The following is a 72089-nucleotide window of genomic DNA, read 5'->3' as shown; positions in this document are numbered from 1 at the left end:
GAACATCACTCACATACACCCCAATTCTTTATTGGAATTAGAATTAGACCATGTGTTTGTTTATAAAGCGACAAAAGAATGTGATATCAGAATTGACACAGTAATATACCTCCCTATTGGGAAGGACAATGTTTGCAGCCATAAATACTTGTGATTAGCAGTTATTACTTCTTGTTTTCCCCTGCAAGGATGTTTGGGTCAATGTTCAGTTGATATATTACAACAAAATTAGCAGCTGTCAATACCGGCATTTTTATACATATGAACATTTATATACTTAGAAACTGTCCCGACCGATTTATTCAAGTCTACAATTTACATATTCGATTAGCATGATTAGGTGGGTGGCTTCTGGAATACTTACTATTTTTGTATATGGATTGAATAAGATATCGATATCAGTTACCCTAATTCTTTCTTCTAAATATTTGTTTGTGTATATAGATACGGTGTGAGTGCCAATGAGACAATCCCCATCCAAGTAACAATTTATAAAAGTAAACCATTATAGGTCAATGTACGGCCTTCAAGTATATATCAAGGTTTCATAACGAGGTGTTTAATTTCAATATAATAAAACACGAGCATATGGCAAATTTAATATTATCTAAGCTAAATAACAAGAGTTAATATAAAGTGGTATCAAATTCCCCTGTGTTTCACCCATTTCTCTTATAGTCACTTTCATTTTGTTAAATAGCAAGATTCTGCGAATCTTTGATTTAATCTTTTACACATTCCACTAGGATGTCATATGTCCTTTACCGGCGTCATATTTTATCATTAAACATTAATCTTTATTTGGCTTTTTTTTTTAAATTTTTTTGGATTCGAGAGTCTTATTAGACGAAACGCGCGTCTGGCGTATATATAAAATTTAGTCCTGGTATCTATGATGAGTTTATTTGTACACTTCATAATGTAATAAAATATTTCCAAAAAAGGATTTCCATCTGAAAAGTGTGAATGATTTTGTATATTATTGAAGAATAACATATGTCCGTTGCCATAGACGAAATGAACCTTTGAAAATTACAAATGACCTAAAACTAGTCAATGAAATGTCGTAATGTCGTCTCATAAAGCTTTTTTTTTTTTGTTTTTTTTTTTTAAATTAGATTTATTTTTGTTTAATTGGGGTATCTTATCTCAAATATCTAATGATTTTATGAATGAAAGCAGTTGCAGGGATAAACCGCCATTGGACAGGTGGAACTGTTGTCAAAAGCAAATACAAATAGGATGTCATACTTAATAAACACGTTAAATACATGTTAAATATATGTTTAAATACCTCTACACGAATGGTAGTGTCAATACAAGACAAATGCCTCTACATGTAAGGTAGTGTCTTCAACCCCAGACAAATACCTCGACATGTAAGGTAGTGTATCTAACATGCGACAAATACCTCTACATGTAAGGTAGTGTATCCAACATGAGACAAATACCTCTACATGTAAGGTAGTGTATCCAACATGAGACAAATACCTCTACATGTAAGGTAGTGTATCCAACATGAGACAAATACTTCTACATGTAAGACAGTGTATCCAACATGAGACAAATATCTCTACATGTAAGGTAGTGTATCCAACATGAGACAAATACATATACATGTAAGGTAGTGTATCCAACATGAGACAAATACATATACATGTAAGACAGTGTATCTAACACTAGACAAATACCTCTACATGTAAATAAAATGAAATAAACACCATCTACATGGAATTCGTAAAAAAATTTTGGAACCAAGGTTAAGCTAGCTATAAAACCAGGTTTAATCCATCATTTTCTACATAAGAAAATGCCTGTTCCAAGTCAACTGATATCCATTCGTGTGTTGTTTGTGCACTTTTTATTTTGCCATTTGACTATGGACTTTCCGTTATGATTTTCCTGGCAGTTCGATTTTTTGTTATTATACTTTTTGGAGAGCTATGAAACCAGTATCAACTCACCAATATGTTTTCTTTTTCGGAAAATGTCTGTTTGGAAATATAACACCTGTTTCCCAGTGATTTGTTTAGTCGTGTGTTTGGTTTTGTCATGTTTGTAAATTTTTCCTTTTTTTGAATTTACCTTGTAGTTTGATATATAGTTCACACAATATTTCCTAAGAGGCTAGAGTAAACTCATTGTATTTTTATCCGCTTTATGAGTCCTGCTGTCCTATACTCTGACATTGATTCCCTTAATTTTAACGTTATAACCGGTTCTGTCGTGCAGTGCATGATGCAAAGTCGTATGAACTGTCAGTGCCAAAAATTATTATAGACACGCACTTTTACTGTTGATTAGCCCTGACAGGACATGTTAATTTGTCATTACCTACAAGACTGCTTATCATTATTAAAAACGATCTGATCTGGAGATGTAGGGCTTCATTAACAAGTGTGTGTACCTTTAAGCTTGTCGTGTCATGGTGGCATTAAGGTAAATGGTAGACGCCTCATGTTTACATCAAACTGCACAATAACTCAACATTTTAAACTTTAAGTGTAATCAAGAAAATAATTTCAAATTTCCTTTTTTCAATTTCTCAAATTTGTTGGAATGCATTTTATAGAAATAGTTGGAATTCTCACAGTGGCAAATATTGACAGCCTTGTGCAACAGTAGCTTTAAATAATGTGATTCGTTTTGTTGTTTTATAGGATACACTGATAGGAATGATAAAATTATATAAAATAAAGTATGTGACTTACGATTTTTCATCATTCCAAAGGAACTCTAGTTGCAATAACATATATATCTGACAACAACAGGTTATCAAATAAATGCGAAATTTGAAAATGAACACATTTAATTAGAAGTCTCATTTACTTTTTATCCATTTAGTGAATGTTTTGTTCTTCGTTTTTGTTAGAGACTTACTTGTCCACGGAGTATCTATAAATAGCTGTCACGTTTCCCTTTTTCTGTTTCGCTAGTATAACTTCTATATTACTAAAATTTTTAAGACATCTTAAACCACATAAGAGCTATGTCGATGTTTTTTTAACCTAACAGAAGTCAACGAAAATAGATGAAATATTCAGTCAAGACCACAGACTGGCACAGTATAAAAGTATATGACTGTTTTGCCGCGTATGAATTTGTGCAGCATACGTTCATATGTTTATTTATGATGTCTCTGTTGTTGATTCAGTTAGATAATACTTTTTGTCTTATCGTTTGTTGTTTGAAATCTATATTTTCGGTACATTTCATATATGTCTTATTTGTCAATATTGTGTTCGTCCAAAAAAATATGACTTCCTCACAGTATTAATTCAAAATAGCCTTTCATTACCGTCATAAGCATGCTAATTGTTTGGACTAGTATTGTGAAAATAGTTATTTGAATTTCAAGATTGTATATTCATTACTTAAATACGTCACTGTTTGTGATGTCCTTAGTTTAAACATATTTTATTTGCAAAAGTATCAAAAGGATAAGGACACAAGTTTTAACAACATTAATGACGTCTCTCCCAATGCGATGTCCTGTGTTGTCGTTAATAGAGGATGCTCGTTGTTATTCTGAAGTTAACATGCTGTAACGATTATTATATTATTTATTTGTGTGTTTCTCTGTGCTGAGTGTTTTTGCGTTTGTTTGGGCTGTATCCTGTCACGTAGTGATGTAATTTCAGCGATGTTTTTAGCATTGCCATATAAGCGAGCGGTTTTGATAGCCAAAACAACAGGTTTAATCCACTAGTTTTTCTTAAAATGTCCTTTACCAATTCAGGAAAATGGCAGTAGATATCCAATGCTTCGTTGTTGTGTATGTTGCATTAGCATTTATTATTCTTGCACTTCAGTGTTTCTGTTGTTCTGTTGTTATCCTCTTATAGTTTCCTTCGGTTTTGATTAGTTACCCGAATTTGTTTTCTCTAAATCGATTGATGGCTTTTGAACAGCGGTAAACTAATGTTGCCTTTATAAGTTACAAATTTACATGCCCAAGATTCACTGAATAAGGGTAAGGTCTACAACATATCGGATCATTTGAGCTTGCATACAGTTTGACCTTGACAAGTAAGTGATCGTCCAAGTTAACAAGGTCACTATAAACCTTTTACTTCCGAGTGATTTTTTTTTTATTAACAGTTTTTAAAGGTACATAACTTTGCAGGTCAATGTATTTGAAAAAATAGTTCAGTATGGTAAAGAATAAAGATCAGTTATATAGTTTCTGAAACAAGTTGATTTTTGTGAGCAATAATCAAGCAATCAAGAACTGTTTATTCTCCCAACAGTTTCTCAGCACTAAACGCTTTATGTGTCCATCCATCAGTCTCGGCAAGTAAGTGATCGTCCAAGTTAATAAGGTCACTATAAACCTTTTACTTCCGAGTGATTTTTTTTTTATTAACAGTTTTTAAAGGTACATTACTTTGCAGGTCAATGTATTTGAAAAAATAGTTCAGTATGGTAAAGAATAAAGATCAGTTATATAGTTTCTGAAACAAGTTGAACTTTGTGAGCAATAATCAAGCAATCAAGAACTGTTTATTCTCCCAACAGTTTCTCAGCACTAACCGCTTTATGTGTCCATCCATCAGTCTCCGTCTGTGTCGGATACCTAAATAACGATCTTTTCACAGTGAAAATGTCTGTTATAGTAAGCTTTTTAATTGTGCCAATTGTACTAGTAGTAGAGTAGACGTTAGGTAGTGGAACAATTATGGTTTGTTTGAGAATAAATGAGTTTCTTGCAGATGAAAAGACCCTTTGAGTGAAACAATATTAATACCAAAATATGCCATCTTTAATAGCCTGACAACAGTATCATAACTAACGCCTTCTGAACAAGTCTGTTTAAGGATTTGGTTAGGCTTTTTGTGGCTAACACATCCGAAAAAAGGGATGCACATTTAGTCCCCATTGAAATTCCGATAACTTGATGATATACGGAAATTTCCATACCGAACAAAAATGTTATCTAGAAAAAAATCAAGGGCATTCATAGTATCAAAGCAAGTGCAAGTTCTTTTGTTTGTTGCTACTAATAAATGACCTAAAAAAAAGAGTGACCATATTTATTCACATTCTGACTTTTTAAATGCCCATTTAATTAGGTGGGTGATTTGTTTCTTAATAAGAATATGAGACAAAGTAGTATATAGGGTAGAAAAATCGAAACTTTCAACAGATTCGAAATCCCCAATATAAGCATGCAATTTACCAAGTACTTCCAACAAATATTTGACACTTCAACAGTTATAACTTCCACTATTTTCAAAGGCATTACCAGTTTTACTTCCCAAGTGTACTAGTAAGTAGGATCGTAGACAGTTTAGTAGTGGAATAATGGCTTGACTGCTGTACCCCTATTTTTGACATTTATACATATTGTGTCTGTTTGTTTTGTTCAAGCATCGTTGTCAATATAATGGAATTTGATGTGACTATCATACAAGTGAGAGATTAAGCTAGTAAGCTTTAAAACCAGGTCCAAACCTCCATTTGCTACATAATATAAGTTATATGGTTCACTACTGATTCCCTACGGATCCATAGAGGGTTAGTAAATCCATAGGGGGTGAGGCCGGAGGCCGAATCGCCTATGGGTTTTATTCACCATCTATGGATCCGTAGGGGGTCAGTAGTTAACCGTATAACGAATTTATCGCACGCTGGACTTTTTCTGCTGCGTTTTGTTGAACATAACCAGAAATTAGTAGTGGTTTTGCTAATTGATATTCATAATATGTAAATGAGAATTGTACCACGTGATAGTACTTTGAACTGGACTGGCTTGATAGGCTTGATATCATTAAAATCTTTAAAACACGGATATTATAAGTTGCCCGTCACAGAGTCCTTATTTATAATCACTTTGATATTTCCGTAAAGTTGTTAGGCGGTCAAAATCAAAACAATGAACGGGAATTTAGTGAATTTTTCGTGCTTTCGTGAGTTTATTCTTCTTGAAATAGTGACATTTTAATTTTACGTGGGAACCTAGAGTTCAACGACTACACATACAAGGTTTGGACTTGCTTATTCTTTGGAAATTCAAGTTTCATATTTCACCCCGGCAACCTGTTTTTGTAATGACCTTGTAAGCCAATTTTCAACACGAAGTTTGCAAATTTGACGTTTCTGCCATTTTAGCCTGTATTTTACACTGCAATGTTAAAAGCCTCTCGCTTCGATTTTTAAAATAGCTCAGGAACCTGTATTTTTGCAACAACAGACACAGTCATTATGTTTCGTTTAAATGGTGTATATTGTTGTGTATATTCATTTTCTGCCCCGGCAACCTGTCTATCCCTATCATTTAAATGTAATTTCCGTGACCCGTATCCGATTTCTTTAGTATAATATTTAAATAAGCAAAGTGGCGTTGATTTCTGGATATGAAATAAACAATAAAACACAACACAAACTATTGCATATACGATATTTCAAATATTTATGAATATAGTAATAAGCACATACAACTCGTCTAAACATCAACCCAACAATGTTAGATCTGTAAATTTGCTTTCGCAAATTTGTGGTTCTTCCCTCGCCGGGATTCGAACCCATGCTACTGTGATATCGTGACACCAAATCGCCTGCACTGCAGCCGTCCCACTAGACCACACGACCACCTGGGCTCTTAAAATAGAGCTTTCGCTGGCCGTGTGTTACCTTTCCACGTCAGTTTTAATCTAGCGGCGTACTGCAGTACATCATTGATGGCGATCCGATGGATACATCTGTTGTAGGGTTGTCACTGACTCAGACGTACTTATAATATAATTATTTTCTGTGACTGTATCTTACATTAATTTGTAGGATCCTTTACTATAGATAATTTAGCTGATCTGTAACAATAACATCTTCATGCCTTATATATCATGTACTGCAGTACGCCGCTAGATTAAAACTGACGTGGAAAGGTAAAATAGAGCTTTCGCTGGCCGTGTGTTACCTTTCCACGTCAGTTTTAATCTAGCGGCGTACTGCAGTACATCATTGATGGCGATCCGATGGATACATCTGTTGTAGGGTTGTCACTGACTCAGACGTACTTATAATATAATTATTTTCTGTGACTGTATCTTACATTAATTTGTAGGATCCTTTACTATAGATAATTTAGCTGATCTGTAACAATAACATCTTCATGCCTTATATATCATGTACTGCAGTATGAGGCAGGCATTACCTGTAAATGGGGACGAAGTCTGTATGAATTATTTTTTTGTAACTTAATTATTTGTCAAAAAAAAAGAAACGGAAATACCGTAACGTTTCCGAGTTTGGTTCTGTTGTTAGGGATTTTAGTTGTGACGTTATTTAAATTATGACGTCATATGCAATGTAAACAAAGAAACGCTATCATTAGGTAACGTTTTTTCATATCAAGGAATTATTAAAAATGAAATTGATATTGCGCGTTTCTTCCTATTTTATACTAGACTGATAAATATATATTTTACTCAAAGTTTCATACAAACGAAAGTATATATTGTACATTTCTGCGCAGGTCCGGGATTTCAAAACATGACATAAAAAAAATTGAACGATTTTGAGTTCATTAGTACAATAAAAAATTCGGGAAATTTTCCCGAATTTTTTTTTTTTATTGAATTTTCTACTGTTATTGGGGACTTCGTCCCCATATGAACATCGATAGATGACGTCACTATTAACGCGTCATGAATCCCCTATGAAATTTACTAACCCCCTACGGTCTCATAGGGGGTCACCAAGTGACGTCTTTAAACCAATCACAACGTGATAATTTACCCACGGTGCGATAAGAAAATGTCTGTACCAATTCCAAAAAATATGAAAACTTGACGTTCGTGACGTCACATACAATGTGAAAACTCGACGTCCGTGACGTCACATACCAAACAATGACGTCATTCAAAAAATTTACCTATTTTGAGTAATTTTTTTCCAAAAAAAAAAAAAAAAAAAAAAAGTAGGGGTGTGATAAAGGGTAGGGGTGTGATAAAGGGTATGCGATAAATATAGAGAATAATACATGGCAAAATCCGTATCATATGTCGTATCATCCCGAGACATCAATATCAGCCCAAGGGCCTTTAGGCCCGAGGGATGATATTGGTGGATATGAACATCGATAGATGACGTCACTATTAACGCGTCATGAATCCCCTATGAAATTTACTAACCCCCTACGGTCTCATAGGGGGTCACCAAGTGACGTCTTTAAACCAATCACAACGTGATAATTTACCCACGGTGCGATAAGAAAATGTCTGTACCAATTCCAAAAAATATGAAAACTTGACGTTCGTGACGTCACATACAATGTGAAAACTCGACGTCCGTGACGTCACATACCAAACAATGACGTCATTCAAAAAGTTTACCTATTTTGAGTAATTTTTTTCCAAAAAAAAAAAAAAAAAAAAAGTAGGGGTGTGATAAAGGGTAGGGGTGTGATAAAGGGTATGCGATAAATAGAGAATAATACATGGCAAAATCCGTATCATATGTCGTATCATCCCGAGACATCAATATCAGCCCAAGGGCCTTTAGGCCCGAGGGATGATATTGGTCGAGGGTGATACGGCATGTGATACGGATTTTGCCATGTATTATACGCTTTATCATATATTTCAACAGAAGAGTAAATATTATATGAACTGTTTTCTGATCCATAGCACTGGGTTACCTTCAGTTCTACTTTTGTCTTGTTTCAAAGGCCTTACAAGAAGTTCTCAATTACTTATCCGAAGCACCTGGGTTACCTTACAATTTGCGTGCTGTTGTTTTAAAAATATTTTGTTTATTATTGTATTAATTTGTGTGTTTTGTATTTTTCATAGTTGCATTTAGTGTGCCAAAAAATATGAAAACTTGACGTTCGTGACGTCACATACAATATGAAAACTCGACGTTCGTGACGTCACATACCAAACAATGACGTCATTTAAAAAATTTACCTATTTTGAGGGAAATTTTTCTTAAGCAAAAAAAACAAACCAAAACTGACACTTTATGTAAAAAAAAAAAAAAAAAAAAAAAAAAAAAAGTAGGGGTGTGATAAAGGGTATGCGATAAAGGGTAGGGGTGTGATAAAGGGTATGCGATAAAGGGTGCGCATCAAAGTTGCGCGATATGGATTAAACAGCAGGCTATTTATCCCATATGCAAAACTACTGTATTTATTACTAAACATATGATAAAGGGTGCGCATCAAAGTTGCGCGATATGGATTAAACAGCAGGCTATTTATCACATATGCAAAACTACTGTATTTACTACTAAACATATGATAAATATAAATGTTGTTTGTGATATAAAAAGTAAAAACACAAAAATACTGAACTCCGAGGAAAATTCAAAAAGGAAAATCCAAAATCAAATCAAAAGGCAAAATCAAAAGTCAAAACACATCAAACGAATGGATAACCAGTCCTTTACAGCTTGTTGTTCGGTGTAAGCCAAAGCTCCGTGTTGAAGGCCGTACCTTGACCTATAATGGTTTACTTTTATAAATTGTTACTTAGATGGAGAGTTGTCTCATACCACATATTGGTTTTATTAATTCTATTTTTTTCTGGTATAAAGATGTGATTTTTCTTCTGAGACAAGTGCTTGTGATCATCCACAAAAACATTCGATGTTCAGTTCTTCAGTATTTTAATTATAATAGTTCCTGGACGTTATAATTATAAATTTACCTGAAATCGACAGTATATTATTAGTTACACAGTGTGTAATTGTCCTAATACGAAAATTTTAATTTTATCGGGTCAATAAAATTCATATCGGGTGAGGTTCAGTTGAACATGCAATGAAATAGAAAATGATTTGGTCAGAATGATTTTTTATTGAAAGATGACTCCGTTCATGTAGATTAACTCTTTAGATTGGTAGACCGATATTTATACTTGTATTGTTTTGCCAATCAGATGACTGAATACCTTTCAAAAAAATTGAAAACAACACTTTACAAGCGTTAGCCTTTTAAAAGGGCTAGTCGACTCTTAGCTGATGAAAATGGAAAGTGCTCTCGCTTTGTAGATTAATTCATTTACTAGAATAGCCACGTGCATCAATCAACAATTTTACCACACACGTGAGGTCCAACGTAATGTAGTAGTATATATCGTTTAACGTTGTTGTTTACGAAACTCCAGAAGATTCGACTATTTATAGATAAAAGTTACCTGTGTACCAATATCATGACTTTGCATGATTAATGACCAGGCAAAATCTAATTGCTAAAATAGAGAGGACAAATCCGATACTCTACGGGATTGAAGGACATTTACTAGGTTTGGATTGTCCTAACCAATCAATAAACTTTGATTATTCACGTCTCGTAATATCTTCCAATCAGGTAGCAAGAAAAATTCACGCACTAACTGTCCATCGTTCAATTCTTAATCTCGACTCCTAGGAGTCCATAATAAATGCCATACATTCGAGGCGCTTTTCAGGATAAACCTTTATCAGGAGCCTGTAAAGCCGAATATTTGAAAGTCAGGGGTGTGTATTAAGAACCGAAAAAATTTAAACGCTAAATGATTAAAAAGTACATAAATTTAAAAGTCAAATCCATCTTAGGTAAACTTTGCCGGAGAGTAAAAACCTTATTTTCCAATTGATCTTTACAGTTTTTCTTATGTTATTCTGTTACGGTCAAGGCAAATGATATAATGTCAAACGAACACTAACTCCTCACAACAAATTCATAGATCAAATATTTTTGACGAATAACACATAATCTTAATAAAAATACCTGGTCACTGAAGTCAGTGAAGGACAGATAATTAGGATAAAAGTCAGGCGAATATGTCTCCCCCTCAGCGTTATAGGGGGGAAACCAGGATCAGGCCAATTCCCCCCCCCCCCCCCCCGTATTTGTTGAGAAGCTAAATTTTCTGCCTTGTAATATAACGTCGGCGACGTCACGGTAGGATTTTTTTATGAAAAAAAAGAATAGTTACTTTTCTTTTATCAGTTTATAGTTACCAAAGCTTCATCGTATGAATATAAATTTGATACCTTTTATAGATATCTATATGTTATATTTACACAAAAGAAGCACATTCTTACGTGATGATCACATAAATTCTCTTCCGTGAACCCTTGGTATCATTGACTGAATATAATCACTTTAACCACTTCTGGTCGATTAGTAGATTTTTCCTTGGATAAATCATGCAAAGTATAAAGCCTCGGTCACACCTTACCGGATAGCACGAACGGACGCCTAACGGATGAAAATAAAAGTTGTCCGTTGACAACATTGTTATCCGTTGGGAGTCCGTTGATGTACTGACCGAATAAAACGGACGTGTAACGGATGCACAACTGACACACACCGGATATGCAACGTACGAGAAACGGACACATACCGGACAGAACGGATGTCGAACGTACATCCAACGGACGAGTACCGCATAAAACGGACACATAACGGAGGCGTACCGGATAAAACGGATGCACAAGATATACGGAAAAATCAAAGGCGACAATAATAATAAATGTAAATCGCATAAATATCTTGGCATGTTGAAAAGTTACTATATGTATACGTATTTTCAAATTTCCGCAGGGGACGAATGACAATGATCCAAAATTTCCCCGGGAGAAAAATTGGCTCATGCCAACTGGCATGGGGGGGGGGGGGGGGGGGGTGGGTGGGATGGCTATATAACACCGGGCAAAACAGAACGTACAGGTAATAAACTTTCTAATGATATATGATATACACTGGGGTAAAGCTGATGACCGTAACTGCATTCACGGTCATCCAAAGATGTCGGATGAAAAATTAGGTCAGTATCTGTATTGTCTGATAAAGTGTTTCTATATCATTTTCTTTACAAAACATACATTGGTACGAAGTAAATGTATAAAAGATTCACATGGATATCAAAAATTACTACCGAGAAATGTGTATGAAAGAGGAAATTGGATTTAAAAAAATCTCTAAGATGACCGTAAATCATCATCAAAATATTTTCAAGATGACCGTAACATATAACAAGGATGACCGTGATTGGTAAAAAGATGACCGTAATTTGTAAAGGATGACCGCAATTAATGAAGGATGACTGCCAATTCAAAAAAATATCCGTATTTGTATTACCTTTTTGTATCAAATAATTAATCGTGTTGCAATTGGTATCAAACGAATTTATAAGAGAGTATTATCCTATAGGTAGAAGAAAATAAGATGGGCTTCAAATACTTACATTAGTTCACCATATAAAGCCTCCAAATACAAGCCAGTAGATTTTTTTTATTTCTTGGATTCCTTTTAATGTCATATAATTACATTAGATATAAAACAAAGAAGCTGTGGTATGATTGCCAATGAGACAACTGTCCACAATAGACCAAAATGACACAGATAATAACTACAGGTCACCGTACGGCCTTCAACAATGAGCAAAGCCCATACCGCATAGTCAGCTATAAAAGGTCCCGATATGACAATGTTAAACAATTCAAACGAGAAAACTAACGGCCTTATTTATATAAAAAAAAAAATGAACGAAAAACAAATATGTAGCACATAAACAAACAACCACTGAATTACAGGCTCCTGACTTGAGACAGGCACATACATTAATATTGTGGCGGGGTTAAACATGTTACCGGGTTTCCAAGCTTCCCCCTTACTTGGGACAGTGGTATAACAGTACAACAAAAGAACGAACTATAAAAATCAGTTGAAAAAGGCTTAATTTATCAGAAAGATGTATGTTTCATTATGATACGTTATTCTGATTGGCTAACTGCACATCACGTGTTATTCCTTAAGCAATTGCATAACACAATAAAACTTATTATTCTTGATAACACGAGTTCCCACAATAAAGTGCACAGGTGGATTAATTAAAAAAAATAGATAAAATTTGTGTTTTCATGATCCTAGCTAAAAAAATGTAATTATAAGTATTGAATGCTTCTTTTTTTGTATTTTTTACTTAATTGAGGTGTAAAAACGTTGACCGAAGTACATTTTGTATGAAGCGCGGAAATGATTCTTTTTGTAACTTCATAGTGTTGTTACCGGTTATACATACAATGGCATTTTAAACAGGTGGATCTATTATTTAAGAATTGAATGCTTCTTTTTGTAACTTCATTGGGTGTAAAAGCGTTGACGGTGCGCACATTTGTAAAATGAAGCGCTTCCGTGCTTCATACAAAATGTACTTCGGTCATAGCTTTTACACCCAATGAAGTTACAAAAAGAAGCATTCAATTCTTAAATAATAGATCCACCTGTTTAAAATGCCATTGTATGTATATCCATTGATATTATATCGTTTCAACTACCATTGCAAATGTTCTTTATTTCAGATGGTACGAGTATAACATGGGGGAACCTTATCAAATTGTATAAAAAGAAATGTAATAACATATCAAGACAAATTAAGGTTTTAATCTGCTTCCACATGGGTTCGATTACCGGATATTCATATGTTTAATTAATTGGTTTTTTTTCCATTCTTAAACTTTTCATCGTAACGCTGTCAATTTGTATTTAAAATTCAATGTCCTTATCAATAAATATCACAACTTACTATCATTGTCATGAACTCAAAATACGGCAAATAGTAAAAAAGAAATTGATTAAACATATTTATATCCGCTCCCCAAGCCCCTATGGAGACAAACTCAACAAAAAGTTAAAAATACCAATACGGATTTTTCTTAGAATTGACAGTCATCCTTTAAAAGTTACGGTCATCATTTATAAATTACGGTCATCTTTAACCAATTACGGTCACCCTTGTTATGAATCGCTGATCCTATTATGGTCATCTCGATTATGATTTACGGTCATCTTAGCGATTTTTTCAAATCCAATTTTGTCTTTCACACACATTTCTGTGTAGTAATTTGTGATTTCCGTGTGAATATTTTATAAATTTACATCGTACAAATGTATGCTAAGTAAAGAAAATGATATAGAAACACTTAGACAGACAATACAGATACTGACCTTATTTTTCATCTTGGGATGACCGTGAATGCAGTTACGGTCATCAGCTTTACCCCATTGGATATAGCCGTATGTTAGGTGGGTGCATTAAAGACTTTAACTAGGCGTTTTTTTGAAAAATGTCACTCGCCTAGATAGGTTTCGCGGTAAATTAAAAATGTTACATACAATTTAATTCAAGATAAACGGTATTATTATATCGTAGTTCTACGCAAATTATGAAAGCCTTCGACGATGTCGATTGAAAAATCGAGTCTTTGCCCGACAACACATTTATTTCGTAGTGCATTTCTTTTAGACAATAAATTCAAATTAAAAAAAATCGCAACTGCTCTATCTCAAAAACATTTTTACAGTGTAGTATACAACAACATTTGGACAAACAGTATCAACATTATAGAGACTTCTACCAGCTACAAATCAAAATATTGATAATTCTGGGGTCTAAAATTCAGTTTGACAGCTTCAGGCGTAGTATTTTTTTACCTTTTTTAACTGAACCAAATCACTACTTAACATAAAGATTCAGCACACAATTTTTTTATCATATAATTTCATCCCCTAACTTAATATTTCATGCATTAAATACCAAGAAAGTGTATAAAAAAAAATGCAAGTTTTCACTGTTCACACTAAGGACTGTAGGACGATAACTGTGTCCTTGGACCCAATACTTAATAATATCTTTTTAGGGGTGGGACGCGGTATGTACTATCTCCATGGTGGACGAAGATGTCAAATCTTTTAAGATGATTTAAACCACATTTTGTAATATTTCATGTTATAAATGATTTAAAATTGTGAATTATAAACATATATAAAAATAAAATTGGTTTCAAAATTGAAAATCCATTAGTTGAATCCTGTTTGGGTCGGGATTGCCTTTCCTTTCTTCGATTTTTATTTATATATATATATATATATCTACGAAGTTAGATAAAACCCTCCTTTATACAAGTCCTAGAACCCCCGCTCTGCAGTGTTGTTGATGTGCACCTATTACTCCTAAATCATACATAATTAGGTAGTTTATTAACGGTAGGTATCTTATAGTTTAGGTATTTTAAAAGGTACAAAAAGTCCGCAGCATGCCTGAAAACTGATTCTCCTTTAATTCAACATTTATGTCTGCATTACTTGGATTTCGTAACTTTGCTTATTCAGGGAAAAACACATGAGAAAAATTCCATTTATTTTAGCAGTTGTTGGTACTTTTTGAAGGATAACAACATTGTACATTATGAGATATAGTAATATCGATTAACATATCCGACACAAACAGACCCTCACTAAGGAACCTATACAATATTATACTTTCATTTGGAGATATGTTTGGAAATTCATAGAATTCCATTTAGTAACTAGTATATAAAAAAATGTATATATAACTTTTTCGAATATTGTTTCCAATAACTTTATTTTGGTCATTGTGACGTATTTTATGATTAAGTGTTGTTGTTTTGGTCCCCTTTGGCCTCTTGGCTTTCGGTATAACACGAGGATACTATCTTTTTTAGTACCTTTCTCATCGGTTCGTCTATTTCGTCTCTTACTTGCAAGAACACTTTGATTTCCTGTTGCATAAAAGATGAATCGGTCTCTACACACTGCAGTTCGTATGCTCCCATTAGTTTTGTTTTTCGTCTCACCCTTGAATGTACAAGTTCAATGATAAGTCTCACATCCTTTACTTCGTCTGACGTAAAAGTCATGTCACTTAAAACTGTGTCTAATGTAGAACTAACTTCTGGTTTGTTTAAGTCTCTATACAAGAATTTTATGTTATTATATCGAACTCCTTTGTTTTCTAGTCTCGTCAAAACCTCGTCAAAGAAGACCGATACATGATTCATTAGACTTGTTGCACGTCTGTCTCCTGGTCTGACAAGAGTATGCAACAAACCAATCAGTCTTTTTTCTTCATTAACCTGAAACATAGATTTAAGAATTGTATATTTCGTCATCGTGTTGGTCGAAACACACTGACGGATGCGATTAATAAGTATTTGGACAATGCGCTTTTATTTATTGTTATTCACATTGATAAACATGAAACACGTCCATATACATGTATGTTATTGTTACTATATGATGATATGAAAAATAATGCATAAATTGTAAATGCTTAAATTGTAATAACCGAGAACCACGTCCATATCAGTAGGACAACCGGATGTGCCTTTTTGGCCAAAATGTGATTCGGCGGCGCTCAGTAGTTCTACGCCGAAATTTGGACTATTTTGCGTCGGCCGACGTCAATTGAAAAATGGCGCACTTTTGTATTTTTTTTTTATATTCGTTGGCGACAAAGTACCAACGATAAATACTGTTGATTGTAAGCATATCTATATGAGAAAAATATATCAGTTTATATATTATTTTCATTTTCGAACATTAAAATAAAAGGAAGTCTCATTTTTTTTTTATATCTGAACATAGAATTTCCGATTTTGATTTTGATCAAGCCAGGGCAAAAATGTGTTCCCATTTTAATGCAGGGGTCTTAATTTTTTGTAGATTTTTCCCTGCATGGTCGGTAGATTTAGAAATTGGAAGAGTTTCTGTTTTTAAAGTAAAATCATTCAAATTACATGTAGTGGTGAATCCTTAGATATGATATCCCTTAAAAAATAACAGTATGTGTCAATAAATTGTAAAATTATAGATTTTTTCTAAATTAAAGAAGGCGCCATCACTGAGCACCGAAATCCTTACTCGTGCGCTTCCGGTTGTCCTACTGTATAATACGTGGCTGTAACTAAACATTGGTATACAAAGCGAACATTTTATTTCCATTATGACGAAGATAATATTTCATCATTTTCGAACTGAATACATGAATGTCATGAATAGCTAGGTCGACTATATACATAATCTTTGAAATCGTCTTTTTATGATAGTATAAATGCAGGACCTAATGATAAGGGTTGAAGTAAGCAAATATTATTTAAGGTAGTATTTTGGAGTTCCTAACATCTTTGTACAATAACATAAAACAAGCGATTCACATTTTCATTGAAATAGGCAAATTTTGAGGCAGAATAGACATTTATTTGGAAGCCTTTTCATTCAAATGAATAATAGTATCCGATTTCATCTCCTTGTTACAACTTGTTTGACAAATTCAGATATACTACATGTATTTCATACATATAAGGGGAGATCACTCAAAACATAATCACAGAAAGTAGTGTCAAGTTTTATTATGGCAAGAGAAAGTACAATTACCTATTTTTTATCTTTATTTTTCAAAAGCCTTTGGAAGAGCTATGTTTTCGTTTTTTGTCGAAATTCTGTTTATTAATTTGATCTTTCTATTCGACTAATTTTGCCTTTTCTGTGTATAACTAAAAACTTACAAAGTAAGTCAATATTGAAAAAAGCTAATATATATTTTGTAATCATATTTTTTATCAAATAGCAGGATATAAAGTTAATGTCAGCAAAGTGTGAATTCGTTTTTTTTTTCTGTATGTATCCTTAACCATGTTAATTAAAAAAAAAAATTGGGCCACATAAAAAAAATTTATCGGATGACAATACAAAAAGCACGTAATGAGAATAAAAGGTAAATAAAATAAAACCTAAAGTACTAACGTATTACTTTGAAATCAGTTGTCATTGGTTTTCACATACGTTCCTATGTCAAACCTAAGAGAATCTTACCGTTCTAAGAACTTCTTTGTTTGTGTTTACACATCTGCCAATTATTGGTATTATTTTGAAGACAATAAAAATTTGGAGAAAGAAACAATATTTTATAATTTCGTGTTATACGTGGTCTCCAGGAAAACGGTATTCCCATTCCAAAATCGAATAAACACAATAAAGGACGGTTCACCAATGTATAGAGCAATATATACATTTTTGGCAACATGAAGATTTGTACTGGCATGAAAATACGGATTTATTGTGTTATTAAAATTTACTGTTACAAAATATTAGAAATTATTATAAATTAAGGAATGTATCTCCCTCATGCAAAGCTCTGATTCCTTTCACGGATTTGGCTATACTTTTTGGATCTTTTGGATTATAGCTCTTCATCTTTTATATATGCTTTGGATTGCAAATATTTTGGCCACGAGCATCACTGAAGAGACATGTATTGTCGAAATGCGCATCTGGTGCAAGAAATATTGTTACCGTTAATTTTATTACTACCACTGGGTCAATGCCTCTGCTGGTGGACTATTAGTCCCCGAGGGTATCACCAGCCCAGTAGCCAGTACTTCGGTACTGGCATGAAAATACGGATTTAATGTGTTATTAAAATTTGCTGTTACAAAATATTAGAAATTATTATAAATTAAGGAATGTTTCACCCTCATGCAAAGCTCTGATTCCTTTCACGGATTTGGCTATACTTTTTGGATCTTTTGGATTATAGCTCTTCATCTTTTATATATGCTTTGGATTGCAAATATTTTGGCCACGAGCATCACTGAAGAGACATGTATTGTCGAAATGCGCATCTGGTGCAAGAAAAATTGTTACCGTTAATTTTATTTGTTCATCATAGAAAATCTTTATCATACGACCGATAGAATATGCTTCTCTGGATCGATATATAACATCGTATGGACCTCAACCCAAGGCTACAATTGTTATAGTGTCAATCAACAAATATTGCATGACCAATGTAAATTTTGGGATATCTAGAATGTGCTTTAGTTACATGCGGTTTGTCATGTGCTTACCACAGGGACTCGGTTAGCAGATTAAAATTTTGTTAATCAATGATTTTTGTTTGTTTTGTTTTTTAGTATTTCCCGTCTATTTGTATTACTTTATTGACGTATTTGACGATGACATCGATGTTTCTTTGTTTTCTAGCAATGTGCAGTTTACTATATATATCCATATCCGTATACGAAAATCCTAGAAATATCGATGTCATCGCCAGATACGTGAATAAAGTAATACAAATAGACAGGAAATACTAAAAAAAATTATAACCAGGTGCTCCGCAGGGCGAAGCTTTATACGACCGCAGAGGTCGATCCCTGAACAGTTGGGGCAGGTATGGACAAAACATTTAAGCGTGATACAGATCTGAATTTGGATTGTGATCAAATTTTTGACATTATATGGTTTTTTTTACACAAAACAAATGTCAAGATTTTACAAATCAATTAAAGATTTCTTCTTCAAACTTATTTAAATCTAAAATTAAATAGTTGACACAGCATAGGTTTCTGACACAGAATGAATGTGGTCTAATGAACTTAAAATTTGTTTTGCCTTTGAGCAATTCACTATGCTGTTGAATATTAATCCTGTCAAAAAAATGTTTGAAGAAATTTTCTTTTTATTTATGAAATCTGAAATGAGAACAAGTATGGACACAACTTTTAAGCTAAAAATATTTTAGATAAGATAAGGGGAAAAAAACTTCATCAGCAACATTTTATATTGGCAAATTTCCAATGAAGTTATTTACATAAAGTTATTGGCAAATAAAAATAGAAAATGACATCATAGTCATGTCTGGCAAATGTCCAACATACATTATCTAAAAACATTTTAGATAAGATAAGGAAAAAAAGCTTCATCAGCAACATTTTATATTGGCAAATTTCCAATGAGTTATTTACATAAAGTTATTGGCAAATAAAAATAGAAAATGACATCATAGTCATGTCTGGCAAATTTCCAACATATATTATCAACTACTATTCTATACAAAGAAAGATAACCCCAATTGAAAATTAATTGCTATTGCACAATATTGTGCAATTAGATATTTCTTGCTATTGTGCAATACTGTGCAATTGAAAATTTCTTGCTATTGCACAATACTTGATATGGAATCCTGATTTGGACCAACTTGAAAACTGGGCCCATAATCAAAAATCAAAGTAAATGTTTAGATAAAGCATATCAAATAAGCCCAATAATTTTATTTTTGTTTGGACCAAAAATTAAGAGTCTACATACACAGTTAGATTTGGCATATCAAAGAACCCATTTATTCAATTTTTGATGAAATCAAACAAAGTTTAATTTTGGACCCCCATTTGGACCAACTTGAAAACTAGGCCAATAATTAAAAATCTAAGTACATTTTTAAATTCAGCATATCAAAGAACCCCAAGGATTCAATTTTTGTTAAAATCAAACTAAGTTTAATTTTGGACCCTTTGGACTTTAGTGTAGACCAATTTGAAAACAGGACAAAAAATTAAGAATCTACATACATAGTTAGATTCGGCATATCAAAGAACCCAAATTATTCAATTTTTGATGAAATTACACAAAGTTCAATTTTGGACCCTTTGGGCCCCTTATTCCTAAACTGTTGGGACCAAAACTCCCAAAATCAAACCCAACCTTCCTTTTATGGTCATAAACCTTGTGTTTAAATTTTATAGATTTCTATTTATAATATGGGGACGAAGTCCCCAATAACAGTAGAAAATTCAATAAAAAAAAAAATTCGGGAAAATTTACCGAATTTTTCATTGTACTAATGAACTCAAAATCGTTCAATTTTTTTTATGTCATGTTTTGAAATCCCGGACCTGCGCAGAAATGTACAATATACTTCCTTTTTCCGGTCTCGTTTGTATGAAACTTTGAGTAAAATATATATTTATCAGTCTAGTATAAAATAGGAAGAAACGCGCAATACCAATTTCATTTTTAATAATTCCTTGATATGAAAAAACGTTACCTGATGATAGCGTTTCTTTGTTTACATTGCACATGACGTCATAATTTAAATAACGTCACAACTAAAATCCTTAACAACAGAACCAAAATCGGAAACGTTACGGTATTTCCGTTTCTTTTTTTTTTGACAAATAATTAAGTCACAAAAAAATAATTCATACAGACTTCGTCCCCATTTACAGGTAATGCCTGCCTCATATTAGTAGGATTTCGTGAGCTCAGAAACCTTAATCTGTTGAAAAATGGCGTCGATTTATGTGCTTCCTTTTCGCAGCCTCAGTTACAATTTTACAAGGAGTGATGGGTATTTATGCAAATATTTAGGGACTCCTATCATCATAGATACTATTGTTGGTAATTTTATATTTAAATAGCCAATAGGATGCAAATGTGTCAGTTATTTTCAGAAGCGGAAAACACCCGCCATATTTTTATCTTCCAAAATAACAACGTGTCTTGCCAGTTTCAGATGTTTGTTTCTTGTAAAATAAAATCTCCTAAGAAGAAAATATAGCATAGTCACCTGTAAAACTTACCTATATAACTAATTAATGATGAAATGACACAAGTTTAATTGTCTTTAATATGGGGACGAAGTCCCCAATAACAGTAGAAAATTCAATAAAAAAAAAAATTCGGGAAAATTGTACTAATGAACTCAAAATCGTTCAATTTTTTTTATGTCATGTTTTGAAATCCCGGACATGCGCAGAAATGTACAATGTACTTCCTTTTTCCGGTCTCGTTTGTATGAAACTTTGAGTAAAATATATATTTATCAGTCTAGTATAAAATAGGAAGGAACGCGCAGTACCAATTTCATTTTTAATAATTCCTTGATATGAAAAAAACGTTACCTGATGATAGCGTTTCGTTGTTTACATTGCATATGACGTCATAATTTAAATAACGTCACAACTAAAATCCCTAACAACAGAACCAAAATCGGAAACGTTACGGTATTTCCGTTTCTTTTTTTTTAACAAATATTTAAGTTACAAAAAAATAATTTATACTGACTTCGTCCCCATTTACAGGTAATGCCTGCCCTAATTAATTCCTAAACTGTTCGAACCAAAACTCCCACAATCATTCCCAACCGTCCTTTTGTGGTCATAAACCTTGTGTCAAAATTTCATAGATTTCTATTCACTTAAACTAAAGTTATAGTGCGAAAACCAAGAAAATGCTTATTTGGGCCCTTTTTGGCCCTTTTTGGCCCCTAATTCCTAAAATGTTGGGACCAAAACTCCCAAAATCAATCCAAACCTTCCTTTTGTGGTCATAAACCTTGTGTAATTTCATTGATTTCTATTCACTTTTACTAAAGTTAGAGTGCGAAAACTAAAAGTATTCGGACGACGACGACGACGGAAGACGACGCAAGACGACGCAGGACGACGACGACGACGCCAACGTAAGAGCAATATACGACCAAAAAATTAAAATTTTGCGGTCGTATAAAAACCATTGATTACACAAAATTTTAATCTGCTAACCGAGTTCTTGCTGTGCTTACATTATTGGCGTGCAAACTAAATTAATGCAAATGCACAGCTCATCAAGTTTTAACGAATCACAAATCCTTAAAAATATTCGATTCATATTATAAGCTTATATAAACAGAGCTTTAAGTTAACTTCAATGAGATACATGATATTTAGGTCAACGTCACATGGGATGGTAAAAACCATTCAAATATTTGTTTAGCTACCAGTATTTACATACTGCCAAATTTAATTCTAAGCGGATTCATCATACATATTAGGGTCGTTATCTCTGTTCTTTTCTTTTTTTTTTAATTTGAACATTATACCAAAATTTATGGCTACCAACGCTCTGCGCGTAGTTCCTGCTTTCGGAATTGTATGACATCTTTTATTTCATTGTTCAAGTTATGGTATAATGCAAGGAAGAAGTAGGAGTACGTAAAATTTGTCAAACCTCATAACATTGTGTACTAAGTCAGAGACTTTCTACAACATGTACATAGTTATCAAAGGTGCCAGGATTATAATTTAGTACGTCAGACGCGCGTTTCGTCTACATAAGACTCATCAGTGACGCTCATATCACAATATTTATAAAAGCAAATAAGTACAAAGTTGAAGAGCATTGAGGATCCAAAATTCCAAAAAGTTGTGCCAAATACGGCTAAGGTAATTTATGCCTGGGATAAGAAAATCCTTAGTTTTTCGAAAAATTCAAAGTTTTGTAAGCTGGAAATTTATAAAAATGACCAAAATATTGATATGCATGTCAACGTTCTTCGTTGTTGTCTTTTTTTGTATGTCATTTTTTCGGTGAAGTATTGTGTCCTTCATTTTCTTCATTTTCGTTATGGCCCCTGAACAGTACTTCTTTATGTTTTAGTAATTTGTAAAAGTAAATCATTATAAGTTAAATAAAACTGAGAATGGAAATGGGGAATGTGTCAAAGAGACAACAACCCGACCAAATAAAAAACAACAACAGCAGAGGGTCACCAACAGGTCTTCAATGTAGCGAGAAATTCCCGCACCCGGAGGCGTCCTTCAGCTGGCCCCTAAACAAATATATACTAGTCCAGTGATAAAGTATGGCCTTCAACACGGAGCATTGGCTAACACCGAACAGCAAGCTATAAAGAGCCCCAAAATGACTAGTGTAAAACCATTCAAACAAGAAAACCTACGGTCTTATCTATAAAACGAGAAATGAAACCATATGAACCACATCCACAAACGACAACCAATGAACTGCAAGTTCCTAGCTTAGGACAGGTGCAAACAAGTGCAGCGGGTTTAAACGATTAAACAGGCGCCGACCTTCACCCTAAACTGAAATAATATTGTAACATCATAACTTAGAAAGACACACTATAACATACCAATTGAAATGGCTTAAATCAATCAACTTGAGACAAGGTTTGTTTCAGTTAATGGTAAGGTTTAGGCCTATGATTATTATGAAAAGTAGGTATGTGTAATGACTTAGATTTAGAGTAAGGATAAATTTAGGGCTTACCTTTATTTCATATTGCTTCGCCCACAGCTCAATTTCGCTAGTTCTCTTCAATATGCTTTCAAAATCTTTTTCTAAAACAGCCGCTTTTTCCTCTAATTGTGTTAATTTTCTGTCCATAAGAGGCGATACTATTTTTTTTGAAGATTCAACAACATTATTATCGCTCTCCATATTGAATCATGTGTTGTGAATTGTCATGACGTCGCTGTCATTGACAAATGACGCGAAATTATACCATATTATTATGAACTGTTTACGTGCTGCGTTTTTTTCTTAGACAAAAATTATAATGCATGTAGTTGGTGAAAAGATAGAGCATTACACTCAACATAAGATAATCACTTAAAAATAACGGTATATCAATTACAAATGCTCAAAATAAATGAAAAAAATAAGAAGATGTGGTATGATTGCCAACGAGTCAATCCTCCACAGAGACCAAATGACACAGAAATTAACAACTATATATAAGGTCAGCGTACATGTATTTTCAAAATGATCGCAGTTACTACAAATAATCTAAAAGTATTCAACCTGGCTGCTGTTAAGAAAACTTTATGTTTAGTGGTAGTATGACATACATTTATATACGCTGGTTCTATGTGAAAAGAATAGTATACTAGTACTAATAACGTTTAAGTCGCATGCAGTTCATTTTGGGGTCTTGGTGGCAGTTCTTATTTCAGCCATATCACTATCTATTTTGTAAGTTTTTTTTCCCTACGAAATAAAAACTTCGATGGAAAATAAAACACTGAATGTTTTATCGTGAATGTTAAATATTGCTATATGAAATTTATTTGTTCTTGCTAAAAGAATCGATCTCGCTTTTCTTCCTGCTTTTAACAATCATAGAAAAAAATAGCTTGTATTGCCTCCAACAGACCTGTATGTATATTTTGTTCCCTCCTAGATGAATGCCGCTGTCAGCGAGACATAGAAATTAATTTTCTGGTGTTGGTGTCGGAAGATCATCCCAAGAAACTAGTGTAGTACTGAATAAGCACACAATTCAAAATATAAAACTGCTAACTGCTAATTGAAAATGCTGATTTATTATGTATTTTAAAATTACAACCATGCTATGAGGTCCTACCTCCCCGGGAAATTTCACAGTCAAAGTGAAATGTTCGTGCAAACAGTTCGTCTTTGTGTTTTCTGAACAAACAACATGTCTGGGGTGTTATATTGAGTTATATAGACGAATTAAACTAGAAAGTACAAAGCTATTTATTCTATTACTAAAATAACTATTATAGAATTATAAAAAAAAAACATACATTCAACAGTACACAATTTTGTTCTTCTTACGAAAATAGAGGTATCTGATCATTATCACAGTTGATACTTCGCTAGCACCAGGATTTGCGTAAAACGACAATCCTAAAATTTTAGTTCAGTCAATATTATGCATAAGGCCTTAACATTTTGAGAAATTCAGACAACTTGATTCTTTAAATTTTCTTTTGTTTCGGAGATATCCATGCCCTTCAATGGATTTCTGATGTGTCTCACTATTGTAAGAACTATTTTGATAATGAAAATAGCACCGGCTATTGACAACAAAACGATGGTGAAAATTGTGTTTCTGTTACCCTCAGAATAGTTTTTGGTCAAACTTCCAATCAAAGCAACAATGACTACACAGTATGGTGTTAAAGTGTATCGTGTGTATCTGTCCCAAAAGAAAAAGTCTAATACAACAAATACAAGTATCTGTGCAGCAATAACTGAAAGAGCTACAGTTCCGCCATCATGAACTGAAACGTCTAACGAACCTCTATATATGAGTACCATGCTTATGTTGAGGTTTGTGGCAATTGTACACCACGTTGCGTAAACGGATAATCCATTTTGGACCAATATTCGGGTTAACCAAATATCTGCTTTCCTTTCCTGCTTTTGAAGGCTCTGAAGATTTTGATCCAACGCTCTGTAGCTTAAGAACAGACACATGTAAAGAGTAACGTACATTAGAAACAAAATCGCTAGACATGGCTCCAAATATTGTCTATCAAACAGAAAAATCCAGGCTAGATTCATAGCCATGTTGATCGTAAATATAACGAAAAATGGCGCCGACATCAATTCTGGGTTGTTGAATACGAATCCTGATTCGGTCTTCCGGAATATATTGACTATTGCGTAAATTAGCCATAATGTTTCCCATATATATATGACACCCCAGATGCTGAAAGTCCAACCGGCTGGTGTAACCTCTTGGTAGTATTTGTCAGATATGTCTCCAGTACTGCTTTTAAAAATTGCTGGAATGAAATAAAAACAAATTGTAAAGCAAGTTTTATAAACAACTGGAAAGGACAGGGGTGTTGGAAAAAATTCTGCAAAGTTGGAGTGTCCTCTGTTTATTTTTTCTTAGGAGGACCAAAATGTAAAACGGATGGATGTCGCCAAAAGCATTAACTCACGTGGCAATCTGTCAGGGATGCTTATTAAAATCAAAACGTTAAAATGAACCCATTACAAATCGCTTCTCTAACTGCATGTGTAATTTGTTTTTAACACATTAATACGAATTTATCAACTCCATTTTGTCTTATGTTTTGCGTGAAATCTTTTTACTCTTTTTCATTCCATCTTGTTCTTCATCAGTCATGGTAGAAGTTGATAGTTATGATACATATTTTGTTTTAAATACTTACCATTTGGTCCGCCTCCCGATAGTGAATTAAAGATGGTTGCCACAGCGTACATAACACATGCCGCTACCAGTAACACAACATACGTAACGCGATCCATATTCTGAAACAAATTAGTATTATTTCATTAATTAATGCAATCTTTATAACAGACTTTAAACTTTAACACTCAAATTGCGTTATTGGAACGAATTTATACATTTTATAAACGGTAGCAGACATTAATTGTAATATCGAACAGTTGTTGGCAGTGGTAGTTCTAATTATCAAATGGTACCGAAATGCAGTAATACGACTTCAGAGGACAAGTGTTTTTTTATATCTTTTTTTATTAAATAACTGACAAACCTTTCTTTTTAAATATTTGATTCATATTATTGACCCTATAAGTTTTCGTAAAGCGTGTGGTATTTCTCTTCTACGGTCACTTTTAAATTGTAATCTATATTGTTTGTTAAACGTGTTTATGACAATGTTACAAGTTGCTTGAACTTGATCACAGTCGATTTAAAACCATTAAAACCAGAGGCTTCTGATAGTTCAGGCTACATAGAAAGTTAAAGGCCGTCTTAGTAATTAATTAATTAAACTTCATATGAAGTTAGAAATAATAAGGTTATACCTTTCATTCACTGTACATAAACAAATATTAATTGATTATTAAAAAAAACCCAGAAATATTAATCTCTTATAATAATAATAATTTTAAATATTGTCGTTTATCATGGTAAAACATAAAATAATAATTATTCATGCAATTGAAGAATGAATTATTTTTCTTACCGTGTGAACCTTTCAAAAGTTTCTTTAGACTGTTATATAAAATGTTTAGTGGTCTTGTTTATATCTAAATGTTTCATAACATACTTGCATAACGGTAACCTAGACCTCGTGAACGGACACGTGTTTTAAAAATATCACGTTAAGTTATAATCTTATTAGATTGAATTCTTTTGTGAAGTATTTCGCCTCAATCCTTTTACAACTTCTACACTAGTCAAGTGTTTGTTAGGTTTACAAAACAGAACTTTATCAGGCCAATGACCGGTACACTTTCCGTTTGTGCCTTATTATTTCGACATTAAAGTAGTTCATGGGAAGGTTATATTGACAAATATGGTTGTGTTTAAACTATAATGTATACAGAATAAACATAAACGTCTTGTAAACCTGGGAAGAGTTTTAATTAAGATATTCTCCATATGTAATGGAATTGTACTGGTTAACATAGACAATGTGGATCTTATAAAAACAAAAGTTTGTTTCTTTAACCATGTTTTATAGCACATGTAGCACGCAGGTTTGAAAATTAAATTTCAAATTATAGTAAAAGTTTATCAACCTAAAATGACCATTTACGAAAGGACATCACATCGAAGTAATGAGATGATTATCACTGTTTCTGTCCCTCAGGAAAAGACGTATAATTATATGTTAGTTGTAAGTCCTTGCTTCAGGTTATACATGTACATACTAAACACAGTACACTGTCTTCGCGTGTACGTGTACCCAAACTATTTAATATAGGACATTCAAGTTCAATATCATTCAATTTATTTTTGTTGTCATTCGTTCACTAACTGAATATAAAGTGGTTACTCCTTAAGCAAAAAAGAAACAGTTACAAATATATGAAATATATTTATATTCACCTTATAAATAGTTGTTTAGCTGTACTGAAAACTGATTCAAATGATTATAAACTGTTTACAATAGTTTGATAAACAAATAAATCCTATCTCGCTTTTCAAGTTAAATGTCCAACTCGGACCAATGGTCAGTGTTTATCAAAGTAAACATATAAATACACGTGAATGTACACGTACGTGGATAAGATCAAATATAGGCAGTAATTGGCGCAAAAGGACTGCTACCGTTTATATTGTAAAGCAAACTATTGTTCTATTTTTGCTTTCGTGGAGAAATCAGGTCGCAATAGAAGCGTAGTGAGAGCGCAGAAAGGACGTGATAAGATCGCTAAGGTCGCTGTACCATCGTAGCGAGAACGTATCGAGAGCGTAGCGAAATCGTGATTCTATTCGGAGATAACTTCGCTACGATCTCACCAAACTCCAAAACAGTGGTGACGTTGCTTCGCTAAACTATCATTAAAGTCAACGTAGCATAGTAAAGAGGACGTAACCGCTGTTTCGGAGTTCGCGATCTCACAACAGCGACGTTATTACGTTCTCACTACGAACATCACGTTCTCACCGCGACCCAACTACGCTTCCACTACGACTATACCACGTTTACACAACGCTGTTCAAGACCATAGTACGATTCTAGCCAGAGACGGATCTAGGGGGGTGCAGGGGGCCGGGCCCCCCTTTTGGGGAAAAAAATGGTTGCTTATATAGGGAATCACTGAAGCGTGACTCGAGCGGGCCCTTTCTTAGGTCAGCCAGTGGGCCCCCACTTATGAAAAATTCTGGATCCGCTACTGCTAGCACGTTCATGCCGTCCTCATCATGCTCCTCTTACGACCTGACTACGTTCATACTACGATCATCATGCTCATTGTCTTTTTTGAAAATGTATAAACTTTAATAAAGCTCTCCAGGTTTTGTTTGTCTGTATGTAATTTAGACCTCTTGTCCCTTTTCTCTAACGGCTCAACCATGCTTGACACATCTAGCTGTGTCATTCCTGATAGCGGTCACTAAAACATTGTTATTTTAAGTTTGATGGACCAACATAAGATTGTGATTCGGGTTTGATTGGTCGGTCCGACATCTCTGTTGGATTAGGATTCGTTACTATCAGAGCTCCCTCTGCCTCTACATCTACCCCTATTATCACGCCTACGTGTTCTGGTAGATTTTGGTGGCATGACTGTGTTGTTTTCGAACAGTATTAATATGGAACACGGATGTTGACGTTATTGCTGAGAACGTAGTAAGATCGCGGTATACTTATAATCGTCGTAAAAACGTGTTATAATCGCTGTAGAAGCGTTGTAAGATCGTGTTGCAATTGGATAACTCGTGTTAGGATCGTAGAAAGAACGTGATGAGCGTAGTAAGATCATGATAATCGTAGAAAAAAACGTGGTGAGAACGTGGTATAATGATATAAATCATAGCAGGATCGTTGTAGCGTAATGAGGACGTAGTATCATCGTGAAAACAACGAAAATTGACATTTCCATGCCGCTCATACTGCGACCTCATCACGATCTGAATTAATTTAAGATCGCAGTGAGCGTGCATGGTTCGATCGTGGTTTAGTGGGACTGGGGCCATTTACTTTAAAAAATCAAATATATTACTGAAATACCAATAGTTGAATAAGAAAACAGATAACCAAATTTTTTAATTCCTATAATCGTTTAAAAACATTTATCAGAGTCAAAGTGTAAATAAGAATCAGTTATGACCGGGGGAAAAAAATTGAGCATTCATTTGTTGCAATGAAAATCTATCCGTGACAACATGTGACTTGAAATTACTTTCTAAAAATGCTTCATGTAGGCTTACGCATAATCATATTTTAACTGTCAGCTGCATATGACTATGTTATGAAAAAATCTCATTGCATCATAAATTTGATTAAACAGTTTGCATTGAAATAAAGTCAATCACATAGCTCCAACAATAAAAATTAAAGTTTAAATTTAACTTGCTTTTGAAATAATAGTAGGCACTTTGAATTGTATACGTGTTAAAAAAAATAGTTTTAACTTGGCTCCCGCTTACCTATTATCGGGCCAGCAAATAGCACATTTTCCATTTTTGCGGAAGCGCCGGCAACCGGCAAAGTTCATTATAATGCTGGTGCCGGTAAAATAGCTTTTTTCATAGTAATAGGCTATTTTGCAGGCTTTAATAATGATATTTAGGAAGGGTCCTGATCCCGAAATCCCGAAATTGAAAACACGATAAACCGAGGTCCTGAATTTAAATAAATTCAAATCCCGGCATCCGGAAATTAAAAAAAAAACAATTCCTGGATCCTGGAAGGATCGATCCCGAAATCCCGAGCTTAAACACACCCCGTGAATCCCGGAGTCCCGATAAAGGGCCTATCCCCCCTCATACATACTTTAAGAAATTGAAATAACATAATTTTTACAAAAAAACAACATTACTAAAACGTTATCTGTGTATACTTTTTTCACCTTGTTATATGTCGTAACTTTCCTGTCGATTGAGTGTGGAAGATATCCGGAATAATTAAATTGCCGTTACGTTTATGACCTAAATTTAGAATAGACATTTCCGCCACGTAAACACCCACAACAAATAAATTGTCTGATAACACTAGTATTGATTTGCATACGATTATTACATCACAAGACTGTGACAGTTCATCCATACATAGAAAATGACTGGTAAAATGGGTTCTGCGATGGCAACTGGTCCAGCAGTTGCATGCATGAAAACCTTGTTAATGGTTTTCAACTTCTTATTTTGGGTAAACAAAACATATGTTTCATTATTTTAAGCTTAATTTAAAGATAAGAATTCAACTGCGTTTTAATTCGTAATTTATTGCGTTGTTTACCCAGAGCAGCTGTCAACATATTATTCTCATTTCCTCACAATATAAAATTGAACAGTCAAAATGATTATTTGAATTAATATAAGTCAATGGCTATAGAGATATTGGCTTTATCGATGGCATATTTGCTTTGACGTCTAGCCTTTCTTTTTAGGGGCTAATTAACTGGCTCCTGCAATGTAGCCTCTGCCAGTTCCAGCAAAATGGCGATTTATTCTGTTATTTACAGTTTTGCTATTTCATGTATTTGGCTGGTTTTTATTATATTTTCAGTATATAAATAAAGAATACAAAACCAGTGCCCTGCTTTTGGTGCAGTTTTTTTAGTCTTGCACAAGAGAGATGTTGCCACAGAAGACATGAACAGCACATAACAATTTTTCCTTTGCATTAAATAGCTCATATGAGGCTACTGTTGCTGGCAAAATATCCACTGCCTTAATATAAATCAGTCTTTGAATCATTTTCGTCATACATGGGAACTTCTTTCATAAAATGTCAAGCTTCCTTGTTTTAGCAAGTTTTTAGAAACTTTCTATCCTTTAAGAAAAGGAAAAAAAGAAGCTGAATCATTGCAAGAATAAATTGTCAAGTCTAACATGCCTAACATTTGTAAAATCGACAAAGATTTCCTAATAGAATGTGAATTTGAATATTGACGTATAATAATATTTTATCTAAAACAAAAATACCAATTTAGACATAACATTGAATGGAAAGCATAAATACATACATGTATCTTTTTAATTTTTTTCTCAGGCTGGTGTGATACAGTATGTCACAAAATAAGAGTTTTTATGCCCAACCTACGGTAGTAGAGGGGCATTATGTTTTCTGGTCTGTGCGTCAGTTCGTCTGCCATTTGTGACCCTCCGTCTGTCCCACTTCAGGTTAAAGTTTTTGGTCAAGGTAATTTTTGATGAAGTTGAAGTCCAATCAACTTGAAACTCAAGTACACATGTTCCCTATGCTATGATTTTTCTAATTTTAATGCCAAATTAGATTTTTGACCCAAATTTCATGGTCTACTGAACAAAGAAAATGATAGTGCGAGTTTCAGGTTAAAGTTTTTGGTCATGGTAGTTTTTGAAGAAGTTGAAGTCCAATCAACTTGAAACTTAATACATCTGTTCCCTATGATATTATCTTTCTAATTTTAATGCCGAAGTAGATATTTTGCCCCAAATTCATGGTCCACTGAACATGGAAATGATAGTATGAGTGGGGCATTCATGTACTTTGGACACATTCTTGTTATTGTATCCATTAAGATAACTTTTCCTGGGCAATAAAACTTACTGTTTGATTTGGAAAAGAAATTTCAGAGTCTTTAGGCATGTTAGGAGACCCGTTATAAAATATAAAGATCAAAACATTCTTATTTGTTGGTTTTTCCATTATATTTCTTAAAGCGTAACATTGAATTGTCTTTTAGCAATTGAAAATAAACTCATCATAGATACATTGTACCAGAATTGAAATTTTGTTTCTCAGACAAGTATTTTCTCTGCAAAAGACTAATCGGTGACTTATTTATTTTGTCAGTTTTAACTATCCACATAAGTTATAGGCATCTGATATCAAATTATCCTCTGATTTTTAAATGTTAGTAAATTTTTTTTTTAAGAAGGATGTTAAAATTATTGTATTTGAATTACATTCATGATTGGAGTTCATCTTATGATTAAAAAGGAGAAAAAATGTGCAAAATTGGATATACAAAATGTTTATCATCATTCATCAATTGTTGATCTTTTTCTTTTTTTGTTATCCAGGTAACTGGTATAGCCATTCTAGCTTTAGGAATATGGACAAAAGTAGATTTGTATAAATATATGGAACTGTCATCTATATACTATAAAGAATCTCCATACATTCTGATAGGAGTTGGTGTGGCCATAGTGGTTGTTGGATCATTGGGATGTTGCTGCACAATTAAAGGAAATACCATACTCTTATATACGGTAAACAACTTCATAAATATATAGGTTACATGTACCTTTACCCTACTCTTATATACGGTAAACAACTTCATAAATGTATACATGTAGGTCACCTTTACCCAAAGTTATTATTTTTTTACTTGACATGTTGCTAATTTACCTCATTCTGTTTATTAAATTATTCTAACCTATTAACACCATTAAACAAAGTCTTATGAATTTACATGTAAGAAAGGCAATCCTAAATTTAAACATACTTTTAAAATATTTTATGCAATATTATAAGGATGAACAAAATTTTGCTTTCTACCAGTCATTTACATAACAGAAAAAAATAGAAGTTCCTCAAACAATGACAATGTTGTAGTTATAAAAGAGTTTGTTATCCCCCTGACACATACATGTATGAAAGAAAGGAGTAAGTTTTTGGGGGTCACACATGTTTAAATCACCACATTCTGTATTTTGCCTAGAGTCTGTGATTCATTGTTGTTGTTTGTTGCTGTATGTCATACAAAAATGTATTTGTTTATTGTTTTGTATATAAATCAGGCTTGTAGTTTTCACATTTGAATTGTTTCCTATTATTCGTGAAGGGGCCTTTTATAGTAAACTATAGTGTATCTGTTTTTCTCTTTGTTGAAGACCTAATGGTGGCATAACATTACTTAGATCTACTTCATTTGAAGTCTTGGGGACAATTGTTTCATTGTCAATTATAATACAACTTCTTATTTTTATATTGAAGGCTATCTTTTAATAGACAAAGCTATGAATGATGTACACACTGTTTTCTCCTAAAGATCCTCACATTGTTCAAATGAGATCAAAATGTGGTCACAAACATATATATTCCAGTTAGATAATTTTTATTGTTATGCCCCACTTTGGGACATTATTATGTGCCATCTGTGGGTCATTTGTCCCTGTATTCATCCGTCTCTCCCAAAGTTGAAGTCCAATCAACTTGAAACTTAGTACACATGCTCCCTATGATTAGAGATTTGACCCCAATTTCATGATCCACTGAACATAGAAAATGTACTATGGACACATTCTTGTTTAAAATCTTATGGGAATATAAATATAAAAAAGAAGATGTGGTATGATTGCCAATGAAACAATTCTCCACAAGAAACCAAATAACACAGAAATTGACAACTATATAGATCACAGAACGGCTTTTAACAATGAGCAAATCAGCTATACAAGGCCCCAAAATGACGAATGTAAACTAATTCAAACAAGAAAACTAAAGGCCTAATCTATGTACAAAAAATGAACGAAAAACAAAAAATGTAACACATCGACAAACAACAACCACTGAATTACAGGCTCCTGACTTGGGACAGACACATAGATACAGAATGGGCGGGGTCAAACATGTTAGTGGGGTCCCAACCCTCCCCGTACCTTGGACAGTGGTGTAACATGTACAGTACAACATAGGAACAAGCTATAAAAATGAGTTGAAAAAGGCTTAATTTAAATAAATAAGGCCGTTAGTTTTCTGGTTTGAATTGTTTTACATTGTCTTATCAGGGCCTTTTATAGCTGACTATGAGGTATGGGCTTTGCTCATTGTTGAAGGCCGTACAGTGACCTATAGTTGTTAATGTCTGTGTTATTTTGGTTTTTTGTGGATAGTTGTCTCATTGGCAATCATACCACATCTTCTTTTTTATATTAATTCATCAGATGGAAAAAAATAGAAATACATATGACAAAAACACAGAGTGGAAGTGGCCGAGTACTTGTATATCCCAATAACAAAAAGACACTAAGCACTGATATGAGAGTACTCGCAGTTACTGACAGCTAGTTCAAAGCCACTAACAACTAATTTAAAAAAAACCTGCTTCTAAGACTAATTAAATAAAAAAGAAGATGTGTTATGATTGCCAATGAGGCAACTGTCCACAAGAGACTAAAATGACACAGACATTAACAACTATAGGTCACCGTACGGCCTTCGACAATGAGCAAAGCCCATACCGCATAGTCAGCTATAAAAGGCCCCGATATGACAATGTAAAACAATTCAAACAGAAAACTAACAGCCTTATTTAAATAAAAAAATGAAAAAAAAAAAATATGTAACGCATAAACAAATACCAACCACTGAATTACAGGCTCCTGACTTGGGACAGGCACATACATAAATAATGTGGTGGGGTTAAACATGTTAGCGGGATCCCAACCCTCCCCTAACCTGGGACAGTGGTATAACAGTACAACATTAGTCAATATTATGTACCTACCAGGTTAGCCATTTGTGATAGTAATGGTTGTATTAAAAGATCTTGATTACCAATGATCCTGTCACATGGTAGGATACAGGCTCCTTAAAGCTTCTTATCATGCTAATTGTCCTCCCTCTACCTTTTGCCCTAAAAAAACCCACACATAGATGTAAACAAAATCTGAAGTCACAGAATTTAATTGCTTGTTACTCTAGGGCTTTCGTTTACTTTCACTTATCATGAAATTCTCTGTTTGATTTAATTAAATTAGAATAATTGATACCACCTTGTTCTGGAAAAACGTTTAATTTGTTGTATCTTTCTTTTTTTCAGTATGCTGCATTCCTTATTGTTATATTTGTTGTAATGCTTTCCACAGGAGCAGCAGGATTTGCCTACAAAGGAAAGGTATAGTTTATTTATTGTATGGTACATTTGCATACAACATATATGTAATAATTGGTGTATTGCATTCAAAATCAGCCACTACATCAATTGTCATACAACAGTTTTCAGCATTTATTCAGAGGAGATTTCATCTGTCCAGCATAATATTTAAGATGACTTTCATTTGGATAGTTTTATACTTGCATTTCATGTAATATGTTCTAAAACATTAATTTTTTTTCTGTCTGGGGCAAGCCCATGCCTTCTGCCTGAAGTAAGCCTGGATACATTTGTGTTATTTACCTGTACTTAAAATTATGATCTTATTATGATTAGAAAAAAATCAATTTACTATAATAATTGGTAGTACTGTGGATTCATTTATTTTCGTTGGTACCAATTTTTGTGGTTTGAGGAAAACTTGCATATTCGTGGATATTTAGTTTCGTGGTTTTGACAAAGTATGCATATATTCCTTTAGAAAATTTGCAATTCGTTGAATATTTAAATTCGTGGTTTCCCGTTACCCACGAAATCCACGAAAATTGGTATCCAACGAATAATAATGAATCCACAGTATTAAAGTAATATTAATATGAAGAATTGTATCTGCTTTGCTCAACGAAGAACAGATTAAAATACAAAAGTTTAGAATTAAACATTATATTATTTAAACATGCATTTGATCTTTTCTAGACATAAAACACACATTTTTGAAAGCTCAAATGTTTTTTTCATTTTAAAGTTTAGAAAATTGACAAAAGTAATGTTGCTGTTTTTTGTATTCAATAAATTTTCAGGGCTTAATATATCCTGAAATATTCCTTTTCCTTTCAGACATTGTTTAAATAGTTTTAATGAGCATATTTTATCATTTTAAAAGCTGGAAAAAGGATTCAGAGATGGACTTAAGAATGCACTGAACCAGTATGGGAATGATACAGAAATCTCTACAGGAATGGATGATCTCCAACAAAAGGTAATATCTTGTTTCTCTTCAGGGATATATGACTATCTATAAACATAGATGATCTCCAGCAAAAGGTAATATCTTGTCTCTCCGAAAGGGAACATAATTCTTAAAAGGAATGGATGATCTCCAACTAAAGGTAATATTTTGTCTCTCCGAAAGGGAACATAATTCTTAAAAAGAAATATAGATTCCTACACTGCAACAAGTGTATTACGATATTTCTCCACTCAAGACAGTTAAATTTTATTATTTAAAGCGCGAGGCTTTCCGAGCTATTTAAATAACTAAAATTTAACTCTCAAGAGTGGAGAAATATCATAATACACGAGTTATAGTGTCGGAATCTGTTTCTCTAATGATTTTTATCCTTCTTTTTCAAAGATTTTCAGAAACTTGTGTTCTTTATATGCGACGTCATCAGGCATTGTCGCCTTTTTTCATGATGTCACAATAGGAAAACTCAGAAGAAAACAAAACATTTAGACGTCATAATCAAATTTCGACTAATCATTTGCCGAGAACAGATTTTTCACTAGTGAGGAGAAATATTTTTCTCACACCGGTCAGGAAATGTGAAAATAGCACAAAAATTAGAGAATGGATGATCTCCAACAAAAGGTAATATTTTGTCTCTCCAAAAGGAATGGATGATCTCCAACAAAAGGTAATATTTTGTCTCTCCGAAAGGGAACATAATTCTTAAAAGGAATGGATGATCTCCAACAAAAGGTAATATTTGTCTCTACGAAAGGGAACACATGGAGGACATTTGATCGCATTGATAGGACACTTTAGCGAAAAAAAAATGTTATTGGTTAATTTTTAGCGCCAAAGTAGAACCCATTTGAATGCCTGATTTTTAACGCATTTTAGTGAAAATTAAAATTGTCAATGCCCATTTTAGCGAAATATGTTTAACCCATTATAATTAATAATATATAATAAATAAAAAACTTTAATAGATGCAAGACAGCATAATATAAAAAATATCATATACTAGATTAAATACAGCAATAAAAGTCTAAAAGATTAAATTCAGCACTAAAAGTCTAAAAGGTTAAATCAAATGTTAAAAGTTTGTTTTAGCCGGAAATTTATATCCTAGATAACATACGTACTGGGTTCTGGATAGACCCCTGTACAATAATTTTCATAGAATTGCATTAGGAACTGTTCTTTCTTTCTCTTTAAATTGTCTAGTTTGTGGAGCACATTCGTCTGTAATTCGTATTTTTACATATGTTGTTGTTTGCAATATGATAATAGTATCAAGAAAAACAGCTTATAGCTGGGTGACAACTATAGAATTAATCATTATGATGGGCATGTAACGACTCTGATATCTTGGAAAAAGTCCTTCATAACTTTTGACACTTTTGCCTCAAAATCCACATCTACTATTTTCGGCTGGAACCTGAAGCCTCTGTCAGAGCACAATTTTACAAAGCTGTTTGTAGAATTTATTCATCCAGGTAATTTTTAGCTTAAACGGGCTAACTAAATACAGATAAACGGATTAATCCGGCTCTAATGTCTGCGCTAAAATGTCCTCTAGTAGTTTTATTTTTTTCGCTAAAATGCCCTGCACCCAAAGGGAAAATATTTCTTAAAAGGCATGGATTGATCTCCAGCAAAAGTGAAATCTTGTCTCTCTTCAGGGGAACATCATTCTTAAGAGGCATGGGTGATCTCAAAAGGAAAATCTTGTCTCTCTTCAGGGGAACATCATTCTTAAGAGGCATGGGTGATCTCAAAAGGTAATATCTTGTCTCTCTTCAGGGGAACATCATCATTCTTAAGAGGCATGGATGATCTCAAAAGGAATATCTTGTCTCTCTTCAGGGGAATATCATTCTTAAGAGGCATGGGTGATCTCAAAAGGAATATCGTGTCTCTCTTCAGGGGAACATCATTCTTAAGAGGCATGGGTGATCTCAAAAGGAATATCTTGTCTCTCTTCAGGGGAACATCATTCTTAAGAGGCATGGGTGATCTCAAAAGGAATATCTTGTCTCTATTCAGGGGAACATCATTCTTAAGAGGCATGGATGATCTCAAAAGGAATATCTTGTCTCTCTTCAGGGGAACATCATTCTTAAGAGGCATGGGTGATCTCAAAAGGAATATCTTGTCTCTCTTCAGGGGAACATCATTCTTAAGAGGCATGGGTGATCTCAAAAGGAATATCTTGTCTCTCTTCAGGGGAAAATCATTCTTAAGAGGCATGGGTGATCTCAAAAGGAAAATCTTGTCTCTCTTCAGGGGAACATCATTCTTAAGAGGCATGGGTGATCTTAAAAGGAATATCTTGTCTCTCTTTCCCATGTTCAAGAGAACAGAATTCTCTAAAGACAAGGATGATTTCCAGCAAAAGATAGTGTCTTTCTTTAAGGGAACATATCTTTTTCCTTTAAAAACTTTATTTATTGACTATATATAGTATACAGAAAACACAAGTACTATTGATCTTTTATGTTATCTAAAATTACAAACAAAATATTTAAACAAGCAGTTAAAAGAAAGTTGAATGATCAATAAAACAACAAATATAAAAGCTTGTACCAAACTTGCCATCTCCATATCTGTTTCTGATTAGATGTTAAATTGTGTTAAATTAGTGATGCTGGTGAATGTAGAACATTGTTGAATTACAGTTTGTCATTTCTGAAAATAATAACTTTTACAGTTTACTAAGATTGATATGAAACCTAACCCAATTATGTGTGATATGGTCTTATTATGTATGTTTTATTGTGACACATATACTCTGCCAGCTCCCAGATTTTTGGAGAAAAAATTGAAATATGTTTTCTTACAATAATCATTTTTAATAACAAAAAATTAACATATTGAATTTGCCATTCTGTTTTAATATGTCTACATGCACAATTTTTTTTTGAAGTTTAATTAACATTTATAGGTTTGACACCCCAGCTGTAAAAGTAAAATTAACCTATCAATTAACAGGTTCACATGTCACAGTTAAGTCAGGTATCTTTATTTGGTGTGAAGACATCTGGTAAATGGTTGATAAGGGTGGGAAGAATTTGGAAAAAGGCACAGGGGGTACACTACAGGGCACAGAGACACCTTTTTAGAGACGTCATACACATCTTCTAAATTTGTGAATAAATCTGAAAAAGTTCTGTATATATATATAACTCGTCTAAACATCAACCCAACAATGTTAGATCTGTAAATTTGCTTTCGCAAATTTTTGGTTCTTCCCTCGCCGGGATTCGAACCCATGCTACTGTGATATCGTGACATGAAATCGCCTGCACTGCAGCCGTCCCGCTAGACCACACGACCACCTGGGCTCTCAAAAAAAGAGCTTTCGCTGGCCGTGTGTTACCTTTCCTCGTCAGTTTTAATCTAGCGGCGTACTACAGTACATGATATATAAGGCATGAAGATGTTATTGTTACAGATCAGCTAAATTATCTATAGTAAAGGATCCTACAAATTAATGTAATATACAGTCACAGAAAATAATTATATTTATAAGTACGTCTGAGTCAGTGACAACTCTACAACAGATGTATCCATCGTCTCGCCATCAATGATGGTGATACATGGCTGTGTACATAATGTATATACAACTCGTCTAAACATCAACCCAACACTGTTAGATCTGTAAATTTGCTTTCGCAAATTTTTGGTTCTTCCCTCGCTGGGGATTCGAACCCATGCTACCGTGATATCGTGACACCAAATCGCCTGCACTGCAGCCGTCCCGCTAGACCACACGACCACCTGGGCTCTCAAAAAAAGAGCTCTCGCTGACCGTGTGTTACCTTTCATATATATATATATATATATATATCTATGTTTACAACCTATACATAGATATATATATATATCATCTGTTAAGTTTTTCCATCTTTGTGCGATGATATTCAACACTTTTTAGTGTTTTGTTTTCCATCTATTTATCGGTATTGTTACACAATCTTTTAGACTCATATAATTTTTCCTGTTTGTGTAGTATTGTCAGTTTTGATGATCCAATACCTATTAACATTTAAGGAGTTATTGTCCTTTGTAGTGTATTTTTAGCCATTTTTCTAGAATTTTCGTAATCTTTTTAAAAATCTTCCCCTCTGAAACCACTTAGACATATTTAACCAAACTTGGCAACCATCATTTTAAGGGTATGTTTTTTCAATAATGTGTCCAACAACCTCGTCCACGAACCAAGATGGCCAACATGGCTAAAAATAGTACATAGGGGTAAAATGCAATTTTTTGCTTTTATCTCTGAATTCGTTTAGAGCAAATCTCATTCATTTAAATATGTCCATAAAGTCAAGATCTAACTGCCCTGAAATTTTCAGACGAATCAGGTAACCCGTTGTCTGGTTCCTGTCCCTGAATTGGTAATTTTAAGAAAATTTTGCAGTTTTTGGATATTATCTTCAATATTATCTTAGATAAAGATAAACTGTTAACAACAATTATGTATAGCAAAGTAAGATCTAAAAATAAGTCAACTTGACCAAAACTGCCAATTGACCCCTTAAGGAGTAATTGCTCTTTATGGAAAATTTTAAACAATTTTTGTAAATTCATGTAAATTTTTGTAAACTTTTACAAAATATTTTCCTTTGAAACTACTGAGCCAAGTTCATTATTATAGATAGAGACAATTGTAAACAACAAGAATGTTCAGTAAAGTAAGATTGAAAAACACATCATCGTCACCAAAACATAATTTTCTCATGAATTCTATTCTCATCTATTATGTATGTCCTTTGTTTAGTATGATCATAGACCAAGGTGAGCGACAGGGGCTCTTTAGAGCCTCTAGTTTATCTGTAGCAAATACTGTAACCCAATTTATTTTCATGAATTTCGTGAAAATAAAAATAATGTTAATATTGATAGTCCCATATATGTAAAACAAGGAGATTTCCTTATTAAATTACATCAAGTAAATTAGAAAATTGCGAAATTTAATAGCCACAAAATGGAGTAGAAAGGGTAAACTGCTACATAAAGTATCAGCAAAAAATAGGTTGGGTTACAATAACAAATAACATGTAGATGCTGGTATTCCATGAGTATGGCAGAAGTGTTGTGGAAAAAATACTTCAAATAGAATTTTTCTGTTTGTATGCAGGAATTTTATAAGAGACTTATATACATTGAGAGATAATTTTACAATTTGATATTACAGTTGAAGTGTTGTGGAAGTAATGATTACTCAGACTGGTTTACCACAAGTTTTGCAGGTGGAGAAAAAAAAGTACCAACTTCCTGCTGTAAAGATGGAAAAAGTACCTGTCAACATACAAACTTGCCAGATCTTCCACCAACTAATGTCACGATGGAAATTTACACACAGGTAAGGTAGTAAAGTACCAAGTAAGTTTTTAAAGGTATTACAGTAACACAACCCTGTCGAGGGAAACCTTAATAAATCCAACTCACAGAGTTTACTAAAGAAGTACACATTAACTAGTGTATCAAAACATCGCTATTGGATAGGAAATAGGTAACATACTGCTATATTTGTTCTTCATCTTTACATTTTCTGGAAGATCTTCAGTGATGGACAAATAAATTCCACCTTAAACCATGTGCTATTATGTTATCAGTAAGAAGGATCCATGACCAGCAGTAGAGCTTGGAATCTTGATTGTGTTCATTAGACAATGGGTCACCAGTTTTCAACTTTATAAACAATGGAAACTGACATGACACAGGAATTAAACACAACTTATGAAAGGGAGATATTAGATTTATGGATACCAAACTATTCCTCCATTTATTTTTCTCAATATTTTTGGTGGAATTAAAGAGATACATTAATTGCAAAACAAAAAAGACCAGATAACAGCTGAAGGCCACCAATGGGTATTCAACACAGCAAAAAAACATTCACCTGGAGGCGGGCCTCAGCTGGCCCCTAAAAAAAAATATGTACTAGTTCAGTGAAAATGGACATCATAATAAACCCCAAAACATATAAATGAACTAAAATTTAAAACCTACAAGACTAATGAAGGCAAACAGCTCCTGACTTGTGACAGGCGCAAACATGTGGCAGGTTAATCATGTTTTGTTTGATATAAAATCTCCCCCTACTCTTCTAGCCACTGTAGAATAAAGAAACACACAGCAATACACACAGTCCTGATTCGGATGTCAGAATAGGTAACAAAAGAAACTAAGCAAAATGACAATGATACATAGATTAATAAAGGACTACTAGCAGTTACTGACATGCCAGCTCCAGACCACAATTAAACTGATTGAAAGATTATGTCTTCATCATATGAAAATCAAGTACAATCCCTCCTGTTAGGGGTTTAGTATCATACTATCAAAAAATATAAGAGGAACATAATGGCAACAACTTGTTTTAGAATAAATGTGTTTATATCCAATGCAAATATATTTATATATAAAATATTTGCTTAAGGAATTTTAAGCTTTCTATATATTCCAATTCATGGATAATTATAAAGGTCATCCTTTGATACTCTGTAATGGTGCAAATAAATGTAAACATTCAAACATCTGAAACTGGATAATTTTCAGTAAAAATATAACTAATTTGTTTCTTACATATTGACCTTACAATAGATTATTTTTAAACATTATAAATCATTGTATGGAATACATACATATTTGCATGTATTTTAATAGCTGGAGAATGGTATCACTTGGATCCTTATGATATTATTTGACAATTTGCAGTCAATGGATTTATGATCTGCAATTATTTTATTGTTCATGATGAAACATGTGACATTATATACTACAGTATTCGAGACACATTATAAAAAATAAAGTAATACTTGAAAGATTAATTAAATCATATAATAAAGATACAAATATAAATATTACAAATTATTTTGTTAATTAATTAGATAAAAGCTGCTTCTAACAAATGCCATTTCTGATCCATTTGACTTTTTGTACAGGGGTTAAGAAACATACAGAGTATTTTTCTATATTAATCCAATATTTTAAACATTCTACCCCACCATATTTTGTGGGGGATATGCTCTTACATCTACATTTGTATATATAATATTTGAATAACAACGACATATTATTAACTGTTTTACTGTTGACAAAATCCTCAGACACACCTAAATGACTTCTTTTTCACTGAAAGGCAGGAGAATGCCATTTTTAATCCAATCTATAACAGATAGCTAGAAGTTTTGTGATACATTACATTTCCAAAAATATGAAAAATATTTTCTTTAATTTCTGAACAAAATGTACATAGTTCAGTATCTTTTAATTTACATTTCAATAAAAATGAATTACATGGTAAAATCATATGAGCCATCTTAAATTGAAAGTTTTGTAAAAAGGAATTTCTGGTTATAATGAAGGGCATGGAGTAAATAGCATTCCAATCTTCATTCTGCATTTTTAAATCTATCTCCCTTTTTTTACGGGAAGATAAATATATCACTTTATGATCCTCCAAAAATAATGTATAGAAAAATTTACAAGATTTTGGTTCCTTTTTAACTTTATCTATTAATTTATTTTCAATAATTTCCAGTTTTGAACTACCTTCTATTATACTTTTCCATCTATTAGGAATCACACTTATAATACCATAAAACTCTACAAAATTAGTATTGATATCATACTTTATGATCTGCAATTGATTTATTAATGAAATAGATCAAATAAACTATGAGTTTTACTGTGTGTATTGCTATGTGTTTGTTTATTCTACATTGGTTAGAGGTATAGGGGGAGGGTTGAGATCTCACAAAACATGTTTAACATTGCCTTATTTTTGGGCCTGTCCCAAGTCAGGAGCATCTGGCCTTTGTTAGTCTTATATGTTTTTTTTTAATTTAAGTTCCTTCATATGTTTTAGAGTTTAGTGTGATGTCCATTTTCACTGAACTAGTACACAATTTTATGGGCCAGCTGAGGACCACTTATCCGGGTGCAGGATTTTCTCGCTGCGTTGAAGACCCATTTGTGGCCTTTGGCTGTTGTCTGGTTGTTGTCTATTTGACATATTCCCCATTTCCATTCTCAATTTTATATATTATACATATACTGATGAAGGATAGCTGTGTGAGGCTGTCTAAGCAACTAGGTTAGTTCAAGTTGGACAGTTGTTAAGGATGATCCCACAAAGTAAAATAGCATGATGCAAAGTCTTTACCTGGCTGCGACCATGTTGGACCAACCCAAACATATGTTTATAGGTGTGGATCCAATAATAATAGCTGACATGCTATCTACTTTAAATATTTTACATAAGTAATCACAGTTATCTCTCTTTTCCCAGAGATTACTTCTCTGGAAGCTTTCTATTTAGGCAGGATTGTTTCCCTTTTAAAAAATTCTTTTTACTGTGAAAGTATTATTATTTGTAGTGTTTTGTAGGTTTTTTTTCCAGTTGATCAGTTAAAACGAATAAAGGAGTAGGTTCAGTAAGACCCCTGTTTGGCCCCAAAATATAGCAGTTTTACAAAATTGTGAAAATGTAATCTTTTAGCTATTTACGGGGAAGAAGAATGCTTCTGCTACATAAATATGGGCTGTTTTTGACAATGCACATATATCAGGTGCTAGCATCATTAAGTCATGCTAAATTACTGAAATCTTCACAATTTTGGCATTTTAGTTAAATTTTAGACGGTTTCTGTCTTAAATGAAAGTGGCTGCATTCATGTTCATTCATAATATTGAAATGTAAGTTGTATTTGATGATAACACATAACATATATAAAGGTTGAGGATGAACACGGATGCGGCCACTTTCATTTTTGACAAAAACCATCTAAAAAGTGACGCTTTTTGGCATATTTGATAGATTTTTCATATCTTAGCTTGAATCAGAGTGTTCTTAATGACTAAATCAGTTAAAATCTTTCACATAAACTAATTGAATCAGTTGAAATAGACACTTAAGTGTTTAAAAAGTGTCCAAAATCTTTCGTTAGATGAACCTGAAATTTGATGCCAAAATCGGCCCTTACCGGACCTTCTCCTTTGTCTCCCTAAAGACAAAAAAAGAGAAAAAAAGAATTTATGTAGAATTATTTTCTGGTTTAGAGACAGTGACAGTCACCGGAAAAATAATTTAGAATTTTTTTTTAGATTTAAAAGATGATTAGTTGAACTTTGACACTATGGTAGGTATATTGTATTCTATATCCATGTTTGATTATAAACTGAATAAGAATTTTGACCCCATTCATTCACAGGGATGTTATGGTACTGTGTTGGACTTTATGCAAGGAAACATGGGGGTGATTGGTGGTGTGGCTCTAGGAATATCATTCTTGCAGGTAAGGACTCTATAATGATTCTCACTTTACTTGATAGATGTATTTGTGATCCCTAATGTATTGGGTTACTTTCTGAGAAAAAGCTATGATCCAGATATAAATTAAATAAGAATGATTTTCAATATGTCTGTCTGTTTAGTTTGGTACATTTTACTGGAGTACATAACTGCTGAATTTTATTTTATTTGGATATCATTTTTTGCTGTTTTGTTTAAGCTTATGATTTTGTTTTGATTTGTATGCAAAATGTAGTCTGTTTTGAAAGTGCTTTTTTTTGGGTATAATAGTATGGTCTAGAAATTATTTTTCAAAATGATACATAACAGAATTCACAAAAAATACTTCACAGAATAATAGTTTGTATCAACCATCAGCATGTGATTCCACAGAAAAAATAACTGACATACAAAGACAAACAACAGATAGCATAATCATAACACTTGAGATCTTGATTTAGCACAGATGCAAAATGTGGTGATGTTACACCAGCTTATGTGCACACAAATGTCTGCACTGTACATTATAAAGTCAAACACACAATTAGAAACATGCAAAAGGCAGCTGCACACAGGAAAACCATCAATTTCAACAAGGTAAGAACGATAGCAGGTAATTTTGAAAGTGAGTGCTACTACCAGTACCTGACCACTGAAAGCTAGTTATAAAGATAACTACAGTTTGAAACTGCTTCTCATGAAACCTAAAAAATCAAAACAACACAATAATATTTCTTAAAGTCTCATAAACTTTAATTGAGATCAACTGTATTACAATAGTGTGGAACAGAATGAAATTCATCTTTACATAGCAATTTATCTTTTCTTTTTCAGTTATTTGGTGCACTGTTTGCCTGTTGTCTGGCTAAGAATATAAATAAATCTAAGTATGAGCAAGTGGCCTGAGGAAGATAAACCTTTTTTTTCATGTTCTGTATTGTTACATTGTGTGCAGATCTGTTGTCTGTTATGCTATCTAGAGATTTAAACTTGTTACTCACATACTCTTTTACTGAAGATTTATTGAATAATGTATGTTACTTAAAATATGTTAAAGAAGAAATTGTACCGCATTTGTAGAAAAAAATAACTTAAAAATTCAAATCAAAAGTAATGATAACCAACATTGAAAATCTGAAAGCAATGTTTAAAATTGAAATATTTATTATCATGTTTTTGGCAATGAATAATTTTGAAGCTTCTTTTGTTTCAACTGAATTCAAAGTTTGGAAGTCGAAATTACCTTCTTTCTTTTAAAAGACCTGAGCTGTGTGTAGTGCAGAATTGTGTATTTCATTATTTCACTATTTGTAAATCATAGGTTACAGTCATGTAGTATTGTTAAAGGGTAAATTTTAGACAATTTACTCAAATAAGGACTGTACTTTGGTGGTAGATTTATCAAATGCTGTGAAGAATCATCAGGCATTGTCACATTTATTAAAGTCATTACATCAGCAGAACTAGAGAATGGAAAAGTTATTTTTTAGACTTTTTTGAATTTTAACCAATTAAAAGCTGAGAACAAAAGAAAGTATAAATCTTCTTAGAAATAGAGAACTTTTAATATTTATACATTATCATTATAAGAAAAATGTCATACTTTTGAAAGTATCGAATCTGAAATTGAAAATTATTCCAGTTTAAAAGTCTGTGATATTTTAAGAGAATCACTAATTTGTCAGAATTTCTTATATTGTTATTTTTTCGTTGAGAGTTAAGGGTTGAAATAATAATGTTATTTGTTAAAGCTTTACCAATTCTACTCAATCATTGTTGTAAATTTATGTATTTAGCATAATTTTAATGCAATTGTTAATTATATTTTATGCTATTATTGTTTATACTTTGTATTGTTTTGTAATTTTTTTTTTTTTACAAAGCTTAAAAATTTGTTTGAAGTATTGGGAATTTAATCAAATTGATTTTTTTGAATTATTAATATTTAATTTCATTAAAATATGTTTTTATGTTGATTTAAAAAAATCTTGTTATGTTTAAATTCATTTTTTTGATAATGAAATGAAATAAAATTAAGAGACAGGTTTACATTTAATACTCATTCATTTTAGTATTTGAAAGATAATATTTAAAGATAGAACATTTTTTGGATTATTATAAAAATCATTTTTAAATTATTATACATCATTTATAATTTATACTTATGACATGTAACCCTGAAGTGGGAAACAGTTTACCTACTTTCTTTTAGTCTGTGTCATCTCTGCAACAACAAAAATCATTTACAAATTGAAAAGTTTAAGCATTTTGTTTTGTCATTGTAAAGAATTGCTCCTATATTTTTTTCATGTAGTTTTTGCATGATTTGATTAAATTTTGTGAATACAATTTTGTGATTAAATCCATGCCTTAAAACATATTTACTTGACTTACACTAGTAATCAAAACCATTGAGTTTCTTTTGACAAACCACCAAAACTGTGAAATAAGCAGTTGTAATACCAAATCAAAGTTCATTGTCACAAACTTAAACCATTTACCTCATTTATAATTTATGCTAGGCTGTGATGCAAACATTCCTTTACAGATTCAGATATGATAATATTATATTATTTAAAGTGAAATAGGTTTTACTAAGATAAATATAGCAGGAACCATTTTCATTTGAATCCTTAACCTTGAGTTTAAATATGGTCAGTAAATTAGTGACAAAACTATATTTTTTTTTAGATGACATAATTTTGTTAGAAGTCTTAAATTTTGGCATTGCTCACGTTATAAAGTTTTATATATATTTTTCTTTTAAACCAATAATTAAATTTTTATTTTAATCTCTATCACCTACTGTAATCCAACCTACTGTTGTGCATGTTGAACAAAATTGCCCTGAATATGTCAGACTTGAATTTTGGCTAGATAGGGGCATAACAGGCATTAAGGTTTCAGAAAAGGAACAAAAATTGTACAATAGTTTCATTGTTGGGGAACCTAGATTTATTAACCAATCAATCTACTTTTTAATTATTTGAAAGGAAAAGTACATCATTGTCATAAAACACTTTTGACATAATGAATAATTAAGTTGCCGTTAGAAGTGTATGTAACCTCATTTAACCTACTGGTTTAGAAGTTTATTGTGTTTATATTTGCAAGATTTTTTATTTTAGTGTATTGTTTCCCTATTTGTTAAGAAATATCAAGATGATACTAATTAGGTAAAGTTACACAGCAATAATAATCAATGTGTAAAACAGATAGATATAAGAAGATGTGGTATGAGTGCCAATTAGACAACTCCCCATCCTAGTCACAATTTATAAAAGTAAACCATTATAGGTCAAGTTACAGTTTTCAACACAGAGCTTAGGCTCACCCTGAACAGCCAGCTATAAAGGGCCCTAAAAAATCTAGATATTTTGTCTGTCAAAATATATTGATGCTTTCATATGCTTTCCCTTATATGTTTTATTTTAGTGTTATAGATATTTATTTGTTTTATTTTGTTTGCAGTAGATTAAGGTTATGGCATTATAATATAAAATATATTGATGGTATTTATAAACATTAATTTGTATTATTGTTATAGAAATGTTAGAATTATTTTGTGTAGTGGAAGATTTCATTTCAAGTATAATTAATCAAATTATTTAATCCATTTATTAACATAACTTATATAATTGTCTGATATATATATATATTTTATATTGAGTTCAGTTTTGATTTTATCTGTCGAAACACTTCAGCATAAGGCATTAAGTGAGTCTGATTGTTTTAAAATGGCCATTAAAGGGTTTATTAAAATTAAAGTAATCTTTGTATTTGTACTAAAATTATGAACAAAATAAGAAATATCCAATTCTAAATATTGTCTTCCCTTACTAATATACTACAATGTTATACTTTAAGTTCCCTATGTAAAGTGAATGCTACCTGTTTATCCTTCAGTGCTCACAAGTATTTGATTTCTAAATATCTTTATTATTGTTTATATTTATGTTGTAAAGTCAATTGTTTTTCGTGATTTAATTCCATAGATAATGCAGTATTTTCATTACTTAATTTTCGTATAGACTTCTTTCTATTCATTAAAAAAATATCTCGTGTGATATTTTGTCTAAATTAAGGGGGTAGACCTTGGTTCAGGGAGATAACTCTTAAACTGAGAAATGCTTTTGTTAAAGTCAAGTTTCATCAATGTATTTTAAGCTTTTAGATTACCTGAAATAGATTGTTAACAGTCCATGTAACCTAGAAGCTTATAATCTATTTATTGAAAATGTTTGACACAAAAGTCCTGATGATTTTAATAGTTATTTCCCTTAGAATAGTTCTACCACCTTAGGTATACAAATATTTCAGTTTTTGAGCATCTCATACATTTTAATGAAATAGCATAGGGTTAGTTGTTAATATTTTGCCTTTAAAAAGTCTAAAATAAATATGGCAATGATAGATATCAAAATATCTAGAAGCTATGTAGTTTGAGATCATATTTGATGCACATAATATATTGTAGGTTTCATTTAGTTGAAATAAAATTTGGAAATTTGGAAATAAATTCAAATAGGTTATGTAACCAGGGATCTATGTATGCAAGTAATCTATATTATTGAAAGATATATCAGAATATTGAATGAAATACTACTACATAAAAGACAGACACACTTACAATACTTTGTTGACAGTTTAAAACTATTTCTTGTGTCATACATGATATTTTCTACACCTTTTACTCATTGTGCAATATTTTGTATATTTTTTTGTCCCTTATAAGATTTCAAATTTCTTACTTACATGTTATTATTGATGTCAATTGTAGAAGATATTTGCATTAAGTTGAAACTTTATTATTAATAATTGTTTAATGTATATTTGCAATATAATAGAGGTTATTTCATGCTTATTTGTTCTTGTGTTTATAATTTAGAGGTTTGGCCAAACAATTGTACCTGCACTGTTCCAACTGAAATCAATTTTGTCTTTTCAAAATTTGAAAACACAGGATATGTTTGTCATAATGCACATTGCATAATTGATTTCTGTCACTGTAAAGATATCAGCTATTCATGTTTTGCCTGTGATTAAATGCAGATTAAACATGGGGCTATAATTGGATCCTCAACCTTACTTTCACTAAATATGGGCAAATATTCATAGTGAAACCTCAGGTTCATAGATATTAATTTTCAGACCCAATATAATGCTACTGCATATAATCCTTAGACTATTGGTTTTAATGATTCAATAGTTTTCTATGTTTATTTAAACATATATTGGCAGTTGATGCTGCAATAGCATCCATGTAAACATTTTAGCTAGGTATGCTTAAAAATAAGGAGACAAATTATTTCCTGAAGGTATTCAAACCAACATGTTCATGACAAACAAACTATTAAAAGTTGCTGTGTGCTACTATGTTACTATAATTTATTATTGGGACAAAGATTAAGTTAAAAGGAATGCCATACGTGGAGCAGGATCTTATCCTCCCAGAAAACAGGAAATCACCCCCATTGTTCGTATTGCTTCGTTTTCTATGTTGTGGTGTAGGTACTGTTGATTGTCTATTTGTCTTTTTAAGCCATACAATTGTCAGTTTATTTTCGACTCTGAGTTTGAATGTACCTTTAAAATCATTTGCATCTCTTATAAAGAACATGTACTTTATTTCTGAAGACTTTATACCATCTAGTAGAATTTTGTTATTTTACAAATTATTCATACTGACCTTGTCACTCAATATTTACAGCCTGGTCATTTGTGGCCCTATTCAAATTATGTGGTCAAATTTTTCAAAATTAGTGTTTAATTTTGTCCTGTACCAGTTTTCAAAATCACATACAAAATGATTTGTACCTCCTAGTAGATACGATATTCCAGAGCTTTTATTTTCTCTCATGAATTCCTTGATAGAGGGTTGCTGCTCACAAGGAAGCTATTAAACAAAGAGTTCCAAATGGTGAAGTTGAAGTCATCCCTTCGTAAGTTTTACGGACGCCATACCGAGTTGGTTGACCGTTATAGAAAAGTAGGGTTTAATCTTTGTTTTAAGTTGTTTTTAATTGATTTGTAACAATTTCATAATGGCAATTCATTTTTATAAATGAGAACAATGTATGATAACTGCTTAATTACTTATATAGACATTGCTTAAGTTTTACGTTACCATAACGAATTGTTTGACCAATATGATTTGCAGCCTTAGATCGCCAGATCTCCGACTAGTCGACTAAATCATAATTTACTATTAATGTCCTAATTCCAATAGTGATATTTTGACTACGGGTGGGTTTGCTTGGTGGTGATGGATGTTTGCATGATACGATTACCATGTCAACACCCGTTTCCGATTCGTTTGAAGTTTCATGCGATTCCATTAGCTTTGATTCGCATCTTGATTTTCCATTTCTCTGATATAACATTCTAGCATCGCTGGTTTGTGGAATGTTTATCATCCAGCATGTGTTTCCGACCACGATCTTTTCATACAGGGTTGTTGTTTATCAGGAAATTATTTGACTCAGGGTTTTAAATAGTAAAGATGAAGATGAAGTTATTCCGTCTTCAGTTTAAAACTTTTAAGGATGCTTCAATATTTTGATTAACCTTTATTGAATATCTGAGTCATTGATGCCAACTTAATATGGTGCACTTGTTACAATCCAATCCTGGTTTCTTGTATGAAGGTGACATTACCGACTTATTATGGAGTTCATCAGCAAACCGATGGGTGTCACTTTTAGAGCTGAAATCTGGCGTAAATATAAAATTCCAATCCTTGCATCTATGATAAGTTTATTTACAACCATTGTGTCGATGCCACTGCTGGTGGTGCTTTAATTCCTCGGAGGGTATCACGAGCCCAGTAGTCAGTATTTCTGTGTTGACTTGAGTTATCATTGATATGTTCATAGTTATAAATTTACTGTTAACAAAACTTTGAATTATTGAAAAACTAAGGCTTTTCTACCTCAGGAATAGATTACCTTAGCTGTATTTGGCAAAACTTTTAGGAATTTATGGTCCTCAATGCTCTTCAACTTCGTACTTTATTTTACCGTTTGTAACATATTTTATTGGAGCGTCACTGATGAGTCTTTTGTAGACGAAACGCGCGTCAGGCGTAAATATATTTTTTTTATCCTGGTATCTATGATGAGTTTATTTGTCATACCATTACAACCGTTACTTTAACAACTGTATTCACCCCATGTATTTTGGTGCAGATCATATTGATCACATTTTGATATAAGGGTTCTGATCTGTAGAGGAATGGAAGTCAACTTATGCACGGAATAAGCCAATAGGAAGATCGAAGTTCTGCCCTACAAAAAAGCATGGGAAAATATCTGCCCTATTTTTGAATTAGCACTGAAGTTCTCCCTAGCAATAGAACAACATACAGATTGATGTTCTTTCCAGCAATATAACAATAGGTCAAGAGGAGGAGCGAACTTGTGTACACAAATTGAACAGCAGAACGAATGAAGTTCTGTCGTGCAATTATAGACAACGTTTGTTGTCTTAAATTTATTACCAAGTTTAATAACTCATAAAAAAAGGTTATAATTAGGAACTCCAGACTCGCGTTTCGTATCATAAGAATCATTCGTGACATTTACAGTTAATAATACTAATTCTCAAGAGCGATTTATTTTTGCGATTTTCTGGATTAAAAAAAATAATGCGAATATTTTATCGTCGAAATATGTAACAGCTAGTTCGGTCTTCTATGATATAGCTGAATCTAAAAAAAATAACTTAATAAATCGCCGTATAGCCTGCTTAAAAAAAAGTAAAATCACAAAAATACCGAAGTCGGAGGAAAATCCAATCGGAAAATCCATAATCACATGGCAAAATCAAATGACAAAACACATCAAAAACGAATGGACAAGAACTGTCATATTCCTGACTTGGTACAGGCATTTTCAAATGTAGAAAATGGTGGATTAAACCTGGTGTTAAAGCGCTAAACCTCTCACTTTGATGACAGTCTCATCATATTCCGTTATATTTACAATGATGCGTGAACTAAACAGACATAATAAATAAAATAGTCAAAATATGGGTACAGCAGTCATCATCGTGTAACAATTTTAAAAGGAACAATTTGACAGAACACAAAAAAATCTATCTACAAACACATTCATTGATTCGCGTGTCTGACGTCAGAAAATTTCATACGTCTCATATATTTGTCGTTCAATGTATATACAAACAATTTAAAAATTTCACATGGGCAATGTTAGCATACGTACAGGGTTAAAAAATCAAAAGTATGTAAGAATTATTTTCAGAAATAGACCGAGATTTAAAATAGTCCAAAAGTTATATAGAATTTATAAGAATCCACAAATAGTTCATTCCACTACGAGATTGAATAATTTTGACGTTTGTGGTTCAACGTATTTTCTAATTCTTAATAGAAACAATATCATACTGACGGGATGTTTTAAAGAACAGAGTCACGTTATAAGAACTAAAGAAACACAAAAAGTCGCATATACAAAATACACCAGCAAGAAAGGACCTAAATGCTAAATAATGTATCATTGAAAATGTAGTAATCAATTGAAGAAGAAAGTACATGTTTGTACATGCAAAATTTGGTTAAAATCTTTTTACGTTATTTAATTTGTAATATTGTACATAATACCTTTTTATATACCTCAGTTTTATATTAATAAGAATTAAAATGTGCTTTGTTATTAAATGCAATATCAGTATTTAGTTCAAATATATAATCTTAAATTAATCCTAATTCTAATGACGTCATTTTTTCGTCATTTTTCATTTTTTGATGCTCTGTTTTACTAATTCTAATGACGTCATTTTTTCGTCATTTTTCAGTTTCAAATAGGACGTCACTTGGCGTAGAGGTTTAAACGTATTCGGATGTGTCTACTTTTGTGTTTCAAATGTCTGGTTATGTAAATGTATTTCAGTTGTTTCCTGTAATTAGTTAATACTTCAGCTTTATCATGTACATCTTTTGAATATTCATTTTATTAAATTTACTGTTTGCAAAAGTATAAATTACTCTAAATTATAGGGATTTTCTGGTAACTTAACGGAAAGCCCTTGCCGTTTTTGGCACAACCTTTTTGATCTTTTGGTCCTCGATGCTGTTCAACTTTGTACTCGTTTCGGCTTTCAAACTTTTGTATCTGTGCGTCACACATAGGTCTTGTGTGGACAAAATACACTTCTGGCGTATTAAAATTTTGAACTTGTTGCCTTTTGTTGGCTGTTGTTCGTGTGATTCTTTATCAATTGTGTTCTCCAATTTATTTATATTGTAGTCCTGTGTTGTCATTTTGATGTTATATTTCACATGGCCATAAAAGTGCGAGGTTTGGCATGCCACAAAACCAGGTTCAACCCACCATTTTTACCTTTAAAAATGCCCTGTACCAAGTCAGGAATATGGTCATTGTTATATTATAGTTCGTTTCTGTGTGTATTACATTATAACGTTGTGTCGTTTGTTTTCTCTTATTTTTGAGTGTAAATTCACATTGCGATAAGACGTGTCACGGTACTTGTCTATCCCAAATTCATGTATTTGGTTTTGATGTTATATATATATGTTATATTTGTTATTCTCGTGGGATTTTGTCTATATGTGTTACATTTTAGTGTTATGTCGTTGTTCTCCTCTTATATTTAATGCGTTTCCCTCGGTTTTAGTTTGTTATCCCGATTTTGTTTTTTGTCCATGGATTTATGAGTTTTGAACAGCGGTATACTACTGTTGCCTTTATTTATTTCATTTATATTAACAATGGCATCACTGGTTCTAAACATTCCAGAACATCAAACTCTGTAATAAAATTGAAAGCTGAGTGATAAACAGAGCTTGTATACCCCACAATCTCCTTATCTTTACACTAATACTTTCCTGAATATATGTAACAAAGTTTATGTTCTGCCATCTGAGATCCTATAAAATATGGATGAACAAATGATTAAAATATGTATTATATTAGAATACTGTGAATGTTTTCGTTGTGTAGGATGCGTCGATGTTACATAATGCCTATCCCATATCTAACGTTATGGCAAAATTATTATTTCTCTATGAGGAAAGTCAATTTTATTCCGATAACATTACGAATTACAAGGCAATATTTGAGAAAGTAAAAGATGTTTAATTGAGATTTTGCCAGTCAGTGGTCAGTGGTTAAAACATATTGCAAATCTTAGAAACCTACTAAATTTATAGTAATAAAATAATTTACTACCTTGCAAAAAAACAAAAATGAGAATGTGAAGTGAGGACAACCCAACACGAACAAACTAGTGAAGACAACTAAATAACGCGGTACACATTAGTATTTAAAGCAGTTAATTTAAGATGGGAGATATCACGAAGAGGCCACTAAAACAGAAAACATTTTGAGGAACTATATGTTTTATAAAATGCCTGAAATATATTTTTTTAAGAGATAAAATCATCATACATAATACTAAAAGTTAAACGCATCGATTGAAGAAAAAATTGACGATCAATTAATTCTTTGTATGATTTTATCATAAAAACTAAAAACGTAATTTATAATAAGGCATTAAAACCCAGGCGATTTAAAATGAAAATAGTATGACATATAAAGGCGTACACAGCTAATGTCATCATTGTTGGGGACACTTATCATTTCATCGATTACAAAACTATTTAATCGTACATTTCATCATTTTGAAAAATTAAATACATGTGATGTATTCATATCAAAAATTAATCTCCAATACCTACACATTTAAAGATTTAGTTTAAAATAGAAGATATCAAGAAGATGCCAGTAAAATAGAAAAAATCTATTTTATGTAAAATGGCTGAGATATGATTTTTTAAGAGATTTTTTTTTTACATTTTTTTGTATTTTAACCGACATGTGTGTTAATGATGTATGTACATTTTTTTTTATATAATTGCTATAAATGAGCTGGTAGACCCTAGCACAACCTGGTATATTACTTCCACATAACAGGTGTAATTGAAAAAGGTGATTGAACTGAATAGCACATCATCTAAATGATTAAAAAAAGTTACCAAATAAATAAAAGGTCACATATGGATAACTATGCCATAGGCTTATAAATAAGAGGAACTGTCTAGATAGGACTGACATATTTTCAATACATTAGTGTTTAGAATTTCTTCGATGTATATGTTATACATCCTGCAAATTGATTTAACATCAACACAAAATTTCGGATCACCACATTTTTATGTGTATGTCCTAAGCAAGGAAGCTGTAATCTATTCGTTGTCGTTGGTTGTTATCTGTAGTATTTTGGGTTCTGGTGGATGGTTGCAGAATAATTCAGACCATTTTCTCCTTTGGATTGTTTCAAATTTTGTCAAAACAAGGCTTTTTATAGCTTACGATATGGTGTTCATGTTGTTAATTGTTGAAGGCTATGCAGATTTACCTTTTTAAAACTATTTATGTCTGCGCGTCACTGATGAGTCTTATGTGGACGAAACACGCGTCTTGCGTATCAAATCATATGCTTTGTACCTTTGATAACTATGAATAATTGTCTTGTATGCCTTCATACATTATCTCCTTATTCTATAGGGTTAGTTTAAAGAAAAAACTGACCAAGGTATATTTTACATAAAGATAAATAAAGTCACTGTTTTATTAGTCACGATGGTTGATAAAAAGTAAATTGTATACAATGAAAGCACCAAACAAAAACTTCATGAAAGTCATGAGAAAATTATAATGGATTAAATTGATTGTTGAAGGTTACACAAATAGGAAATATACAAACAACCTTTTTTGCCAATGAGACAGCTATCTACTAGCTACCATCGGACGTGAATTGAACCATTTTGATACTAATAGTTTACTTTTGAAAAGTCAGTATGAGAAAGAACTGTAAAAATAGTAATGATACTTGTTTATATTATGTATTGTCAAATAAATGTACTAACATACTGCATTTGTTGCATACATGTACAATACGGCGTTTAGATAACGGATATTAACCCTTTAACATTCAAGAATTTTTTACCTTTTCTTCCCGAATAAAGGATATCTGTTTTCAATCAATTGCACATTTCGATAAAAAGCTCACTCAAAGGACAAGTTAGACTCATCTGATAGATAATTGACCAAGGTTGCAGGAAAACTTGATTTAAGGAAAATAATTTCTTACGTTGGTCACGTGATATCCCTCAAAAGTCACGTGACATGCTGAATTAAAGTGACAAAAATGTACAATTCAAGCGGAAAAGCGGTTTTACAGACATTTAGTGACAAAAATAGAACATAGTTTTAGTGTTAAATTAATGCATGAAGACTTTCGGAAACGTTATCGGTGAAAACTTTATACAGAAAGATGCAAAACTTGTCTGATTGGTAGAAATATCAAGACTCGAAACACCGAAAAATAGTGGATTTTTTGAGAATTTTTGTCATAGTCAAATAAATGGCCCAAGTTTATGTTAAAGATGTACTATTCATAACTGATTAAAGAATAAGCCTTTAGGAAAGAATTTTGAGTAAATTTTGAATGAAAATCTGGTATTTTTGAGTGCCTAGGCTAAGAATGTAACAAAAACAGAGAGAGGGGAGAAAAAGGGGGGGGGGGGCGGATTTTTTCTTTTTGATGTAAATCATGTATTTCAGTTGTCTTAATTGAAATTGAAAGTAAAGTTAAGTTAAGTTAAGTTAAGTTAAGTTAAGTTATATTTAATATAGGAATTTATTTTTTCATCCTCCGGCAGTGAGGTTTGAACAGTTAAGTTAAGTTACATTTAATAAGTTAAGTAAAGTTAAGTTATATTTAATATAGGAATTTATTTTTTCATCCTCCGGCAGTGAGGTTTGAACAGTTAAGTTAAGTTACATTTAATATAGGAATTTATTTTTTCATCCTCCGGCAGTGAGGTTTGAACACGCGATCATCCGGGTGTAAGACTGTGCATCTTTCCACTGAGCCACAGAAACTATTGAGAGACTTATGAAATTTAAGCATATAAGTCACCTTCTCTGTTAGACTAGAAATTAATTTTGGGAGAACATAATCAAACTTCGTTTTCTTAAGCATTTGTTAAGAAGCTATTTTTTGAAAATTATTATTTTTTTAAGCAAATTTGTAAGAAAGTTATTCAGAAATGTTCGTTTTTTCGTCTATATGTCACTGTTTCTATACCTTAGCGATGCGATATCCAACACCCTCATAACCAGACACTAAGGAAACAAAGATTTGTTATTGCTATTCCGACTTGGCTAACAATTCTTAACACATTTTAGATGTTCTCATCTCTTTTACTATAAAAACTGACAAAAGAAAACATGAAAATTCCTTGTAATTTGAGTTTGTTTCAGTGTTGATACTCTATGAATCAGATTTTTTGTATGTGTATGAGTTTTACTTACAGTTTTGATAGTATTCTTGTAAATGATCACGGCACAGTTATCAAAATTGTCATTTTAAAACAAAGAACAGCAACAATTTGTCTTGTGACATTTTGTGAACATATTCTATTTAAAAATAGAAATAAAACAGTTTTCCTCCAAAAAAATCTTGTCAATATAGAACAAATTGACATAATGCATTGTATTTTGTTGGTTTCAGACACCAAAAATCAAGTTGGTGGTATACTGATCTTCAATTTGAGCCCCCAACCGCATATGTACGTCAAAAATTGTCAACGATACAAAACTTCATGCAAACTACTCCGCCACAAATTTTGCTTAACGGTCAAATTGACCGGTAGGAACGTTAAAGGGTTAAAGAAAGGAAATACGAAAGTTGTGTTAAATAATAGACTCAAAAATTCAAATGATACCGTTTGGTTATCAAACAGTTTTCAAATACACATTTAGACAATCTATTTTTGTCCATCTGATGAGTTAAGCCTTTTTCAACTGATTTTTATAGTTCGTTCTTATGTTGTACTGTTATACCACTGTCCCAGGTTAGGGGGAGGGTTTAGATCCCGTTAACATGTTAACCCCGCCACATTATTTATGTATGTGCCTGTCCCAAGTCAGGAGTCTGTAATTCAGTGGTTGTCGTTTGTTTATGTGTTACATACTTGTTTTTCGTTCATTTTTTTTACATAAATAAGGCCGTTAGTTTTCTCGTTTGAATTGTTTTACATTGTCTTATCGGGGCCTATTATAGCTGACTATGTGGTATGGGCTTTGCTCATTGTTGAAGACCGTACGGTGACAAAAAGTTGTTAATGTCTCTGTCATTTTGGTCTTTTGTGGATAGTTGTCTCATTGGCAATCATACCACATCTTCTTTTTTATATAGAAAGCAATTTGGTAATAGACAAGATACAACAACAATGTCGTCAATACAATCCACAATGATTGTCACTAAATATATGAATACTATCCTCAAGCATAAGTCTTCTCTTGTAAAAATGTTCTTTTGCTTACAGGAAGTATATAATACATGTTTTTATTTTTATTTATTTTTTTTTAACGTGGGAACTGACATTTGACAGGAAGCCATATAAATACAATTAATGTATTAGGATAGTAAGTCTTCGTTTTTGATAATGACGTATCTCACTAGAGGTACATAACTTTTGGAGCTATGCAGGTTCAAGGATTGTTTTAGAGGTTTCTTTTTATTCAAAAGAGAGACAAAAATCGACATTTAAGAAAAAATTAAGTGGAATTGATAGTTTAGGTAGGTCTTGGTATATGAATATGGTAGTGTTTCGAATATTTACCTATCTGCATGCATTTAGAACTCGTTGAAATATCTATAATAAACACTTCTATTTATTGATATTGACATATTACTGAAATAACTACTCACAAAACTTATAAATTTTCGAAATTTTAAGGATGTTCTACCCAAGAAATAGATTACCTCAATTGTATCTGATAAACCTTTTTGGTCTTCAATGCTCTGCAACTTTGTACTTTATTTGATCTTTTTACTATTTTGATTCGCGAGTCAATGGTGTTTTGTTTTGTTGACGAAAAGCTCGTTTGGTGTTCATAATTGTACATATCTATAAGCCTGGTATCTTCTGTTTACTCCTTGGTTTTGATTGTTATTGTCTTTAAAGAAATATTGTTTTTAATTTAATAAAAATTTATATCTGTGGTGTTTTTTTTTTTTGTTTTTTTTTTTTTTTATATATATATGATATATTTGATACAATGCATTTAAAATGTGTAAAATATATCTATAAATTCATTAAAACTACGCAAAAAAGCGGTACCTTACAGTATTCTTTCATTTTAGATTTCTGCTTATATTCTTCCTTGGAATTTTGATTTGAAATAACGTTTTACAACTTTAAACATTGTCACTTTTTTGAAGTCGAAATATTAGGTGTTTACTCTATTCGATCTCAGCCTTTTAATATATAAAGTATAATTGATGTCTTAAAGATATCCATTACAAACGACGTTTCGCTAGTTTTGTCATTTTGGCGTTTTTCTTCTTTTACAAATTGAGACGTATTGTTTACATTAAAAAAAAAGGTAACCGCAAATACATGTATGTGTAAACAAAATTCTGCAGACGGATTTTCGTAAAACCGCCTTTTAATTTTAAAAATTAAAGAGAAAAAAAATATCTCAAATTTTATACGTCTGATCGAAACGTTTTTAGTCATCTCTCGGAGTACGTAAAACAATTTATCGAGTTCCGAACGGATTAAAATCATTATTAACATCCTAAATATTGCCAAATTACAAACATGTATTTCACTTTCTCTATTACCTCGTGAAGCGTTTAGGTGAAGAAAAAAAAAAGATGAAGTCTGAGCTCCGACAGCAATATCTATCTGACAAAAAAAACCCGGACAAACTTTTCAATAATCATTTTCATCAAAACATACTTTAAAAAGTAGTGCAGGTATGGTAGCTTTAAAATGATTGTTATGTTTTACTGTGCAGAGGAATTTTGCCTCGTAAGTTTATTTAAACATAGTAAATATTAATTATAATCTAACAAAATGTTCAATGATAGTCAAACTGATTTACGATACGATATTCTCGCGACATTTAGGGAACTGTCATGGATAAAAGAAATCATTTAAGGAACAAGCCACAAACATAAGTGATAGTCGCTGTATTCGGAATTTATTACAAATGTCCAGAAATCAATATTACAATTAACTTCAAATTACAAAGGTTCATGTCATAGATTTCTATAAGATAATGTTAGAAACTGCGATACGTTAAACTGTTATAAAAAATCGAAAAAAATAAAGCGTTTATCACATTTATTGTCTGAAATATTGTTGAATACATTCTTTTATGTAATTGGTGAAAATCTTTCTAAATTTTATCAAATTACCAAAATCAATCCATAACTCTTTTTTTGTTTTTAGATATGCTGTTGCTACATAACTTTCTGTTTTATTTACAGACAATTACCTTAGAGCCATCCATTTCGTTTCTCATGTATTAATCAATTTGATATGGGCATGGTGGTAAAAGAAACCCTGCAAAAGATGTTGTTGTCCATTCGTTTGATGTGTTATATCATTTGATTATGACATATGATTAGGGGCCTTTCGTTTTGAATTTTCCTAGGGATGTTCAGTATTTTTGTTGTTTTACTTTTAACGGCTTTACAAAGCTTCAACGTTATAATTTTTTCGACGTATACATTTTCACATAATATCACATTGACTGATGTATGTATACCAAATACTCTGATCGCTGATCCTATACTTACTAAACATCGTACAACGGATATGTATGTGGCAAAAGAGTATCGATGTTCAAGAACAATCTGGACTAGAATAAGATAAGGGAGTTTTTAAAAATGATAATGACCATTTAGTGATAGATCTAATGTACATTCAACACAAACTATTTAAAAGATTTGCTGTCAATCATATTCAAGAAATTAACAGGTCACTGAATTATTTTTTTTCAATCAATTTCCAGCTAAATCTCAACGTCCAAAAATTTAATGCAACATTTTACCAAAATCAATAAAATGTGTAGCTGCATAAAAGTATGACTTTTACCTCAACGATTGAATACTGTGCAGCTTGTCTTCTTAGAGAGTTGTACATTCACTATACTTCGGACGTGTTTTTTTCTAAAATGATTATTCACCATGGAATATGTTATTTAATGCGGTTAAATCTTTGGTTACCCTCACAAAGAAAAGTATCAAGTATGAATAATAATGGATGATCTTAGGTCGTTCAGTGCAAATTATTGATGAAATATGTAGTACAATGATATTTACTTTTATAAATTAGCAGTTGATAGAATATGATAGACCAAATCCATTTAGATTTAAAATGTCTTTCCAGTTATAATCCAATTGTAATGCCGCTGGTCTTTTAAAAAGTCCGAGTAGAACATTGCAATCAATAAACTGTTATGAGCTGTCAGATAAATTATTTTATCGAAGGTTTGTTTATAAAAAGAAAGAAAAGTTACCAATGAAAAAAACGTATTATTGTGTATGCAAATGACGAAACCTTTTTCAAGGTTATTTTCGACTGAAGAGTACAGTTTTGCATAATACATTCGTCTCCAATGGGGTTGTTGCCTTTTTGACACATTCATAAATCCATTATAAATTCTTTAAAATCAACAAGGGTAACAGGGATTTACATTTGTACCTAACTTGAATTCTCAATGCACGATTTCAAATTTTTACTTTTGAAGTATTTGCAACAGTCGTTCCGAATGAAAATTAAGGAATAAGGACAATAACATGAACAATTACAGTTTTTAGGTATATACAATGTACATGCACAGTGCATATTCTAAGCGTCGTATCCTCTCCAGTAGTCTTATCAGCGGCGCTCAAATAAAAATAAAAGAAAGACCAAAATTAAAGATTGCGATGTTGAACAGCTGTCAGCCTGAATTAACTTTAAATAAAGGCACCAGTAGTATACCGCTGTTCAAAACTCGTAAATCGATGGGAAAAAAAATCGGGGTAACAAACTAAAACTGAGGGAAACACATTGAATATAAGAGGAGAACAACGACACAATATTAAAATGTAACACACACAGAAACGGACTAAGCATTAGACAAAATCCGATGAGAATAACAAATATAACATCAAAACCATATTTGTAAATGTTCCATTCACAACTTATTGTAATTAAAAACTTTGATTACTTGTTACTTATATATACAATGTGGCGTAATGAAAAAGTATATCAAAACTACAAAATTCAAAAATCTTTTCAAATGAAAATTAGTAAAAACTTTGTAAATTTTTCTGAATACAATTTCATTCATAAATGTATTGAATATTCAATAATCACCATATTTGCCTGAATCAACTTTTTATTTATCTTGACTTAAATTGTAACATCTGTTCATTTAGGTAACTTCTATGTTAAATAACTAAACGTTTTTTTTTTAGATTAGGATTTATATTGAGAATGCACGTTAAATTGGGAAAGTAAGTTAAACAAAAGTCAGTTAACAAATACTTTATTTCATTATGATATCAACATCACTAAATTCAACGATTGATTGTAGAAAGAACATTTGAAAATAAAAATAAAAATAGTCATTTGAAAATATAAATGGAAATAGTCATTTGAAAAATTACATATGTTTTCTTGCAAGTTATGTCTTACAAACGACTCTCTTTATTAAGATCTGATCATGTCAACTGACGTAAATCAGTACTTTGACAAATTTTGAACGAAAAGAGTTCAAAGCAATTATACTATTGTTTTACAGGAGACGTATTCATATTTTACAGTCACCGACATAAGTTGAATTTCATATTTCAAACATTTATATACAATATGGATGAACCACCATTTGTGTTATTTTACTCCTCCTTTTACTTGCACTTTAAAGTTTTCTTAACTTAATAAAAGTACTTTAAAACAAATACACTTTATCATAAAAAAATATGCAGCAACAACAAACCCTACATTTGTAACTGTTGTAGATAAAGAATTAAATATCACCAACAAGCATTAATAATTCTTCCGTCATAAATAAAGGCAACAGTAGTATACCGCTGTTCGAAATTCATAAATCGATTGAGAAAAAAAACAAACCCGAGTTACAAAATAAAATTGAGGGAAAGGCATCAAATATAAGAGGAAAACTACGACACAACAGAAACACAACATTAAAATGTAACATACACAGAAACGAGCAAAAATATAACAATGGTCGTTTTTCTGACTTGGTACAGGACATTTTAAGAACAAAAATGGTGGGTTCAACCTGGTTTTGTTGCATGCCAAACCTCCTGCTTTAATGTCAATGTTTAATATATCATTTAAATGACAACATTATTAGACAGGATTACAATAAAAATAAATGGGAGAAAATATAGGACAGAGAAACACACGAATAAAAGTTAAAAAAAGGTATCAGGTTTAAAGTTTAGTAGTTTAAAATAAAACGTTTCTATTTGTTTATATACAAAAGTGTATATACACCTGGGATCTGACAGTGGACAGTGAGATATATACATACGATTGAATAAGGATAGATTTTTTTGATTTTTATAAAGACTTAGCTCAGTAGCGGAATACAATTTTTTGGGAATATGCAGACACATAGATTGAATCGGTTTCATTTAAGAGGCTGTCCAAGTAAATATCAGGCAAATCCTATGATACAGGTGGTACAACATAACTTTTTTCCCACTGAATATTTGGCTCCAATGCAATATTTATATCATACAAAGGATATATATGTCAAAGATATTTTTGAATCAACAGTGGATGGCTCAGAAAATCGATTCAGTTTGTTCAAAATGAAGAGTTATCTCCCCTTTTCAGTGAATTTTCAGTGCTTTCTATGTATTTTTTTTTCTCTTTATTTGTTGCAGTTAATAAAAAAACAAAATTTAACTTTGTGAAAGAATGAATTTGTTATATGAAATAGATGAAAAAATTACTGCCTGGTTTTTCCATGGACACCCTCTTAAAGTGATAGATACAAGCCACGAAAGAAGTCATGAAAGTTTGAATAAAAACAAATCGAAGTTTGAATAAACATAACTCATACATGATCTTAACCTGTATATTACAATTTGCATGCAAAATTATTGACTGTCCCGAATGAAACAACCCTTTTTGACAATATCTCACAGATGTATCAGTGGCTGTGATTTTTGAAAGAAAACAGACTTATAAGTGTGAACGCCAGACAATCGCTTCAGTGGAGCTCGAGTATTAAGTATCCACAGACCAAATCAAATTGAAAAACATTATGAGGACCTCAAAATTCAAACAGCTATACGAGTCCACATGTTCAATTGAAAGATTGACTACATCTTTTCATAAAACAGAGGTTTTTTTCTGCAAAAATTAGATTCGTAGGCAAGATATTTATTGATTTTGATTAAAAAAAATATGTCAATAAACATAACGTATTCAAATATGTACTAATTATGCACCCCTACTGGTCGACTTGTTGTTGTAATCATATAAAGCATAAATTCATAGAGAGCAATCTTAACCGCTAACGATAAAAACAAAAAAGAAACTTTTAAATTCCTTTAATTAGAGTTTAGGTATGTTGAGAATGTTCCACAATAACTCACATTTAAGTAAGTGCTTGAAACACATATATTCAAGCGAACTTGAAATAAAAGCTTCGACCGGATACGATGGTCTGCTTCAAATTTTCATCATTTCGTCGACATTGACACAAATAGACGCCTTTAAACTAGTGGTGTCAACGGTTAACCGTTTGAACGACCGAATACCGAATACCAAAAACGCTAACCGGTTAACCGGATTTTTTTTTGTCCAGTATATTGATTGCTATTGCTAATCAAAAAATATAAAGTTAATTGAATGAATGAATCTTTATTGTATTAGCAACAACATTGATTTAGCATAATACAAAGTATATACATGTATGACAGAATACAGGGAACAATTAAATAAATTAAATATTTAGAGATAACTTATAACAATATGAATTACATATTATAACTGGTCTATCAGGTCGGGGCAAGATCTTAATGAAACACAATTAGTATACATGATTATAACAGAATTTTTAAATAAGTAATACGATTAAATTTTACGATTTACTTCATTTTTTCATTTTTTTATCTAATATTGTGTAGACCTACATCCGAATGTGCAATCTCTGTCGTGCATACTTTAAACGAAATGCTAACTCAAAAATTGTTAAATGCAAAACAATGTGAGTGTAATCAATGTATACTTGATATTACGAGTAACATGCTTAACCATTTCAAATTGAAACACTCCACATTATTTTCAAAGACAACAAGGGAAAGTGAAAGAATCATCAGTTTCAGACAATATTGAATTCTACGAGATAAAGAAGGTTTTTTTTCAATCTGAAGTTAGTACAATCGCCACAGTTGTATTTGATTATTAAAAGTCAAACTTCCAGGAATCTTTATAGACAAGCCTTATAAAACCAAACGACAAACTTCAATTCATCGTATTATAAAAACGTAAATGTATGACTTGGATGGAAGGCTGTCACATTGACACTCATACCACATCTTCTTATATCTATGTGTAGGGTATTATAGATAAGGCCTTTACACATCAACTTAAAATATCGGTTAACCGGTTAATCGGTCGAACGATTATCCGAGTAACCGGTTAGGCAAAAGTGAACGATTTGACATTACTACTTTAAACTATTATATATGACACAAGTGATGATTTGAATTCCATGAGCGTCAATTTTCCATTCCTCAGCAGTAACATACCATATGCCTCATCTAGTATCATATATACATTTCTCGATTAATATGTTACGTTTGTGTATGTCCACATTAAACGGACTTCCTTTGCACTTGATACAAATTACTCCAACAAATTTAAGAGTGAAAGAGACTGAAATATTCACTAAATATTTGTTACAGGCACCTTCAGGTACCTTCACGAGTTGCATGACAAAAACGATATGTATGTGTCTCAATGGTACCAGTGAGACCAGTATAGTGTTCTGGTATGTTAGTTTACCATTTTTGTCCTATTCAAGATTGTGACATTAGTTTTTTGTCCAGATAATAAAACTACAATCAACTGCTATGTAAATGGGAGATTTGGCTAGCTGTACAATCAGGTTTAACCCATCAATTTTATTTAATGTTTGTACCAAGTAAGTTATATGACAGTTGTTTTCAAGTTGTTTTGTTAGTTGAAATAGTCAGCATTGGTTTTGTCAGTTTTTTTCGTCTTGTCGTTTTTGATTTACCTTAGAGTTCGATGTCTTGGTGCGTTTGTAGCAGGAGACACTATCCCTCTCTATTCGTCCCGTAGGTCTCGTCACATTTTGGAGTCATTGTGATTCCCTCAGTTTTTGCTTTATCTCGATTTGTATTTTCTAAATGAGATTGTAACAACGGTAAACTACGTTTGCTTCAAATTTCAGATGGGTATGCCATTTCATCCGTTATTTGAAAAACACACGAATTATAATTAATGCATAACTTACATGTGTATTAATCTTCATTATTCATCAGAAACATTTGATAATAAGGGGATTTCAATTGTAATATCTGTTCACTGTGTGTTAAGCAGGATTATATACTAGGTTCGACAAAAAGTATTTGTTAATTATTCAAATTGATGTAATGATTCAGTATGAAAATTTTATCATAATAATTAATCAACTTTTGATTAAAGAGATGAAATTATTATTTGACGTTTTCAAGGTTAAATGTCATAAGTCTAAATAAATGTATGAATAGATGATTTGATTTAATTTTATTATATAGCAAAATATATATTATACATCCAGAGATAAATAAACAGATTATTGCAAATAGAGTTACTTTCAGTTGTCCATAAATTAAATCTTCTACTCTATGCCTATTATAATGATTCTTTTCAAATATGGTGCAAAAGCAATATTCATTTGTGTCGAATTACATAACATAAAGATATATCAGCAATGAATTAAAGTAATACAATTTATAGATATATTTTTTTCATGTCAGTTCAAATGTAGCGGGTTTTTTAGCAGTCCAGTGTTTTCTGTTGTTCCATTGCTTCCTCTTAAAAGTGACCTGATGTGTTTCCCTTGGTTTTTGTTTGTGACCAGGATTTGTAATGGGTCTTTCATATCAGAAAGACCATGTTTTGGTAATCTCAAGACAGTCAACTGAAAGAATATGATGTTAAAATTAATTTTAGTAGATTTTTTGTGAAATTAAAAGACGATCTAGCAAAACAGACTGCACATTCTATCAATTTATTTTCAAGAAAATTTTTGAACATCAGGACTATGTCATGTTAATCTTTATAAAACATCATGACTTATAGAAAATTTAAACATTTGCAAGTAGGATATAGAAACACAGGTACCGTATCTCGGTCCCATTAAACTTTAATGACGTCTATAATAGTTGAACTTGTTATTCTTTTATTATACTTTTTATATAGAACTGAGAATGGCAACAGGAATGTGTCAAAGAGACAAATAAAGGCAACGGTAGTAAACCGCTGTTTGATTGAGAGAAAACAAATCCGGGATGTTAACTAAAACCGAGGGAAACACATCAACTATAAGAGGAAACACTGAAAAACTTATATAAGATAACAACTGCCGTTTTCCTGACTTGGTACAGGACATTTTAAGAATAAATGGTGGGTTGAACCTGCTTATGTGGCTAGCCAAACCTCGCGCTTTTATAGCAATGCTAAATATGCCACTAAAATGACAACATTACATGACGGGAGTACAGTACAAATAAAATCAAGAACGTTCAGGACACAAATAAACAATACAAAAGTACATTTCGACATGGTAATAGTTATCAAAGGTACCAAGCTTATAATTTGATACTCAGACGCGCCTTTCTTCTACTTAAGACTCATCAGTGACGCCAGACGCCTGTATCACTAGAATAACTTATTTAATTTATATTTTGAACAGAGTATTCGAAACTAAATGGTCATTGAAAACACCAATGGACGGATTGCTACTTTTTGACACTTTACGATATTAAATTTCGATTAATTTTATTGATCTTATTGAACTGTTCAATACGAAAAAACAATTAAAAAGTATTCTTTTACTCTTTTCCCATATTACCTTCGCGAAATCCTTCTGATGTTTCACTCAATAAGTTTATATTGTATTTCCAGTTGAAGGGCTGTGTTTCAAGATACAACACATATATTATACACTTGGGTGCTTCATTGCTGGTCTTTTTCACTAACGTCCAGTCCCTAGAGTAATTATGAAAGAGAGGGTTACTGGGAACTGATATCGGAAGTATACTATGATGTAGATGTGTCGTTGATACTACGAAGCTAGACGCGTCCATTTATTGATAATTAATGTCTGTTGTTCTTTTTACCTTTTCAAATGTTTATGTGACATGTTGACTAGAAAGGTTAATAGATGAATAAATTTGCCACTTTCGACTTTACTTATTAAAATCCATTTTTTTTTTATTACAGTTCCTCTTTGACAAACTTGTTCCTCGATTGAATTGTTTTACATTTGTCATTTCGGGGCCTTTTATAGCTGACTATGTGGTATGGGTAATGCTCTTGTTGAAGGTCGTACGGTGACCTATAATTGTTTAAAATTTCTGTGTCATTTGGTCTCTTGAAGTGAGTTGTCTCATTGGCAATCACACCACATCTTCTTTTTTATATTGTTATTCTTATATCCCAAGTTGTCTACATGTTTCAACATTTACAAATGATAATGGTGATGATGATTATTATTAATAGTATAACATAATTATCATTTTGATTATTATTTTTATTACTTTGAATATTATTATCATCATTTTAATTATTATCATCATAATTTTTTTTTTTCATCTGGAATAAACGCATTTGATTTTTTTTTAGGTGCGATCATTTATCGATTAAATGTTTTTATTTGGGATAGTTCAGTCAATTTTGAGTGAAAAAGAAAACCTATCACTTCTAAATATTTTCCTGAATTATTTAGATTTTAGGGATTTAGGTGAATCTGTATGAGTGAAATGTTTTGCCAAAAATTGAGCGTACAAAAAATCCTAAATAACACATAGAAGAGCAAATAGTTAGATTAGTTTATCTCTAAATTTAGTCATTATTAATTAACAAAGCGTGTATTGGTAGTATCTGGACTATGGACATATTTAACCCTTCAGGAAATAAGATTTTTTATAAAGATGGTATTAATACATTTGATAAAATGCAAGGATATAATAATAATTATTTTGCTTTAGGCCAAAACAGACTAAACATAGTATATCGTTCTTCAGAGTTCTACATGACTGGTTTAATGATAGAGACAATGGACTCCCTTGTATTAGCGCATGTGTAATGCATTGTTGAATTATCCTCGAACGTGGCGTGAAGGCAAGTTTCAGTGATTGAGATGGAATTTCAGTAACTGCTGAAACAATATTCCACATTTAAAATTAAAGGATTATCAAACCATTATACAAAATGTTCTGATTTTTATCTTCTGACCAAAGGAGGTCATTATGGCAATTTCAGGAATTAAAAGAAAATTGTGATGGAAACACCATCTTGGGTAAAACATTTCGATGATAATCGTTACAACCAACATGAGAAACATGACGATTCCTATTCAACAACTATGCTGTCGGACTTCTCTGAAACATTGGTAAGCCTATATTAATGAATTGCTTAGGACTTTATTTAAAAGAAGATGAAATATTCTAACCAATTTAGTAACAAATTATCAATACCCGAACCATTTACTTAAATAGGGTTACCTATTTATTTCTAATGGAATTTAATACTTTTCTGTACATTCTGCAGCACTTTCGTTTGAATAAAAAAAATTCGGAGTAAAGTTTAATGCAAGAGAATAATCGTCTGGCAGTAAAAGCATCACTCTTTGATTGAATTCCTGTCAATCTTCATCAAAATCAAAGGTATAGTGTTTTATCAAAATCAAATAAATAGTCAGCTTTTTGATAAAATAAAAAGTTCCGTATTTCATGTAAATACAGACAGTCAGTTTTTAATTTAATTTGATATGTATTGCGTATCTATCATGACGATAAAAAACAGTTGTATACCGTACTTGTGTACTTGTCCTTTTTTTGTTAATCCCAAACTAGTGTCGTCAATGAAATTAACGTGAGAATTGATTTACGGAATATTTTGCACTAATTTTGTAATTTTCCCACTTTAACATAGATATACCATTTTACATATAGTCATGTGTCTTCTTTTAGACTGCATGTATATCTTCAGTGTATTGTCTGACATCTTTATCTATATATTATCTGCATGTTTTATGTAAAAACTAATTTACTGTCAATCAAACTTATTAGAGCATTTCTCTCTTGGATAGTATAAACTTAACTTTATAGTTGTCATCATTATTTTATATTACTCTGATTTGAGAGAAATGTTATTTTGAACAACGTACGATTTAAAAGTTATCAGGCAGATTCCTTTTTCTTTCAGTGTAATCATTCGTATTTAAGAATTGAATGCTTCTTTTTGTAAATTTATTGGGGTGTAAAAGCGTTGACCGAAGTACATTTTGTATGAAGCGCGGCAGCGCTTCATTCTAAAAATGTACGCACGGTCAACGCTTTTACAACCCTATAAAGTTACAAAAAGAAGC

The 72089-nt window shown here is 32.1% G+C and overlaps 4 protein-coding genes across 5 annotated transcripts in view; 2 read left to right on the top strand and 2 right to left on the bottom strand.

Moving 5' to 3' along the window:
* Nucleotides 1-15339: 15339 nt before the first annotated feature.
* Nucleotides 15340-23824, bottom strand: LOC139514551 (uncharacterized). The gene is made up of 2 exons (XM_071303924.1): nt 23621-23824; nt 15340-15867 (listed from the first exon to the last, which is right to left on the bottom strand). Exons 1-2 carry the CDS (start codon nt 23789-23791, stop codon nt 15385-15387), a joined length of 654 nt encoding a protein of 217 aa, XP_071160025.1. The 5' UTR covers nt 23792-23824; the 3' UTR covers nt 15340-15384.
* Nucleotides 23825-24832: 1008 nt separating this feature from the next.
* LOC139514550 (uncharacterized) lies at nt 24833-27975 on the bottom strand. 2 transcript variants are annotated; one of them, XM_071303923.1, is made up of 3 exons: nt 27933-27975; nt 26284-26383; nt 24833-25887 (listed from the first exon to the last, which is right to left on the bottom strand). In XM_071303923.1, exons 2-3 carry the CDS (start codon nt 26378-26380, stop codon nt 25058-25060), a joined length of 927 nt encoding a protein of 308 aa, XP_071160024.1. In that variant the 5' UTR covers nt 26381-26383; nt 27933-27975; the 3' UTR covers nt 24833-25057. The 2 variants fall into 2 exon arrangements, with proteins under 2 accessions (XP_071160024.1, XP_071160023.1); XM_071303922.1 differs by lacking the exon at nt 27933-27975 and adding an exon at nt 27064-27278.
* Nucleotides 27976-30483: 2508 nt separating this feature from the next.
* On the top strand, nt 30484-50476 carry LOC139514548 (tetraspanin-7-like). Its single transcript, XM_071303921.1, has 7 exons — nt 30484-30696; nt 32559-32747; nt 35303-35377; nt 36240-36335; nt 41509-41676; nt 45533-45616; nt 46447-50476. The coding sequence occupies exons 1-7, from the start codon at nt 30607-30609 to the stop codon at nt 46516-46518; spliced, it is 774 nt and encodes a 257-aa protein (XP_071160022.1). The 5' UTR covers nt 30484-30606; the 3' UTR covers nt 46519-50476.
* Nucleotides 50477-67392: 16916 nt separating this feature from the next.
* The window catches only part of LOC139514539 (uncharacterized), a 29158-nt gene continuing 24461 nt past the window's right edge, over nt 67393-72089 (top strand). The window contains exons 1-2 of the mRNA XM_071303906.1: nt 67393-67478; nt 70708-71111. Of these exons, the coding sequence (XP_071160007.1) occupies nt 71001-71111 (111 nt within the window). The 5' untranslated portion in view covers nt 67393-67478; nt 70708-71000. The remainder of the gene's footprint in view (nt 67479-70707; nt 71112-72089) is intronic.

This window comes from Mytilus edulis, chromosome 3, assembly GCF_963676685.1.
Source record: "Mytilus edulis chromosome 3, xbMytEdul2.2, whole genome shotgun sequence".
Taxonomy (NCBI): domain Eukaryota; kingdom Metazoa; phylum Mollusca; class Bivalvia; order Mytilida; family Mytilidae; genus Mytilus; species Mytilus edulis.
This window is presented reverse-complemented; position numbering and strand designations above follow the sequence as displayed.

Excerpts from the sequence above, each read along its gene's own strand:
- LOC139514551 (XM_071303924.1), bottom strand. The coding sequence starts at position 23,791 with ATGGAGAGCGATAATAATGTTGTTGAATCTTCAAAAAAAATAGTATCG. Across the intron at positions 15,868-23,620 it reads CGAAGCAATATGAAATAAAG|GTTAATGAAGAAAAAAGACT; the intron begins GTAAGCCCTAAA and ends TCTATGTTTCAG.
- LOC139514550 (XM_071303923.1), bottom strand. The coding sequence starts at position 26,380 with ATGGATCGCGTTACGTATGTTGTGTTACTGGTAGCGGCATGTGTTATG. Across the intron at positions 25,888-26,283 it reads ATCGGGAGGCGGACCAAATG|CAATTTTTAAAAGCAGTACT; the intron begins GTAAGTATTTAA and ends ATTTCATTCCAG.
- LOC139514548 (XM_071303921.1), top strand. The coding sequence starts at position 30,607 with ATGACTGGTAAAATGGGTTCTGCGATGGCAACTGGTCCAGCAGTTGCA. Across the intron at positions 32,748-35,302 it reads ATACCATACTCTTATATACG|TATGCTGCATTCCTTATTGT; the intron begins GTAAACAACTTC and ends TCTTTTTTTCAG. Across the intron at positions 35,378-36,239 it reads GATTTGCCTACAAAGGAAAG|CTGGAAAAAGGATTCAGAGA; the intron begins GTATAGTTTATT and ends TCATTTTAAAAG.